Below are 72,089 nucleotides of genomic sequence, written 5' to 3'. Positions count from 1 at the left end.
CTCCCATCCCTATGTAGCGATAGATTAAACATGTCACGGCTGACTCCCATCCCTATGTAGCGATAGATTAAACATGTCACGGCTGACTACAATCAGTAGGTAATGATAGATTAAACATGTCACGGCTGACTCCCATCCCTATGTAGCGATAGATTAGTCATGTCATGGCTGACACCCATCTCTACGTAGGGATAGATTAGTCATGTCATGGCTGACTCCCATCTCTACGTAGCGATAGATTAAACATGTCATGGCTGACTCCCATCTCTACGTAGCGATAGATTAGTCATGTCATGGCTGACTCCCATCTCTACGTAGCGATAGATTAGTCATGTCATGGCTGACTCCCATCCCTATGTAGCGATAGATTAAACATGTCACGGCTGAATCCCATCCCTACTTAACGATAGAATAATCATGTCACGGCTGACTCCCATCCATGTGTCAGTGCTGAGATGTAGGCTGTAGATGAAAGACAAGAGAAGTGCTAAGCCTTAGGTGTTAACATTTTCCTTCCTTTACATTTTGTTAGACATTCAATTATCAAGTAAAGAGTAAATGCAATTTGTAATTACCTAGGTGTAGCAATAACATCTGCTCCAGTCTTCCTGCGTGATACTGAATCATTTGTCTCACGAGCGAGAGCAAATTATGTACGTTTTGAAATAATGAGTCCCGAGATAGCGATCTGTGACAGACACGAGCCCAGTTATCTCTACTCTCACGATCGGTGTAAAGACATCGATAAAACCAACGGATCTGATTGACATCATTCAGCGTCCTGCATGCCAGTCACACAGTGAGACCCTCTACACAAAAGCGTTCATCAGATCTGTTTATTATCAAGTTTATGACGATAAGGACAGCATCTATATGTGCTTTATGTAGCCACACTCTCTAAACTTGGGTCAGTCGGTTCAAAACGAAAGAAAGAAAGAAGCTTGAGTTCCACATATCTAGAACAGAAAAGAAGACATCTTTTTCAGACTCTCAAAACACATTTTTAAAAAAACAACAACATGGAAATACCTGTTTTTAAAACAAAAACACTTTGTATTCTTTGTTCTGGAAATTCAAAATACATGTAATAATTGTTGTCCAGTTAACAGATATGGAATTGTAACACAGGTTTCACAGCGAGCAAAAGCAGCAAAGGGTAACAAAGAAACGCAGCAAAACACATCGATATAGACTGGAGCAGATGTTATTGCTACACCTCGGTTATTACATATTGCATTTACTCTTCATTACTTGATAATTGAATGTTTAACAAAATGTAAAGGAAGGAAAATGTTAACACCTAAGGCTTAGCACTTCTCTTGTCTTTCATCTACAGCCTACATCTCAGCACTGTCACATGGAACAAACATTCGAATGAGCAGGCAGTATTTTCTCAGGTCAAATTTGAGGACAGTAATTGGACTTCTATTTTCGGGTCGGCAGCCAAATTGCAGACAGTTTTGCGATGAGAAACACAGAACTAAACAAAATGTTACCTTGATGAAAACTATATATGAACAAAGAATGGTTTATTTTACTAAAGGCTCTTTTGGCACAGACGAACTTAATTCGACTTGAGTAAAGTACAATGGAAACATACCAGTAAACTAGAGTCAGGAATGTAGACCGTTATTATGTGGTAGCTAATTACGGACCTCCAATTCGATTTGATACTTCAGTTGAGTACAAGCTTTCCGAAACCCAATGGAAAGAGAAAATGTTGTCACAAATTACAAATTACACATAACGCATCACACACGCCAGACTCTGAGACGGCAAACAACCACACCGACGGACGCAGTGGCTATGACTCCTTTTTGTCACACATGGAATGTCAAATTTGGAAACTTGGAAATGTTTTATCCGTAATTATAAGGCTTAATGAAATATACCAGCGTTTGGTTTCCTATGTATGTACGTTTCCGGGTTTCAGACATGATGCAATGCATTTGAAGTACAGTCATCAAGAACGATATTTCGTACACAGTATGACTATTTTACGTGCTGGTGTTGGTTTTCTTAACGTCTAAGAAACACAGCTAAATCAGAACCAGTAAAATGAGTCAAAAGTGTCCTTGTGCTGAGTGTGATGATTAGATTCAATTACGCTTTAAAGCGTGACGTATATCCAGTTCAGGCCCTGATTGGTTTGGAATCTGATTGGCTTCAGGCCAGATAGGAAGTGATATTGTACTAGGGGAGACACATAGTAGAGCCAGCATTGTAGAACCAACATGGTAGGACTGATTACTCGGCTTTCATCTTAGAACTGAAAGCAGGCTGTTTAGTCCCTAGAGTCTAATATGTGTCAGAGTATTATCAGAAATGTCTCCCCCTGACCTATATATGGCCCTCCGTAGAATCTCTAACTTATCTCATATTGCATCAACCATGTGTTTAATGTCCAGTTCGTCATTTGACATTATTCCTGAGTTACACTACACTCACCACCTAATGTCATTTCCACTGCTGTGTGTCTGACATTATCTGTTTACTGATGCTATGTTCGGCCATGCCCAGCAGGTAATAACCTGGACACATCACCCTTTCAGTGGCAAAACGTAAAAATATTTTGCTTATTAATATATTGTTAAATGAAAAATTGTTCTAAACATGCAATATATTATTGAAATGAGAACAAGATAACTATGGAGTATTCATAGTGATTTTGGGACAAACAAAATCTTGAGAAGCAGCTTGTTGATGCCCAACCTTGCTTGTTCAAATGTATACATGTATAATGGAGCATTTGGTAAACTAGAAAGCGAACATTTCTGTGTCCGTGTTTACAGCATGCAGTCAGTCGGGGCCAACACCAATAAAATGGTAACAGCAGGAACCGCTTGTCGTAGGAGGTGTCGGAATGGATCGAGCTGTTGATCACACTGTTGCCTTGACAACCGACAGCACCCTGGCTTTACGGTTGTTGGAGCAAGAACTATAAGAAATGGCATGCAAAATCATAGCATACTACCACGATATCTAATTGTTTTCCTGGCACCTCTTCAATCTCCATCAACATGGGGTTCGGATTTATTGAACTGAAGGTTAATTCCTTTTGACTGAGGAAACCAGGTTTTATGTTTTCAAACATGAAGGCCTTTAGTGTCTTTATAGATAAGTAATGTTCCACGGTTTCACCGTCTGTATTCATAGGTGGTACCGTAAGGGTGTGGACAGAGTTCACTCACCGTTTCACAGTCACACTTTAGTGGGCACCGATAGCATTGTGGCAGATGTAAAGAACCGAAGTTATCAGTCCATGGACGCTGCATCCTTTCCCGTTGAAGGCATTGCCCATGTTGTCACATAGTGCTTTTAGGAAAACCCCTACGTATACAATATCACGACAAGGACAATGTCCTTCAAACATAGCACCCATGTGAAGAATCAAACCCGTTCCTTTGGCGTGACTAGACATCAGAGTGTACCCTTGACCTGTTGTTTCTTCAGGCCTGACGCACATAGAACAAACATATAGGGAGTAGAAAAGAAGAAATGTTCACAGTGACGTCAGGCTTCAGCTCTAGAGTAACACATAGTCGCTGAATATATATACATGACCAAAACAACATGCAAATTGACGAATAAACATTGAAGTGAAATTCTGCTTTGTTTCTTATGTACCGTTCAAAACTATCCAACTATTAACGTCAAACAGAACGTATGGCAATATAAAATACGTTAGCATAAACTACCTTTAACCTTGCAGCAAGATAAAAATGAGGTGTGACAACGTTGTGGTCTGACGTTGTGATACGTCATTGTACGTCCATGGAATAACGTTGACTCAGTGTTACAATAATGGCCGGGCGGGACATACAATAGTTCCGGGACTGTTGAGACAGCCACTGTTACAGATACCGAGAGTCAGAGGCTGGGATTAACCAATGTATTCTCAGATGTATTGATTACAGCGATCCTTCTGGTTAGCTGGGAGATGGGTTGATCCTGACAGTTTATAAACCTTGTACACTGAATTACTTTAACACTCCCTTCGTGTCTTCTAAAACCAAATGATATTCAAATGTTGATGTCATGAAAGAACAAATGCGCTGGTGACTGTAGCCTATTTTAAACTTTTTTTCGATATTTCAAACAGAATATGTTTGAATTAAATAAATATGTATCGTAGGCGTCCCTGGCATCAACTATTGCGTTTATATCGAGTCAACGATTATTTGTAGTGAAACGTATAGTGAGAGATCAGTGTCAGTGGTCAGTAGTAGTAGTAGCAGCAGCAGTAGTAGTAGTAGTAGTAGCAGCAGCAGCAGTAGTAGTAGTAGTAGTAGCAGCAGCAGCAGTAGTAGTAGCAGCAGCAGCAGTAGTAGTAGTAGTTGTTGTTGTAGCAGTAGCAGTAGTAGTGGTAGTAGTAGTAGTAGTAGTAGTAGTAGTAGTAGTAGTAGTAGTAGTAGTAGTAGTAGTAGTAGTAGTAGTAGTAGTAGTAGAGACGTATTTAATTATTAGGTACGTTATGCAAATCATTCATATAAAAGTGATGTTACCATACCAATGATATATAAATTAATAAAACTTATGTATATCAATACCTCTGTTTATGCAATGTTGTTTAAAACTGCTTATTTCCGCCATATGACGTCGGTTCAAACTCGGTTCAGTGTACCAAACACTCCCCCAATCTTCACTCTTTCTTGCTCAACGCCAGACAGCGCGATAACAAGCATCAGTTCAGCGTCTCCTGGTATGACGTGGATAAGATACCAACACTAGTAGATGCCTCAGTGTATTCCTGTCACAAACTGACAAGTACGAAAACCTGCACTATTAAACAGTTCAAGACCATCAGATACTTTAATTTTCTCAAGCAAAGGTATTAATACTGTTAAGACATGTTTAAACTGTATCTGTTTCCAAACCATTCACCTTTCTTGCAATATATACATATGGAAATTAATTAAGCAACACCAAATTCAAAGACACATAAAAACTTAACAAAGTTTAACGAAGTAATTTTGATGATTGATTATTCAATTTTGATGTATTGACATACAGCATGAGCTTTTCATGGGTTGATATGACGCGCGTGAAGCTTGCACAGCGCACGTGCATTGCTTTAACCTCAACTTTCGAAAAATGCACTTTTTCCCTGGGGTGTTTACAAGCGCAGGTTGTCGATTGCATTCGGTTTTTCATTCATTTCAATGTCATGGCACGTAGGAAATTATCAGAGGCCACTCGTTGGCAAATAATCGGCATGAGGAATGCTGGTATGTCTCTAAGACAAATCGGGACTCAAATCGGACGACATCATTCCATAATTTCAAAACTTTTGAAAAAATACCGGGCCACTAATGAAGTTAAAGACCTGCCTAGACCAGGAAGACCCAGGAAGACCACAGTCCGGGAGGACAGAGCTTTACTGAGACTTGTACGGCGCAGGTCCTTCGACTCGAGCTCTCGGTTGAGACAGGAGTGGCTTCCAGGGAGACCCATCTCGAACAGGACTGTTCGGAATCGTCTGAAAGCTGCAGGATACCGGGCAAGGAGGCCAATCAAGCGACCCAGACTGTCTCCAGCCCATAAGGCAGCCCGACTGGCCTGGTGTAATGACCGTTTGCACTGGAACATTGCCTCTTGGAGGAAGGTCCATTTCTCAGATGAGAGCCGGTTCTTGCTGCACATGGTGGACGGTCGTACTCGGGTCTGGAGGCAGAGGAACACAGCAATGGCTCCACGGAACATCCAGGAGACTGTGGCCTTTGGGGGAGGTTCCGTTATGGTATGGGGGTGCATTTCCATGAACTGCAAGTTGGATATCATTACCATCCGTGGCAACCTTAACGGTGTTCGTTACCAACAGGAGGTTCTTGACAGGGCTGTGGTACCTCATTTTGAGAACCATCCTCTGGCAACGAGACCCATATTTATGGACGACAATGCTAGACCTCACAGGGCGCATGCTGTAAATGATTTTTTGCGGCAAAATGCAATTGACAGAATTCCATGGCCTGCCATGAGCCCTGACCTCAACCCCATTGAACATTTGTGGGACTTTATTGGCCGTCGTGTGAGGCAGAGAGACCCACCAGTCCATAATCTCAACGAATTGACGGCTGCCCTGCATGAGGAGTGGAACAGGATCCCCCAGAATCAGATCCGGAGACTCATCCAAGGAATGAGGAGGCGTCTGGAATCGGTGGTGCGTGCGCAGGGAGGACACACTAGATATTGATGAAAGTCGGTGTGCAGACTCTCAGATGACTGTTCTTTCTTTCCATGTGACATTTGTGTTAATACACCTGACAACAACGTCTGTGGATGAATAGTAAATTGTGTCCATTTTTTCATGAATTTAAGACAGTTTTAAGAATTTGGATTTCGTTGCAATAAAGCAAAGTCTTGATACTTTTTCCCTTTAAGTTGTTTGTCAGAGATCGTCTGTTGAATAAAAAAGTGTCAAACTATATCAACCCGGCATATTTTGATTGTCAGAACACTTCAAAGTTGCTCCAATAGAAAAAATTGGGGTGTTGCTTGATTAATTTCCAGGTGTATATATAGTCTGGTTCATAATTATTGAGAATTTTTCTTCTTACTTTGAGCTATCCTGACACCTCAACTGATTCACTGATACTTAAAACTAAGTAATGGTATAAGGGAGGTAACTCATCTTCGCCTACTGAGTATAGTACAATTAGAGTTACCTCCCCTGAATTTGTAGCAGACGTCATTTTCCTCAGCACTGTCAACAATGTCTGCTGAAGATAAAAGAAGGTTGATTTTTGAGTTGTGTAATCAAGGAATTGATGATGTAAATACATTGGCACAGAGAACAGGAACTCCTCTTTCTACTGTGTATAGGATTAGGAAGAATTTTAAAGAGGGAAAGGATTTTGGGCACCAGAAAGGAGCAGGTAGACCCAGAAAATTGGACTTCTCAGATCGCGTCCGGCTGGGAATTTTAGCGTCTAAAAAGCAAAGGGCAAGCATCTCCAACATCAGGTATGAAATGATAGAAAGGGGATCAACAGTTGTATCAAAATCTACAGTTAGAAGAAATTTGATTGATCTTGGATGGGAGAAAAAGACTGGAATTCCTTCTCCTCTCATGAAACAAGAACATAAAGACAGGCGTGTTGAGTGGTGTTTGGCACATGAAAACTTTGACTGGGAAAATGTGATTTTTACTGATGAAAGCTCAATATGGGTATATCCCAATAATGTGAAAATATGGACAAAGTCTGCGTCAGCACCGTTGTATCGACGACCTAAATACAGCCCAAAGTTTCATGTATGGGGAGGGATATCCTTATTAGGAACGACCCCGCTGTGTGTGTTTGAGGGAAATCTGACAAGTCAACGCTACACTAACATATTAGATAATTTTCTCCTTCCAAGTGCACATGTGTTTTATGGAAATGATTGGATTTTGCAGCAAGATAATGATCCTAAACACACCGCAAAACATGCCAAGCAGTGGTTTCAGGAGAAAAATGTGACTGCATTACCATTTCCTGCATATAGTCCTGACTTAAATCCCATTGAGAACATTTGGGGGATGATGAAGGAATGTGTGAATCAAAAGGGGTTGACAAAAATTGAAGACATGAAGAGAGAAGTGGTCCGATACTGGGACAGCATAACTCACGAGACACTAACCTCTCTGATAGGAAGTATGCCTACCCGTCTTAGACTGTGCCGTGAAGCTCAAGGAGACTTGATAAAATATTAAATTGTTACCTACACAACATGAAAAGGTCAGTTCACTTTCGCAATACATTCAATTTCATCTGATTTGTTCTCGTTTAATAATATGAAACGCTTTAGCTATTCTCAATAATTTTGAACCATACTGTATTTCATTTATCAGATGACGTGAATTCCTGCTTAGTGTTTCTCTCTATGTCTTAAGTAATGAGCTTTGTACTGAACTCATCCACTACATTTCTTTTTAAGTCGATAAACGGATTTCTTGTCTCCGAATTAATTGGTTTTACCAAATAAGGTTATCTATTACTGTAGATCACCATCTCAACATCTAACACCGTCGCCACTTTGTCCAAGAGAGTCCGCCTTGTAATTGTGGCCAAGGGCCTGTGCTGAGACGCCTTCGCTGCCTGTGGAGGGCCCAGAGGCCGGTGGTGTGTGTATAGTGACAGTGGAGGAGGCCGGTGAGGGATGTATCGACTGGAGGGATGATGCTGATCTACAGTGTTGCTAGCTGACAGCTCGCTCGGACGGACTATCGTCATTACAGACCTTCACGTGTACAACCCATCCAGGTGAGTGAAGTCTCTGTGTTGAAGCATTCAGTGAAGAAGGTTTTAGAACGCTGTTGGCGTATCAGAGTGTCTCTGAAATGGGTTTCACATCCTCTGTTTTGAAACACTATAACGTCATGAGTGATTTAATAACACCAACTAAATGGTTCAATACATTTCGGTAATAGGTGACCACCAACGCTTCTCCTTGTGGTCAGTGTTTAGACCTCGCTCTGACCTACCAATTTCTGACCTGTCCCGCTCTATATGTGTGACAGTTTATATTACCACATATATATTTATATGGAGTTTCAATATTTTAGCGTTTTCCGTTACGCCAACGTTGCGACACTGAAACCACGTAGTGCTTGTCGATGAGATGGCGACACTAAATCATTCACTTGTGTCTTCTTGTTCAGGCTTTACTCCAAACAGAAACAGACTTTAAAGAATTACAGTGTTTTCTACACTGGTTGTTGCTCTTGTATGTTACTCAAAGTGACTCGATCTCGTCTGTCTCCCAGAACCGAGATACACTTTCTGAATCCAGCTCAATTTGAGAATGCTTTAGGAAGTCTAGATTGCCTCTAAAATTATAGATCAATTCTTGGTTCCATTTCAGTTCAAATAAGTAGTCGAAATAAACGTCCATTTGGAGATGTCTTTACAACCACATGAATTTGGGGTGGGGTTTGGGCCGGTCTGGTGGGACATATTTAAAAAGAACACAGAACAGAACAAGCTCAATGAATGGTATGGGTTCAATACTGTATTTTCATTCTATCCTTGGATTCTGAATGAAACATTCTTCTGAAAATGCGCAGTTATTTCCGAATTCTTTTCTAAATGGAAACCGAAATATTGTGATTGATGACGCGATATAAATTCGCCGATTGTTAGAATGTCTACGTTTATAATTATTATTATTATCATTCGTTTTCCAACCAATTTTTAAAATTACATTTTTCTGTGCATGTGAATATTTTTAGCACAATGACAAATAACATTAATGATCATATTGCGGAATCCTAGAGAACAACGGATATAGTGTTGATATCAGGGTGCGGGAAGTATTAACGCTAGGTAACTCAGAGAATTACAAGTTCTTTCAACATATCTAACACAAGCTACTGAGACGTATTTTGTGAAATGTTCAAGCTGTGGTTGTAGATGCAAACTGTAGTGAGTATGCATGACGTAGAGCAAGCAGTAGAGTGGAATGATGTTCTTTGTTATTAATGTGGATGTGTAAATATCAGAAATACTGGATTTTACACCCGTCGAGAGAATCATATGCTCCATTCGGTTATTTAAAGAACAATGGACATTCTTAAGAGGCCTCGGATACCCTGGTGGTTAAAGCGCCTGCTCATCACGTCGATCACCTGGTCTCCACCCCACTCTTCGCGCCGATCACTTGGTCGCCATCCATCCCGCTCATGGCTACTCTGTGTGAAGCCTATTTCTGGTGTCCCCAGCCGTGGTATTGCTGGAAAATTGCTTAAAACGGCTTAAAACTGAACACACTCTTAAATCATTTTATAATAATAAGTATTCAGCTGGAAAATAGCAGCTATGCTGCTGCTGAGTGTCCCTTGTGCGATATTTACACAAGCAACCAACCTTCACCAAGTCAGATTGCATTTCTAGGAAAGGATATTACAATGAGCTCTTCGACCGACAACACTGTTTTAAAAGGACTTTAATGAAAAGGAATTCAAGGGCTCTGTATTACTTTGTCAAATTCTAAAACCCCATGTAATCAATCATTGTACAAAGTGGTGCAATCACTCTCTAACTTGACAGCAAGATGCCATTATTGAACCCTGACGCCATTCAGGTTCTCGATCTTCCACCGCCGCTCGGCTAATGGGGAAAATTATATACTTATGTGTTTACATACAACATTTAATAACATAATAACATCCGGCGATATTCTGACCTAGTTAGTGGGAAGGGATCATAGTAGTGACATGCTTGATAATTAATGGTATTGTAATAGAAACATCCTGTTTTCAACAAACACGATGCGATCGTTTCAGCCGGAGACATCTCTGTGAAGCATGTGAATGTTCTTACAGAACCTGTTGTTCTCCTAGCGAGTTAAATCTCATAAACGGAAATTTAAAATAATGAAACCTGTGAAGATCCGTTCTTCAGTAAGCCACTCTTGTCGATGATCAAGGGGATCGGGTGATTGGCTCGATGATGTCCTACACTCCATTAGCCATGCTTATATAAATCACTGGTTTGTCTGGTCCAGACTCAGTTATTTACATGCCGCTGTCATATTGATATGTGAGTGGCTAACGAACAAACAAACAAGTTGCATCAGAACATTACCCACATACTTTACCTAAGTGCGCGATATTTTCACGATAAAACGTAAGTCATATGAACATTCTAACAAACCAAAAGGCATATAGCTTCACGATTTAAGCAGGGTAGCTTTGAAAGCAACATATCTGATTTTTGTCTTAAGAACGAAAGCCACACCAGTTCCTAATGTGGGTGATTATTACAGCGACAGCATATTACTGAGCGTCACATCTAAACTGAAGGCAGCCTCCCCCCCGAAGAGCCGAAGGTCAGAAGTTTGATCCCCGGCCATGTCACACCAAATGACGTTAGAATATGGTACTTCTTGGTCCCTGTCTGGCGTCTGGCATTGATGGGTTCAAAAATGTGTCTGAGTGGGGTGTTCATGTTTTACTGTGACATCGTATCTCAGTGAACCAGCACTATAAAACCAGCTTAGGTCTGGGCTAGTACAAGCAGACACATATACACACGCATGCACGTCGTCATATGAGCGAAATAATCTTAAATACGACGTTAATGTCCATTTCCCTTCAACACACATCTCGTCTGAAAGCGGAGTCCAATCCAAGGAATATCCGAGTTATTATAAGTGGGTTTTCTTTTCGACATTGTCTTGGTAGTAAAGGCGTGGAATCGGATTGTACTAGAAATTCAGCATCCGACGCATGTTTTGTCCAGGAATTGATATGTTCAGTCACAAAAAGAGAAATTTAAATTTAAAAAAGTTCGTAATCGAAAATCGCTTATGAATGTCCTATTAATCATAAAACTGAAAACCGCTTTTATGTATCAGATTTTAACCAACTATTCTCAACATGTTAAAATTCATAAGCAGTTGAGATAAAAGCAAGTGTCTCCATTCTGTTTGCTTTTAGCTAAAACTGCTGCCCTCCTAGTCCGTTCTCTGATTTTCTCTCGCATAGATTACTGTAACAGCCTTCTCTGTGGAATTTCCAAAAGTCAAACCCAACGCCTACAGAAAATTCAGAATCATGCCGCTCGTATTGTCACTCTCTCATCTTCATCATCAGTGTCTCCGTTATCTTGACTTCTCTTCATTGGCTCTGGGTCCAAGAAAGAATTGTTTCACCGACTTACAAAATCACATTTACTTTCTACAAGTTGTAAAATATGTATTTGATTGATGGACAGTAGGATTTTGCATGGCATTGCTTATAACATAACAGTTTCACTCTTGGAAGCTAGGTAATACTTTCAATATTAATGTCACTTTCATTTCTATCCTGGAAGAGAGGTAGGGGGCGAACCATCCGATTTGGTATATACCATTGGTATATACCATAGGCTTCCACAACGGTCGCTTCGCACACACAAACAACCAATTTAGCACAAACTACGGGGTCCGGTGGAAATCTGTGCATAGTGACACCATCAAGGAGCAATTGACGGCAACACAACAATTCGGCATGTCTTTGTTGACGTCGAGAAATCAGCAAAATGACGAGCATCCTACACATTTTCTATACAGCTAACTGAAAATCGTTCCTCTTATGACGTCACTGCAGGGCTCAGGCAGTCAACACAAACGACCTGTCAACGGACCAGTGCCCCCTTAGATTATGTTACGACCTGACCACAATGTGCCAGTATGGCCAAGTAGCGGACTTATCATGATTAAGTTCGGATGGACACGTGTCATAAACTCGAATCCAGTGGTGGCGGGGTCCTAAAGGCCTTGAGAAATATCCAATATTATGTTTTCTAAAATGAAGAAAACGCTATGAGTTAACCAACTGCCAATCACAATGGCTTAAAGAGTAGATAAATCTTCCAAGGCAACCAATACACATTCACAACCACATACATACACACACACAGTGGCCATAGCCACAAATATCTAAAACATATTTACATATAACAACATCAATGTCAAAGTTTCTATAACTTGTCAAATACCCGAAAATGTTCCCCTGCATACAGGGAAAAGCTAACATGAAAGCAATATATGAAGTAGGTTTGCGGTTAAAATGTTAGAAAATATAAATTGATTGGCAACAAAAATCCAAATTAAGCCTTAAGAAGCGTAATGGTACAGATCTGTGAACTGTCAATCTTCAGACAATGATGAACCTAAAGTTAGCCTTGTACAATGAACCAATAACAATCATCACTAGAAAATACTACTAGCATCTGGTCTGATTGGACGTAAAAGACAAAAGAGCCGGGAGCACTACCCAACGCGATGCCACTTTGGCTCGCGAAAAGGGTAAGGAGTTGTCATGGCCGAAACATTTCCATGGTGGAAATCCCAAGGTTCTAATAACATTATCTTACCTCTCACATAATTGTCGCTTCCTGATTGGCTGAGCGCACTTCTGTTATTTTCGATGTACCCCGCTTACAGCGAGTAACATTTCTATGTACCCCGCTGACAATGCCACTGATTCATTTAGTACATCGTGGTAGTAATTCTATATCTCGAATAACATTGAATCAGTGGGATGTACGGAAATTACCGATATTTTAATTGCTAATTGATGGAGGATGGCTCTACATGTTTTTTCTTGTCAGCAAAAGCTAACATTGGCTAAAAAATATACCCTTGCTTCAAACAATTCAAAATTAACATTGACATGTTTCGTACGATAAATACGTTGTTCACTGGTCCCTCGGGGCTCATGAGTTGATGTACCATCGATGTTTGATTATGTTCCCTGAGCCCATGTCTCGACTGAGAAGCAGATCAGTCCCTCTTACAGACCACAGATCTTCTTATTCGTCGTCTACTACTACTGCTACTAGTACGTATACTGTACTACTACTACTACTACTACTACTACTACTACTACTACTACTACTACTACTACTACTACTATTGCAAGGGTACACGTATGTGGAGCACATGTCTGGTGTCCCCACCGTGATATTGCTGAAATATAGCATAACCAGTGTCAAACTGAAGTCACTCACTCACACACCCTAAGCGGGGACACCAAGTCTCTCGAACTGGAGACGACGCCCTCGGTAGAAACAGGTAGCTCGAATACACGTCAAATATTTTGACATGTGGACACCAAGGACCGAACCTGCTGGAATACATGTAACGATAGTTGGGTGTCTTAAAGTTCAAGCCATCCGTCTTGCCATGTAGTGATGGAGATCTTTTGCCATCGACTGTCGATATCACACAGATGGAGCTGTTTACTGGTGTTTTAAATTTCAAAATCTGGATGGCAAATCAGCACAGGGAAATCAGCCATTTGATCGTTACCGCACGGCATCAAGTTATCAAAAATGACAGCTGACGTATTTTCTGATATGATTGACGAGCATGTCGTCCAAGAAAGTACATGGCGATTGTCTAATGGCGTCGTTAAAATCACAGCCATTCTGCGACAGACATCCCAGCCCGAATCGTTATTGTTGCTTGTTGTCCAGCAAAGGGAGGTAGGGTGAGGGCTATTTGTATGAGAAGGTAAAGAAGAGATGACAAATCACCATTATGACTATCAGATCATGGGTTATTATGAACGAGATTTGAACAAATTTGCTTATTTCCCCATATAGTGATTGGGACTTACACTAAAAGCCACTAAAAGCACAGATAAGGCAACAGTGTCTCCAAGACGGATTTGAAAGGTTTTAAGAAAACTTTTTATGTGAACATACTCATAAGTTAATATGAGAGTAACTGTTCAGACCTTCAGACCGAGAACTGGTAGCAAGGCTAGAACCTATTAAGAAGTGACACTGCTGGAGGGATGTGTCAACAGTGCTGTGTGGACGGAATTCAATTTGAATGAAGTGGAAACATCGTATTACAACACTGATTACATTATCCATCCGTGTTTAAGGGATGAAGCTGGATGGACATCTTTCTTTTTTTTACTTCCTCCAGTTGAATACCATCAGCCCAATCGTCTGCCTGTTCTGGACTGACTCAGGCAATTCACTATTCTTTAATGAAATCATGCTGATATATTTATTAGATTGTGAAATGCCCCCTCTAGCTACTTTGGATATTTCAGGAAACAGGCTGGACTTGAGTCCTTAACACAGTTGCCGTCGGGTGCTGAACGACCTGTGGTTTAAGAGGCGTTAAGGATGTCGGTAGAGTTACTGCAAACATTGCAAGGAAATCATTCATCCAATAACTTACATAAATCCTGTATTCCTGTCTGCCTTAACCAAATGTAACTTCAAACTCCTCAAAATAAAAAAAACGAGTTCAGATCAGTTCTACAGATGCAACTTGTCACAGTGTCACGATCATGCCACGCTGTGATTAGTTGGTTTCTTGTTTAACGCCGAACTCAGCAAAGTTTCAGCTATATGTGGCTGTCTGTAAATATCTGAGTCTGGACCAGACAATCTAGTGATCAAAAGCCTGTGCATCGAGCTACACAACTGGGAACTGATGACATGTGTCACCCAAGCTAGTGAGTCTAACCATCAGAACGCGTTATATTCCTCTTACAATAAACATCGGTTCCTGGAGACCAATTGCAACCCGGATATTCACGCGTTCATGACCAGTAATGTTAGTACCTTTAAGATACCAAAAACGTGTTCTGCCGTTTCATTTCCTGGTGAGAATTTCATATATATAACAAGGGGACAGCAGGACACTTTCAAAATGACGTGACCTCCTTCCAGTCCAGGTAGAAAGAGATATCCATGCCAGCATGCCTTGACGAAACCTCTGCCTAAGACTGATTGCCTGGAATTGATGAAAATACCTTTTATGTATGTGCTTTGGTTTCCTTGGTTTCTTGCTTTTAGACTGATCAACACACGAAAAATGAAGACGATGTTACGAAGTCAGTGGCGCAGTTCGGCATACCTTATTATGTGTCAAACAAGATGGTTTGGTGATATTCATTTCAGCTTATGGAAAATTCGAGCAAAGAAAGCAGCTTATTTAAACACATCCTCTCGTAGCAATGGAACGGACTGACTATAAACGTTTATTTTTCCACCCATCCCCAGTATATGGCCTTGCAAGTTCCCATATTGTTTTCAGGAGAAGAACTGACTAGTCTCCGCATGTGTTTATATCGGGTGCAGTCAGTGGAGGAGGACACGGCGAACATACCGTACAAGGCACGATTTGGGTTGTGCTTCATAAACACATCCTCATGATGTCGTCAGATTTGTACAATCGAGTCTGTTCGCGTCCTAAAGGCCTTATGGGTATGATAAGACTTTTTTTATATTTCAGGATGTGCATAATATAAAAACTGAATTACCGATGAAATATAGGAATGTTTCAGGACTTGTAGAGCATACATGTCATGTTATAGACAAACGTTTGCAAGTTATATACTTCATATTCCATCTTCTATTCAGTCCCAGTGACGTTTCAGGAAGCCATCACAAATGGAGAAAAATAGTTACTTAAGTTTTATCACCACAGAAATGCTTTGGGAAAGATAACACTGAGAAAGCATAATTCCTTCACTAGTTCAGCGTTTATATGTCCAACTCTTGTATTGGCTCTCGTGCGAGTTCCTCCTGTAAGTAACTAATTCACAAACACCGTATGAAGCCAGAGGAATTAGCGCGGCAGGTTATTCATCCCTTTTTCATTACTATTTCAAATTATCTTACATATTTTATGAATCGCAATTTGCGAGTTCAAATTCAAGGCACGCATACCAAAAAATAACATAAGAGAAATGTATGAAGGTCCTAGCGTACAATTACCCAAACTGCCCGACCGTTTTTCCACAGAAGTATACAAGAACTATGCACAAGCTGACCAAGACATGGTTGCCAAGAGTATCCATCCTTCACTACTAATATAACCAGCCATTTGAGGAATTTACTCAAGACGTACGTTTAAGAGATAGCTGTTGCTTGTTGGAATGCTTCTCCGATCTGAGTGGTGGCAGTACTGACTCGATCCCTGAGCCCTTTTCACCTACGTAGACTAGTTATATTGTAGATGGACGTCAGGAATACGTTAGAGATGAGTTTGGTGAAAAACCTAGCATTGCCGATCTCCCAGAGAGAAGCGTGATGTGCCACTCTCTGCACAGGCTGTCCAGACGTCCAGAGTAAAGACAGGAGGTCTTCCGATCTAACTTATCCATCTCAAGTAAAATACGGCAACACTGTGTCCACATCCACAAGAAACCTCTGCTAAAAACACAGTTTCAACTTGGACATAGTTCCTGTAAACGTCTGTTGTGAAACGGTCTAGCAATTGTGGGTAATTGTAATCTAGAACCTTCATGCATTTCTTATTGATGCTACAACTGCCTGTGCCATCTTATGTGTTAGTACGAGTGCTTTGAATCTGAACTCGCAAAACGTGATTCATAAAATATACAAGACAATTTGAAACAGTAACGAAATGGGGACCCTAGACTATCACTATGAAGTATATATTTGTGAGTATATATGTATCGCGTAAGTATATATTTGTGACTCAGCGGCAAATAACGAGTGAGTGAGTTTAGTTTTTAGCACTATTCCAGCAATAACCCGCGGGAGACAACAGGAATGGGTTTCACACATTGTACCCCACTGGGGAATCGAACCCGAGTCTTCGGCGTGACAAACAAACGCTTTAACCACTGGGCTATCCCACCCATCTAGGAAAAAATAGTGATGGTACGAGGTGAGAGTGTAATAACAACCTTCACAAATACATCGTCCTTTGTTTGACAGAAGAAAAAACAGGGACTTCTCTTTGCCACATCAGTCCTTTCGTATAAACAAATTTTTAGTATGTCCTCCACACATCTACCAATCAACCAATAAAATGTTTAAACGCTTCTCTAAGGTTGCCAATTGCTGATAAGCAGATCAAAAAATTTTGAGCAAGAGCAAAACACTCCAGAAAAAGGAAATGCTTAGGCTAGGTTGAAATATGGCAATTAATGTACATAGTTGATGCACATGACACACGTGTGGAACATGACAGTGTCGTCGTCATGTCGGTAGGCGTTACATCTGTAGTGTGTCCAGGCGTGTGTACGGAGGGGTGAGGTGATGGGTAATGTGTACCCCCTTGTACCGTTATCACTGCCCTACGCCTCCAAGGCATAGACTGACTATCTTCCATTCAGTTAACGATACGTATTGTATTACTGTATGTTGCGGTGGACAATTACATCTGTCACGTTTACTCCATAAACCAGATATGGTGCTTTGTTCTGTGTAGCGACAGGAAATTCCAACTTTACGACTTATCTATGGCGAGTTTGCCAGTCTTGACAGTCTGCAACTATTGTGCACGGCTTGTATTTTATTTGATTTATTTCCATGACATTTTCTTGCAGTTATAAAAGCGCTGTGGAAAGTTACATAGACTTAAAACGGCTGCTTTTGTGCAGAACAAAGTTAATCAAAGTTAGTGCATTTGCACTAAATGCGTCATACTAAATGGCCGAAATTCGATAATGCTATTTTGTCATGCGCGTTTCTATTCTAATATATGAAATAGCCTATTAGTTAAAGTGTTCGGTATTCATCGAGATAGATAGATAGATAGATAGATGGATGGATGGATGGATGGATGGATGGACAGACAGACAGACAGACAGACAGACAGACAGACAGCAGATAGATAGATAGATAGATAGATAGATAGATAGATAGATAGATAGATAGATAGATAGATAGATAGATAGATAGATAGATAGATAGATAGATAGATAGATAGTGATGGAAAGTGATGTAAGCATTTGTGTGGGTTGTTTCGCAGTTGACTTGGTAATTTTCGAGTTTTACATGATTTACGATGCACGTATGATATTAGTCCAATTTGTGTCAAACATTCTCTGTGAAGATAAAGAAAGGTCTTCCTCGATTTTACTGAGGATTGTAGTAAACCTTCTTTGACTGGCATTCTAGAGGTTGGGTGGGTTTAGGACTATTTTATGGATATACAACATCTCTATTTTGTATAGGCGACCTTTCAAACAGCGACTTGGTAACACCTTAACTGAACATGATATCTCTGTACATATTTATGCAGCTTTGTAATCCATTTCATAAGACATCACCTCAGGTTGAGTGATGTCACCATTTGATAGTACTAGCAAGACTGTGATGTCCGATTCCTTGCTGTAACACGCTAGTACTGACAGCAGTGATCGCTGTTCGGGAAATGTCTTTTAGAATTTGTGGTCTGGTTCCCTGCCGCAATGAAAGTCAAGGACGTGTGCTTTGAAAATGACAAATGTTTTCGTGACAGAAATTCATAAATATGTAACACAATTCATGATTCTGTTTACAATGCTAATAATCAATGTCATATGACAAATGTCCCTTCGGTCATGCAATGTCAATGGTTAGAATACGGACGATGCGGGTAGCAAGATACAAAACTTAAAATTGTCAATGGCACTCTCTGTGGCGTGGCGTGGCGTGGGAGTTTCGGGCTTACTTGAACCATTGAGGATGTATTTGCGCTCACCACGTGAAAGGGATTCATTAATCGCCAATGAGTCATAAGATTTAATGATTAACCAATCTGTGATTACACAATGCCATTTAGAAAGTGGTCAAATGCAACATATGTCATATTTGGGATTTCACTTTCTTGGTAAAGTACAAATTCTAGTACTTTTTCGGTTGAGCCCCATCCGGGATTCGAACCCACACCCTCAGAGTCAGGCACCTAATCGCCAGCGCACAAAGTCAGCCGCCTAGCCCGCTCATCCACCGTGACTTCCACAAACATGAAAGTCGGACAACTGGTAGTCTAGACTGCGTACTTTGTGTACCCCTCTGATAAGTGTAAATTGGCACGGCTACCATGGCCGAAAGCTATGCAACATATGTCATATTTGGGATTTCACTTTCTTAGTTTGCTGGCGATTAGTTGTCTGACTCTGAGGGTGCGGGTTCGAATCCCGGATGGGACTCAACCGAAAAAGTACTAGAATTGTACTTTACTAAGTAAGTGAAATCCCAAATATGACATACGACATCAGACAATAATGGAACACTGTTTAATTATCTATAAAAGTCAGCTGACAATGTATGCCTATTGTTCCCAACACTAGCAGACTCTAAGTCTGATACTGCACGCTGCATTAAGTGTGAGATCCTTTAAGCACTCTGCTGCTATGCTATGGAACTCTCTTCCCTTTCACCTTAGGTGTGACCCGCAAGGAATCCGGGTGACACATGGCCTTCGATATCCATGCTTGTAAGAGGCAACTGACAGGATGGAGTGCTCAGACTCGCTGACCTGGTTGACTCACTGCAACCCATCAGAATTGCGTTGATCGATGCTCATTGTATTGATCACTTGATTGTCTGGGCCAAACTCGATTATTTACAGAGCGTCGCTATATTACTGGAATATTGCTGGAGTGCGGGGTAAAACTCACTCACTCATTCCCTTACTATGTGCCCCTTTCCCGTTTATTCTAAATCTGGCCTAAAGACCGATCTGTGTATTAAGTACTCTGTGCAATGTACAGTTCAACGCCATATAGGCGCCCTGTTATTACTGTAGTTAGTTAACATAAATCATGTGTCGAAATGTAATACAAGAAATTGTGTGATTCCGTAAAATGCTACACTGCTTAAAATTAGCGTGATATGTCCAGGAAATTATCAAAATACATATGGGCAGTTAGGTGTTTGAAGGAGTCGACTTGTGCAAATGGGTTTATGTTATAAATCATACGTGAGTAGTTACTACCTGTACTTAATTGTGAAAACTGTGAAAATGTCACTTTCACTACCAGAGCGTCACCCACTCTTTGTTTCTGGTCTGCTGCTATTCTGAACATCGTATTAAGGTGACTCCGACCACGCTTGACCACTAAAGACTATTATTGGCTAAGTAACAATGTTCTGAAGTGGTTGGAATGGCACATCCTGTCGACCAAACCATTTTGACTAATCCAGCGGAGAAAGTGAAACCTCCCTCGTACAAGCGGTGTCGCCACATCGATGTTTATGGAAAGAGGCCAATGAAGTTTTCTTAAAAACTATTGACACGGATAACGTCCTCTAGTCCAACTCGTTACTTCGTTCACGGACATTTCAGTCCAGCTCTGATACTTTTTATCTCCCGGGCTTGCGGTTTGAACTACTAAATCCATCCACATTCGCGCTATGCCATCCGTGATTTTGTCAGCCAGCGTGATCCCCACGTGATTCATTCTAATGGACCAAAACCTTGGTTTAGCGACTTCAACAAAATGGCGGGCAATCCCGCTGATTACGATCGAGTTTGCGGGAAAATCAGCCATGAAACACTGACACGTGCACGCTAACGAAGTCCCTAAAATCTAAACTAGTGTCCAAAAGAAACGATGCCAACCTTTTTTCAAATTAGTTTATTACTAAGTGAGTTTTTTTACAAAAACGTGCCAGTCCGTATTGCATATCCCAAACAAAGCGTATTTCATGGGAAATACCTGGAACACATTACCACTTCCGGGGAATACGTAAATTTCGTGAAAGTGACATTTCTCGCTTTTGCATGTTCTTCACGTGCATAAAAACTGTATATAACGGATGGGTCTACCCGTTGATATCACAGCAACAAAAAGAACACAAGACATGCCACGTCGACGTCGCCAGAAGGATGTTCTGCGCACGCAACACCATCACCAGATTTATGCAGCGGCTACGACAGACAGATCACACGTCAGACAGGCCCAGGAGTGGAAGACCACGAGTAACCATACTCGTTGAAGATCGTTACATCCGGGTAATTCACCTGAGAAACCGCACCGCAACAGCGACGTCCACGGCGGCTATAGAACTGGGTCACCGGATCAGTCGACAGACTGTCTACAGGAGACTACGGCAGTATGGTATCCGGCCCCGTCATCCCTACTGCGGACCGCTCCTTACGCCTCGACATCGGCACGACGGATTGATGTGGGCCAGGCGAGTCCGACGCTGGCAACGTCGTGACTGGGCACGTCTTCTATTAACGGATGAAAGCAGATTTCTCATCTTCAGAAACGATGGACGGCAGCTTGTTTACCGAAGAGTTGGTGAACGTTTGGCACCTAACTGTGTTCATCAAGTCCGGCCTTTGGGAGGTGGAGGGTTAATGGTTTGAGGTGGCATGTGTGACGTCAAGACAATTAGTGGAAATCTGAATGCGCAACGTTATCGTGATGACATCTTACGACCTGTTGTGGTGTCCTTTCTTCCGCAACAACCTCGCGGAATCATTTTTCAACAGGACAATGCAAGGCCACACACGGCAGGTTTGACACAGGACTTCCTTAACAAGGCTAACATGCGGGGTTTGCCATGGCCCCCATGTTCACCGGACATGAATCCCATCGAACAATTATGGGACCACCTCGATCGACAAATCCGACGTCATCTTTTAAGTCTTGTCAAAAAGTTTAAAAGTGACTGAAATGAATTCTTTTACAGATATTGAGAAATGACTTATCAAAAGAATAACACCAATCTTAACCGTGTCTATTGTTCTGTTTTTATTTTATGTCATTGCAAACAAGTGGTAATCGTTTCTTTTGGACAGTAGTTTACCAGCTTGTCCTGGAATAACAACACTGGGTCACGAATGCATGAAATGCTCTCGGAATAGCACGAGTCGCTTGTCGGCTAGTCCTGGAATTTCACGACTGGGTCATGAATCAATCCCCACATGGGTACTATGTGTGAAGCCCGTTTCTGGTGTCCTCCGCCGTGATGTTGCTGGAATATTGCTAAAAGCGACATAAAACTTAGTCCGACGGCTCACTAGCCGTTTAATCTTGTTAAAGATCATATGTCAAATAATATCAAATTTCCCATGTCGGCAACAGTTATGTCAGTCCATCTCCGATATATAGAGATGTACATGTACTCGCACGTACCACGTGTCGATGCTGTCAAGAAACGTACCACATGCATATATGTTCAATTCACTAATGACTGTGTACATAAGTACCTCCAAAATATATTTCGATTTCATATGTCCACAGGTAATTTGTGGGTTACTACTTACCCGGCTGACACATGTCATCCCAGTTGTGTGGACCGATGCTCGTGCTGTTGATCACGGGATTGTCTTGTCCAGACTCGATTATAATATAAATAATGAAATATTTCTATGCACGGCGTTAAAACAACTAGAAACCAAGCAATCAACTTTTGGGATAAGTATAGTACAGTCAACATTTAATGGAAAGTTTGACTTGAACTGAGGTGCAGTGAAATGAGGTGTAGTATCGCGTCTAACATTGAAGCACTTAAATACCGACACGAGATTTGTTTTTGAATGTGCGTGCGTGTTTATCCTTGTACGTGTCACGACTTGCTGTTGCATCCAGGAATATATTGGCCCTGTTGTGTTCTAGTCAAGACGGACATGTTGAACTTCAATGTCAAGTGCCATGTGACCTACATACGACGGGGCGGTAGGGTAACCTACATACACACATAAGCTTCCTTGCTACATATCAGAGAAACCCCTACATGCACACATAAGCTTCCTTGCTACATATCAGAGAAACCCCTACCTACACACATAAGCTTCCTTGCTACATATCAGAGAAACCCCTACATACACACATAAGCTTCCTTGCTACATATCAGAGAAACCCCTACCTACACACATAAGCTTCCTTGCTACATATCAGAGAAACCCCTACATACACACATAAGCTTCCTTGCTACATATCAGAGAAACCCCTACCTACACACATAAGCTTCCTTGCTACATATCAGAGAAACCCCTACATACACACATAAGCTTCCTTGCTACATATCAGAGAAACCCCTACCTACACACATAAGCTTCCTTGCTACATATCAGAGAAACCCCTACCTACACACATAAGCTTCCTTGCTACATATCAGAGAAACCCCTACCTACACACATAAGCTTCCTTGCTACATATCAGAGAAACCCCTACCTACACACATAAGCTTCCTTGCTACATATCAGAGAAACCCCTACCTACACACATAAGCTTCCTTGCTACATATCAGAGAAAGTATCCACTCAAAAGCGATGAACTGATGAACTGGGACTTGTACCAAGATCACGATTGACAATGGTAGTAAAAACTGATCATTTGAGCCAACTGAACTATCGCTTCAATAGCAATGTATTTTTCTAATGTGAAGACATCTTTAAGTGTCATATTAAAGGCATTAATAGATACATATGGTGGTACATGGTAATTGATTTTTCAGGGTTATTCAGACTGATGTAACGGTCCCCTTTACGACGGTCTTCGTAATCGAAACACACATTACGCTGGACAGAAACGGTTTCCTGACCAAAAAGAGCAGTGACAATAATGGAAATACGGCTTAATCTATAAAAGCAGTGACAGAAATGCATTGTTGTTTATATTGTTCAACTTACTGTGTGTTCATTTGATTTTCATTCTTTTTCATTGAAGTGAATAACACTTCCATACCCTTCACGGTTTCATATAAATGCACAATATATGCACGTGATGACTGATGTGCAAAGTAGATATAGAAAATATAGTACGGCGTTAACAATCGGCCAACCTACCAACCTTCTCAAGAACTGAGCGGTGCCGACAATCAGTAGGTTGCTACAATTGTTTTCTAACTAGACAATTTCACTGTGACTTCTAACGAGCAATCTGGCCATGCTTTAAGTACGTTTCAGATCTTTTAGTTAATATTGTATATTGTGCCACACCCAAAGTCTTTCGAACCATAAACCAATGTTTAAAGTGGGTGAATTGTCATTTACATCGTTTATTCCAGCAATATCTAGTTGGGAGCACATGAAATCGGCTGCGCACATTGTGCACATTGGGTCCTCGGCACCACTAAACTAAGCCACCCTATTTTGACACAACGCTCGAGAATACGTTCAATACGCTTTTGTTTAACGTTAATATCTTGCGGCATTACAGCAACGAGGTACTGTAAAACATTAGGTTGTTTGCAGTGTGAAAGAGTTATTTCACGCCAGCAATAACTATATTTGACTGTTAATATCAAAGTATAATGTGTTTAGTCTTAGATGCATAACAAAACAATACTTTTCGAATTGATATTTTTGTCACTGTCAATGTTAGTATTAACGTTGATTAAAGTTGTCTGTCGTGATATTTGCAGCTTCGCTAAATCTCCTTTATACTCTGTTCGTGTCTTTGCCGTTAAGTCAAAAATAGCGGCATGTTTGTGTCTATTAAAGAGGGACGTCATATTTCATTGCTTTTACCACCTACAGTAAATGCTTTCCACATGCCGTAATTAGCCGTATTTAGACTTGTGTCGAATTGTTAAATATACACAAGACTGATCAGTTGCCTGAAAACATGTCCATATCCTATTTGTTGACCAGTGGTCTGAGGTCATCCATTATCCTCGACCAAAGAAGGATTGTACGAACGTACTTGAGACAAATCGAATTCATGAATACATGTAAAATACATCTCATAACTATGATTTATCCGAAGCACAAACGAATTCCTGGGAGGTTTTACATTTTCAGAACCAAATTCAATTACAGAATTCATGTAACCCCGGGAACGTTTTCGCCCGTGAAGGTCGTATGAGGCGAGGACTTGGTCGACATGAGGTTCACTGTAACCGTAGCTGGAGCCAGATACATGAGGTTCACCGTAACCGTAGCTGGAGCCAGATACATGAGGTTCACCGTAACCGTAGCTGGAGCCAGATACATGAGGTTCACCGTAACCGTAGCTGGAGCCAGATACATGAGGTTCACCGTAACCGTAGCTGGAGCCAGATACATAAGGTTCACCGTAACCACACAAGAACAGATGAAGCCAATGAACCGAATTTTAACTATTTGAACACGCAAACAATTTGCCCGTAAAGATTCTCAAGATTCTCTTTTGTAATTAAGATCTTATTAAGATCTGGTATATGTCTCAGACATGTACGTTGTCAGACGTCAACTGTTACAGACTGCGTTTGAATGAGATTGCTGAAATGTCACAATATCTCACAAACATGGTTGATTTGTGTGTTCCCTATCACGTATTAAAACGTAACATACCTTATCACTGCATAATGAGGTGACCTGGGGTGGAATTAGAAGTTTGTTTTGTCTCATGGCTTTAAGTAAACATTTGGCGGATGGATCCTACACTTCTAGAAGAGACTCCCCAGACACTAAACGCACAATTTGAGGTTTCGGCAATGTCAGACTCCGTTCAGCTTATTGGCAAACTGAAGTCCTCCTTTTGGGATTCCAAGCTAGGTTGATTGAGTTTAGTTTTAGGCGGCACTCGGCACTGTTACAGCTATATGTCGGCGGTCTGTAAACAATCGACAATGGATCAGGCAATCCAGTGATCAACTGCATGAGTATCATCTACGCAAATAGGATACGGCGGTATGTGTCGGCCAGCCTGACCATTCGGTCATACGACTAGTATAGGTTACTGGAGATCAGTTCTAGCTAGAACTCCCCTTGGCAACCTATGCTTCAGCGTGGACATGGACAGGGAGGCGAGCTTCAGTGACTTGGATGATTGGCTGAATTCCACACCGACCTCGTGGAACGGTGCTCATGCTACTGATCACTGGCTCGCCTGGCCGATTGAGTGATTCGATGACTTGGTTGAAGCATGTCATGGTATGCCACCCACGTAGATGGATACTCCTGATGGATTTTCAGTCATCTGATTGTCTGGTCCAGACAAGATTGTTAACATGCCGCCGTAATAAAGCTTGATTACGCTTCCATCTATTAATCTGAAAACACAGATATTCTACAATCTGGTTGGTAATTCTAATATACCACAATTCTTTACATGCATGACGTCAGGATGAACTCAAACCATGACAGGCTTTACTAACATATATACAGATTATATTTACTTAGCTAGTATCAGTCCCTTTGGTCCAACGGTGGTCATTCTGTTGATACAGTTGATACCTGATGGCTCTGGTGGAACACCGGTGACGTTTTGCGTGGACTCGCCGCTAGAATGAACGTGATCATGTGGAAACTTTTCCGAACAGAATACCCAATCTGTTATCACGAGTCATTGCGCCCGGTACGTGATATGATACACTAACGTGAAGTTAACATATCGATCAAAACATGATCTGCTGGAGAGTGAGGAGGTCAAACAACAGGGCTGGGTGGTCGTATTTCATCAGTTATAGGCAGGAAGGGAAAACCCTAAGAAAAGTGGAGCTTGTTTTGTTTTTTTTGCTGATTAACAAACAGTTGACGGTTCTCTCAGCAAATATTCCAACTATTTGGCGGCGGCTGTGAATAATTGTTGCATTGAATACAATGATCAACTGCATAAGCAAACGGGATACGAAGGCATGTGCCAACCACGTCAGCGAGCCTGACCACCCGATCCCGTTAGTCGCCTCTCACGACAAGCATGGGTTCGTGAAGACCAATTCTGGCCCGGGTCTTCACGGATAGATAATTAGAGTGTGTACGTATCACGCAGGAATCGTCACCAACACCATTCAAGGTTACGCGTAGCACTTCCTTTCCATCACCCCATATATATGTGTTAGGTTTGGGAGAGTTGCGTCCCTTTGGCCCACCAGGTTCTTATGATTGTGGATGTGAATTACAAGTCAAATGTCTGGATTTGTGGGCACCATAAGTATGGGTGGGTGTCACTAAAGAAGTAAATGTTTGAGACTTGCATTACTCCGGGTTTTCCACCCACAGTAAACCGACAAGCCGAGATGTAGCTGTAGTAATGTTCCGTAACGATGTATTTCGAAGATTACTTGTGATACCCGTTCGCTAACTTCTACACGTACAGTATCGAAGGCGATCATATTCGAAACTTAAGTATATTGAATAAACCAGCAAAATAATTCTTTCCACTCATTTCTTATTGTGAAATAACGTGATGACAAAAGGTATCTGAGAAACATGTGTACATTTCAGGAGAATTTCTTTTCTGTAATGATGAGGTGAAAACATGTAGGGAATAAGACATCACAGGAGTTTCTAGGATTTCACTGTCAAGTGTCACCGGTACATTACACCTTGTTATCCATGGGGGCAGGAATTCAGTTTTAAGATCTAAATGGAGATCGAAAGAAAGAAAGATCATTAGAGCTGGGCGTTACCTTCCTGGTGATTGCCTCTCGGGCTTAAGCGGTGAATTATCTCTCTGTTTGCACTACCTCGACTCTTGGCAACTTCATCGCCTCAGAAAAACATATTGTCAAGTTGTCATATCCATATCATATGATTCGTCATCGTGTCAAATCGCGACATTTTGTATCGTTCTGCTGGTACTGGTGTATCATTTGCCGCATCGCAAGAGTCAGACAAAAAAACATTATTTCAAGTCTTTTTACTTTGTCAATATTCGATAAAGCATATGTTCTGAACTGAACGGAGAGGTGGGCCGTTTGGATTAATGTTGTTTAGCGTGAACGTTATTGTGTGGCATACTATCCCGACATTCCTTTACTGAGTATACAATATTGCTGAATGATGTAACACAAAAAAAAGTTAGATTGTCATCAAAAACAGGTCCCGTTATATTATGTCATTACCGTAGCTGGATTCCATTATATTATTCAGGTTTTACATTGCAAATATTTCTCTTTGTGTAAAGTGATAACGAGAATATGAATTACCTTAAGGGTGCGGCGAGGAGGCCAAGTAGTTGAAGTATTCGCTCGTCACGCGAAAGTTCATTTCCCCAAATGGGTACATTATGTGAAGCCTATTTCTGGTGCTCCCTGTCGTGGTATTGCTGGAATATTGTTAAAAGCAGACTAAAACTCAGTCAGTCTTTCATTAATTTATAGTCAATACTTTGTCCTTAGTCAACAAAAAGAGGATTGACCTCATACAACGTTGATGACTGTATAGGGCAATAGTCTCGGCAGATCAGGTTGTTGAAGGGGAGATGGTAGACACAGATAAATAGAAGGAGGGCCAGGGTACATATATGGGCTATTAGTTCTTTCAATCAATGAGTAATTTCCCAGATAGCGCAGAACGATGTCATAAAACTTTTCATTTCAAATGGTTATTGCACTCAAAGTGATCATTGATCAGTTCAGATTAGAATATTGCTGTTCGCGTGGCTTAGTATAGACTAGAAAGTACATAAACATTTGGACAATCACCTTGTTTAGCTCGATCATAGATATTATTAATGTCATTGTCTTTCCAAGGTCCTCATCTTTTTAGCTTTTTTCACATTTTCTTGTCACTTCGGGTACTTTCATTTCATTTTTTTCCAGCATTTTCTCGTCATTTAGATTACTTCCCGAATTTTCAATATTTGAAAGTGCATTTCAATTTTAAATAACGATTGTTTATTAAACCATAAACAATAAACGAGATGTTTCGTTTTTAAGAAATATTTTTATGCAAAAGTGACCCAATTAGGTATTCGACAACTTACTTAAGTATGCAGAATGCAAAACTCTTACATTAAACCTCTTGGCAAGTGATGTATCGTCAGTTTAGTTTCATGCGCATTTTGAATTTGCTCTGACAAGCTCCACGTGAATGGGTTAAGGTGATGGTTTACGAGCCTTGGAGATATAGATGAACTATGTGATGTGTCTACGTGTGCTAACTCCCTTCTTTGTTTCAGCTGCGGTAATGGGAAAATGAACCACGTCTCGAAGATGGAATCGGTCATCATGAATGGCAGCTTACTACAGTATGACAAGGCTTGGAACGCCACCTACAATATGACGTCAGGGATCGTGACAAGTGACGTAGGTAACACGGAGTATTCCAATTCCCTGGGTATGATCGGTTCCATGGAGCGATATTACATATTGGTTATTCTGATTCTCGGTTTCCCTGGCAACCTCGCCAGCATAGTTACCATTATTAAAATGTCACGACTGAAGTCATCAACAGTTTACATCGCAGCGTTGAGTGTCGTCGACAACGTTGCTCTCATACTCAAAACAATTTTCATGGAGCTGCTACATCACCCTAACGCCTTCTCAGTCGCGGGATGCAGGTTCATGTGTTTCTTTGGACTTGTGACAGCTGCTTTTTCAAACTGGATTCTGGTTGCCGTGGCGACCGAACGTTTTATGGCAGTGCGGTTTCCACTGAAGGTTGCAAGTATCTGGACATTAAGGAGAACGGTTTTCCTTGTGTGTGTAATATTTTCGTGCCTCTGTGTGTTACATCTGCACATATTCTGGACCATGGTGAACTCCGTCCACGGCTGTGTCTACTCCGCCGACTACAGTGACTTCACCGCGGAATACTGGTACTGGATCAGCGCATCAGCTTATGCATTCATCCCCTGCACCGTTCTCATCATGTTCAACTTCCTCATCGTCTACAACATACAACAATCCTCCAAAGTCCGTCGACATTTAGCCATGAGCGTAAGTCCCTCAAACAAAGCACAGCGATCAGGATCTGGTAGTCATGACAACCACATCACGATCATGCTGTTCACAGTGACCATCATGTTCGTCATACTGACCATTCCTCGCTGCATCGTCTTGCTCGTCATTAAAGCTGGCCCCCCTCAGTCACCTCGGGAACATATGCAGCGACGTCTCCTCGACGTCCTTACATCCATGTTCGCCGATTCCAACCACGCCGTTAACTTCTATCTCTACTTCTTCTCTGGAAGGCAGTTCCGTTACCAGTTCCTCAAGACCATGTTTGGTCACCGCCGTGAAAACAATAACTCCATCGCCACGAACAGATCAACGTTGGCGAGGGAGGAAGAAATGATAGTGATGACACGAGAGAGAAAATCTCATCCTAATGACCTCTGATATCTAATATAACAACACCAGTCGACAAAGCGTGTGCTGGTGAGTTATATAAAAACACGGGACAGTGTCGTATTCTATTTGTTATCCAAATTTTCCGCCATCTTTTCAGTTTGTAAAAACAGCAGCTGACTATCGTCAGCGACCGATTCATAGACGAATCATGATTTTTTTTTAAAATATGACGTCATGGTATACTCGAACTTCCAAATCTTTGTGATGCAACTGCATTGCTGAAGATATATCATATGATATCGCTTGATATCACCCAGCTCGATATGACACGTGCACGCTAGTCCTGTGCAATAGTTCTCTATAAGGACAGTGTTAACATCTCTGCATCTGCCCAAAAGCAATATTGACGACGGAAAATGTAATAGATTTCGCTGCTTATCATGACGTCACAATATAATGTCATCATTAATGAATATGCGTGTGAAGTCTATTTCTCGTGTCCCTCCGCCGTCATAGTGCTGGGATATTGTTAAAGCGGTGAAATTCACTCAGTCACTGTGAATATGCGCCGCAGTGGCTGCTTGAGTAAGATCGTTGACTTGTGTGCTGGGGATTAAGCGCATTTCTCTGAGAATGTGTGCTCGAACGCCGGATGCCACTCTGCCCAAAAAGTTCGAGAAAAAGCATTTTACTGAGAATAATAATATATTACTATTATATAAAATCACGGCGGAGAACACCAGAAATGGGCTTCACACACTGTACCCATGTAGGAAATCGAACCTGGGTCTTCGGCGTTACGAACGAACACTTTGACCTCAAGACGAGGCCATCGCCCCGTTCTTAGAAGTAACAACTACTTCAGACAACCAGTGTTAGTGACATCTCTTCGGAGTACATCACGTGATGTGACGGACGTCAACGTGAACTGATCGACACACGTGACGAGAGATTTAAGACGTTGTTATTGAACGTGTAGCATGTGAGTGTTGGTCACAAATGGTCGACATGTCGACAGAACGGTTATTATTCCGTCGATCAAATACTACTAAATAAAATACAAACATTGCTTTAGACTCTCACTCTAAGATATGGATGTGCATTTCTCCTGCAAGGATTAATACAGTTAAACCTCAAACTTCTTCTAGATTAAAATGTCTTTATGCTCAGAAACCACGCTTTCTTATTTTTCACTTTGTGCACTTCAAGCCTTTGTGTTATGCACACGGTATTGATGAACTACTCGTGAACTGCAAGCAGAAAACCGTCTTGGAGGTTACGACAAGACGTGAGTGGTGACGAATGATGTCCGAGATAGCAAAACAGACATGGAGAGGTGGGTACCGCCTTTTTCTTCCCTCGGCTTGATCGCAGAGTCCAGACTCGTCACCGAACTCAACAATTCCTCGTCACTGCTAAGGCATCACTTCTGACTGGTTGTCTGACACCGGAACTATCTGGTCAGATATATGATCCTAAAATGGACAAAGCAACAAAAACGTCAAGAGAATGAGGACATGTATACAGAAGTTTATAATTTCACCTATCATGGTCAATTTTAGACTTCTTTTTGCCGACGATGTTCTGCTCTCCTGAAGTACTCTCTGATTGGATCATGTTGTACCGAGGTGATTATCAGTTATCAGTAAATTGAGTTGAACTCAGTAAATAACCAAAATAAGATCACAAACACACAGCTTCAGGCTTCAAGTCAGAACAGGGATCGAACTGGGTACAACAGTGGCAGCACTAGTAAGTATCTACACTACCCTTAGTTTAAAAATATTTATTATTTTGATAGTAAGAAATCAACCCACTGTAACTGGAAAGAAGCCCCGATGAGATTTAGAACCTGAAACTGAAGAAGTTCCTTGACTTGCTCTATATACTGCTTCAGTGATAAGGAAGGTCTTCATGTCGAAGAAATGTCCGCGCAGGACTGTCACCCTTTTTATCGCAATTCAGGCCAATGAAGTCCCGAAAATTCTTTGCGTCTCACACAGGTACATCAGTTGACACTCAAGTAGCTCCTCAAACGATAAAGCTGGACATGTGTTTACAACACCTAGGGGCGGTAACTCTAACAACACCTCATGTTACAGTGTGTGTGTGTGTGTGTGTGTGTGTGTGTGTGTGTGTGTGTGTGTGTGTGGTTGTTTGGTACCTTATTCTGGTGGTACAATGTCTTTGTGCTTTGATTTTCACACTTTAGTGTCATTATCCGGTGTCTATATGTTTGTAGATATTTCTCAAGTATTACGGGCCATTTTGGTTTCTCTACCAGGCTGTTCTATTCCTACGGGTCATCTTGACCTGCACAGATTGTCTTCTACGACGTCCACACACCCAGATTAAAATCCTTGTCAATGTTTCTTTACCTTCAGGAGTCTCAAGGTCGTTACACCTGTAACTGGGTGTTCATTCGACTCTTAGATGTCCTTAGTATGTTGCTGTTGTGCACTGCATGGTGTCTTTCTCACAGTTGCTGTTCTCACAGTTACTGACAGACCCCGGTGGCACTGGGCTACATGTGTTAGCTCGGTGTTTCATAGTTACATTATTTGCATTATCCATATCTAACAAAATTTCAGGTCAATTGTCGTCAATTTATAGCGCTTGTAAATGTCGTCAAACACTTTTCCGGTAACTAAGCTGGTTCCTTGCTCCCTTGCGATATGCGAGACGGATCCCAGCTTACTTCCGGTACCATGTCAGACATCCAGTGAGAAGCGTACATTCAAGAAACAGATCTAGTTCTAAATTGCGCGACCGCCAAATATGACTCTGCTAGACCGGACCATGTGTACACCTTCACTGGCTGGGACAGCACTATGTAGTTGTAATAGTTGGCTAATCTGAGGATGGTTAGATCGGAAATTTGTTACTCCTGCAAGGGTTTCGGTTCCTTACTGTCACCTGGCAACTTTGTTTGTCATCGGAAGTACTGAGATATTTCGACGTGCCGTGACTCATTTGACCTATAACCCAAGAAGTCTACTTTGGGATAGAACCTCAGTGTTTCTTCCGCTATTTAACCAAGGTGAGCTTATAGATCTAGACTTCGGGTTAATTACCCTACAGTTGTTTATTGGTCGCAGTCGATGCTGTCCATGCATCTCATCAAACTGTCGATTTACCTGCTCGGTATCCAACAGTGAGACACCCGTGAAGATCCGGGTTAGAGCTGGTCTTCAGCAACTCATGCTTGTCGTAAGCAGGCGACTAACGGGATCGGGTGGACAGTTCGCTAACCTGGTTAACACATGACTTCGTATACCAGTTATGTAGATTAATGTTCATGCTGTTGATTACTGAATTGACCCGATGATTATTTACAGTCCGCCGCCATGTACCTGGAATATTGTTGAGTGTGTCGTGAAACAACAAACATAACAATTATTATTGAACACAGCTGCATACGTCATGAGCTATTGTGTTTACTCTTGATTGAATAATCAGTGATCACTGTCAGGGTAACCTGGGATTCTTGATATATTGTTATCGAATGATAGTGGTAAAACTGTGAACCTTTACCACGTTTCTAATAATTACTGCAGTACTACTAATGGCTACCAGGTCTCTGATGCACGGCATTGTTATACGTTACTAAGGCTAGACATCGGAACAGCTGTCAGTCAAAGCTTCCTTAGATCGGATGCCAATTAAGAGAGTCATGGAGCTTTATCATTAGAATTGGACAACGGCCTTTGCTGGTGGCAAGCAATTACAGCGTGTGCGCTCTGGGGGATTAAGAATCATGTATGTTTCCTGCGGTCTAGCGACAGTTGCATTCCCTCACATCGGCAGATAATCTTGGATTGGTCACAATTTGTCTATCTTAATTAAAGTTCCGTTAACTATAACGTGGATATATGCACTCGTACACGCACTGAGTCGCACACACGCACTCATGCACACGCTTCATTCACACCTTCCCTCCCATCCTACACAAGATTGTGGTATGACCTTGCTAAAGTTCATGTTTACATATGGAACTAATAATAGGAAGGATTTTACCACCACTTCTTCCAGTTTCGACTTTCGACAATGCACTCGTCCCATACACGTGTATTGAGCGTCGTTCCTGATTTGCACGGTTTTCATGCAAGTCGATAAACCACCACAAATATTTAATTTTGACGATTATCTTGCATCACACAGTTGTTAGGGTTTCTTTCTAGCTTTTCTAGTTTGTTTCATTTTCTTTCTGTTTGAAAACGAAAATCATACACATGCAAATCTCATCTCATACACCAGTCGCCTTTCAACAGTGCTTATTGTACAAACAACTGTAGTCATAAGGAAGCGCAAGTGGAGATGCACTCTCAAAACATTCCTGATGTTCATATAAACAAGTATTGACTGTCATGTATATGTCTCAGTATGATCAATCGTAAACTAAAAATATATCAGAAATGACCGATTTTGGAGACACACAATTAGGGATCCGAGTTTTCTCATGGCGGGTAAACTTACGATGGTTGTCATAATTTGTCCGTGCTTTTCCAGTTGACGGACACATTCCCTTGTCAGATTTCTGACTAATAAACAATAATTACCGTGAGACCTTGTGGAGCAGAAAATAAAGGGAACTATAGTTAAATCTGTACCGTACTTGACGGGTTCTGTAAACCAACTACGACTTCGACTCAAGTGCTTTGATTAAACTATCTACCTTGTAGGTATTGTCAAATCGACAGGTGATACAAATAGACGCTAGATATTAATGATAAATTATGAACAGGTTGGGGAAACCCATTGGACGACCTATTATAGCCCTTCTCATCAGGCCAAACGAGCCAAACGAGTTTTGTAATGTTTGCCACACGTCTGCGGTATAGCCAAATGCAAAATGCCGTGTGCGCGGTCAACGCTATGACATCGTGACATAACTTTCAGAATTTGAAACGATAATTACCGTTCCGTAACTAAACAACAAACTACCCACCATTACACATACAAGAAAATGGACGAATAAAGTCATCAGAAACTATGAAAGCAGTTGTAGCTGCAAGCAATGTGTCCCGCTCTTTGACTGGTCCAATGCGCATGCGTTCATGACGGGAAATGGAAATGGACCAGTAAAAACGGAGAAAGGAGTAAAACTGGACGTTACCTAAATGTATGGAACACTATTAATCGTGCCATTTTTGTAACAAAGATTCATAGGGAAGAATTTGGTATAGAAAATGAAATGTGTTTATAAAAACTGACATTTAATCCACATTTTGATTGGATACGAACGCCATACAATATACACGTTTAAGGTATAAAAGACCCATTAAGCACAATAGTTATCATGACTGCAAGTTGGACTTTGGGTATAAAGATCATCACCGTTTTTCATAAGGAAAAGACTTTAAGCTGCGGAAAATTAAGTGGCAGAGGACTGTTAGCAAATAGATAAAAGATGAACTTTATACGTCAACCAAATCTGCATTCAATGATTTTATCCTACAAGCAATCGTCATGAAATACCTTAGTGTCAAAGGACGGATTTTACGTACACTTCATTGACTTTACCAAGACATTTGACTCCGTGCAGGGGCATTTCTTATAGAGACGTGCATAAACCCATGGTCTAAATACCAAAAATGAATAAACTTTTATGCAGCATTAGAGAATGTTAAGGTGTGTGCACGTAAAAATAATGAACTTTCAAAACCTTTTATCAGCCAATTAGCAGTTTGACAAGGGTGCATTTTAAATCGGTTTCTATCTACCTTTTCCTTATATGGATTAGCCATTCATTTTTAACGAGAACTGTAATCATGGTACCCTGGTTCATCCAGGTATAACCCAGTTATCCAGTTATTAGCAGTTAACAGAAATACAGGAAAGGTTGTGGGGTGGGGGGTGGGTAGGGTGGGGCTTAGAGTGGAGGGCAGTTATTAGTCCCTTAAAGGACAAATGTTAGAGACTACAAGACTTTACAAATATCTAGGTGTTTCTTAGGAGTGGAAGTAAGTACAGCCAGCCTGGTTGTATAATGTATGTATATGGTAAGTGTGGTCAATTTCCTCTTTATCTACACCAGATATTAGGGTCATCAAATGCTGGTTAAGAAGTCTTCATATGGCTTCATACAGACTCCCAAATAAATGTTATAATATATAAATATAAATATGTTATTTATGATACACATGGAAAGAAAACACGAGTTACTTGGGTTACAGAGTTACTTTTTCAGCAGTGGCTGTGGCAAAACCAGAATGTGTATTCAAAATCAAATCTGTAGCATTCACTAACACAAAGGCCAATTTCTATACAACCTTGGACGGCTTCAGTGACTTTTTCAAATAAGTGTATTTATGACAAAATATTTAAACACAAATAATTCAGAAATATTACCTTTATAAGATTTCTGTTAAATCGTTCCGATCAGCTTTTTCCCGTTTTAGATATTCCTCTCATGATCTTTATATTGAAAGGAGACGTCATACAGACATTAGTCGTAACCAAAGAATTTGCAATGTTTGTAACTATTAGGTCTCTTAGCATTACGAGTTCATTTTCTGCACTTAGAGAAAAAACATCTGCTCATTCTGTTCATTTATCATGCTTCTATGTACAGATTGGACATAAATGCAAAATGAGAGTTTTAGCTGAGTGAGCTTTTACAATTGTATTCATATTTTCATATGAAGAGAGACTCATCTGTGGACTACTTTGTGTCAGGCGTTTGTGTTTTTTTCAATGTACATCTATACAACCATCAGTCTACGTAGTAGTTACATGTTTTTCAATGTATGGTCTTTTTTAACATTTTATTTTCAAGCGGGTGAAATTTTGTGACAGGTCTGGTAGGTCTGGTTGGCTGGTCAAGAGCACACAATTGCATTTACAGAGTGGTCAAATGTAAAATAAAAACGAACACTTTTTACTTCTGAGCAAGTGATTTTGGGGATTTATTGCAGTTGTAATAACTGTGAAGAGATAAGGTTGGTTTTTTTTCTTTAAAAAACTCATAACAATATAAAAGATATGTTTGTTTTTGTGTAATCTGTAATCGCTTTTTGCCAACTGTCAGCTGGAGGTACAGTCGGACATTGGATATTTTGTGGGTGTTTCTTAAAATGAGTTTTTTTCCTGATTGCTGCTAAGTAAATTGCTCTGATTTATTTTGTGTAAGACAACCACAGCCTGATGAGTAAATAAGGACTGACCAGAGTGATCGATTGGTCAGAGTTCAATACAACAGTGTTTAACTCTACATGAAACACTTATATTTTTACTGAATCTTCTCATCATGCCCTCTCATGTTTCGCCACTTCTCTCACACCCTAGCCTTATCTCGCCCCTTCTCTCACACGCTGTAGTTATCTCGCCCCTTCTCTCACACCCTACCCTTACCTCGCCCCTTCTCTTACACCCTACCCTTATCTCGCCCCTTCTCACACACCCTACCCTTATCTCGCCACTCCTCTCACAACCAACCTTTATCTCTCCTCTTCTGTTACACCCTACCTATATACCGAGGTCCTTCTCTCACAACCTACATTTATCTCGCCCCCTCACTCACATCCTACCTTCATCTATATCATTCACTTACACCTTACACCTTCCGTAAGCCCTTTTGTCACACCCTACCCTTATCTCGCCCTTTCTGTCACATCCAATCCCTGCCATACTCTACATTTATCTCGCTCCTTTATCTATATCATCCCCTTACACCTTCTTCGCCCCTTCTCCAACACCATATGTGACCACTTCTCTCACATTCTACTTGTATTTGTCCATTCTGTCACGCCCTACCATTATCTTGCCCCTTCTCACAGCCTAAACTTATCTCATCCCTGGTGTCAAGCATTTTCTTGCCCATCCTCTCAGTTTTTACTTTTAACTTACAGCCTGCCGTTGTCTTATCAGCCTCATATCTGCCCTTATCTCACTTTTATCCTTATCTTATCCCCTACCCTTATCTCCACTACCCTTATCTCACAGCCTACCCTTATCTTGTCGCTACACCAATCTCACCCTACCCTTATCTTATTTCAAGCTACCCGCATCTTATATCTACCCTTATCTCACCCAACTCTATCTTATCCCCTACCCTTATCTCAACCTACTCTTATATCACCCCTATCCTTAATTCATTCCCTATCCTTATCTCCCAGCCTACCCTTATCTGACAGCCTACCTTTATCTTATCCCTACCCTTATCTCAATCTACCCTTATCTTAACCTACCCTTATCTCACCCTACCTTTATCTCACCCCTACCCTGATCTCACCCCTACCCTGATCTCTCCCTATCCTTATCTCACCCCTAACCTTATCCCATGACCTGTCAAGGTTCGGGGTAGAATAGGCCTTCAGCAACCCATGCTTGCCATTAAAGGTGACTATGCTTGTCATAAGAGGCGACTAACGGGATCGGGTGGCCAGGTACGTTGACTTGCTTGACACATGTCATCGGTTCCGAGTTGCACAGATCGATGGCCATGTTGTTGATCACTGGATCGTCTGGTCCAGACACGATTATTTACAGACATAGAGCTGGAACATTGCTGAGTGTGGCGTAAAACTAAACGCACTCACTCCATATCTCACAGCCTAGCCTTATCCTACTCCCAGCCCTTAACTCTTACCTACCCTTATCGCAAACCTCCCCTTGTCTCACACCCCTTATCTCACACCCTATCAAGTTCTTTTCTTTACTCTTATGTCCGCTCCTTGTTCTCGCTAGAAGGCAACTGCCGAGATCGTGGTAAGGCTAGGTGGGTTGATATCACCACATCTTTGGTAGCTCATATCTGGTCCAATCAGATAGAAAGTGAAGCTTTAGCAGCAATAAAAGTCTTGTGTTCAAATTTGAATCACAGACCATCTCAAGTGGGGTTGTTCTCATATCTACGCTGGTTTGTCGTCAGATTTCAAGTTCCCCGCCATCCCGCCTCTATCATGTATCTACCTTGTAAGTCCAGTTCACAAAAACAATTGATTTTATATTGTTATTGTCATTGATTAAAGTTCACATTTTTACACACGCTTCGATCACCTAAGCCATCCCTGGCCACCAAATCTTTTTCTCACTGTAGTTCCCTCCAACACAAAATACAACTAGTACCTATACACTCACTAACAATGTGAGTCGTTCTCTCGTCCACATTTGTGACTTCTACCAAAATTCATATCCATAAAAATCTTTATTCTTAAGACGTTTGCATTTTTAAAATAATGATCTACATGCTGATGGAATCAGATTCCTAATTTGATCGGAATTAGGCCACATTCCCGAACCATCTTTTCTGTTTGTTATACTTCCTCCCACCATTGAGGCAATTGCCCTTGAAGAAATACATGCATACATACTGCCCTGACCAAGAGGCGACTAACATGCTAGGATGGCCAGGCTCGATGACTTGGTTGACATTACCACTGTACTAGTGTTTTTTCTGGAAGGATGCTGGTTTATTGTGCTGGTCGAGTGACATGCCGTTGTTCAACATGGATACTCTGAGCCACCCTTTTAGTCATACACCATACAGGACAATATGTACTATCCTATAGCATCAATTGTATAATTCAGCCGGGTACCGAACCACCCACTTCCTGATCCCCGGGCATCTAAACCACAATAGAGATGTCAAACAAAGATCCAGTTAGAATTCAACAAAAGCATAACAATTATTTCATAAATGCTTTTATTGACGTTTGACGTTGGTACATGACATTGAGCAACTTGTAGACTCGCAAGGATGAGAGAACGAAGACAAAACCAGATACCTGCTATGTTCACCCTGCCGAATATTGACATTGTAAACTGAGTTGTACTGAGTGATTATCATCACTCCTTTAGGGACCGCATCTCTGTCTCGTGCCGCACAACGCTATATACCCGCTATATGGCGGCAGTCTGTAAATACAGTAAAACCAACATATACAGGCAAATAACTGTTGTGTCTAATCTCTGCTTGTCTCCAAAAATATAATAGGTCCTTCTTAAGTCATCATAATTCGTTTGTGTCGAAACTAGGACAATGTCCCATCAACGCCGATACAACGCTGTTTGAAGGTACCATCTGATTAGGGCTCTTCGTAGGAAGAAGACATGGGATCGAACAAACAACCTTCCGCTCACCTGGCAGGAGCACTATCCACTACACCACGATGGCAGTCGATATCGGTTGTCCAACTGTGCAACCTTAACATGAAACGAGATGCATTTACAGTCAGTCGACGAGTCTGGCGAGCAGACGTACGAGAACTATGGTCAGGTTACAATGATATAATTATAACAATGGGTTTGTGAAAGATATCCCTTGGCAACATTAGCTGGACTCTGTGAAGGGGAGTTCCGAAGACTGGGAGGGAACTCGCAGAAACGTTGGTCGTCGGCATCGTAATACCTTCAGACAATGATTTCGAAACTTCCTCCCTGCCAGTAAGTACAGGTAGAAGTTGACGGCATGGTTCGAGTCTGCGATTTGTGTCGTCAAAGCATCGAAAAACATTTTTCTTGTATTACACATAACGTCATCGCCATCCGCACAGACGTAGTTGTAGGCGATGACGTACACGCAACGGGGTATGTTGAGGACGAGGAATCCGAAAGCCAGAGCTACGAGCATGACGGTCATATGTCGTTCCTGACGTCGCACGGAACGATGAACTTGCCCATATACCGACGTCATTACTTTACGTTTTGTTGTGGATTTGCGCATTATCAGAACAGTGACTGCGTTCAATACAAGCAAGACCCCAGCAGGGATCAGGGCGAAAACGGAGGCACTGATGAAGAACCACATCGTAAGGTATTTGTGGAACTGTTCTTTGATTGTACACGTGTAATATTTGTAATGGGTGACGGTGATGAAGACATGACTGTGGATGAAGCAGAGGAACGCGACGACGCCCACGATGATGACAACTGCCCTCTTCAACGACCACACCAATACCACCTTCAGCGGGAACACAACCGCCGTAAAACGCTCTGCCGATATTACCATCAGAATCCAGTTGGCTGACGCTGCGCATGTCAAACCAAAGAAAAACAAAAACTGACATCCTGTTTCATCGATCGTTATTTTCATCTGTCTAGTCTGGTTTTCTATGATCTTTAGGATGATGGTAATGTTGTCGACAGAAGACAGCACGGCTGCGTAAAATAAAGACGTTGTCAATCCCGTCTTCGACATTCTGCTGATGACGAACAAGCTTAGCGTATTTCCGGGAAATCCAAACGCAAATATAATCCAAATGTAGTAGGTGTTGAGAAAGCCTACTATTTCTTTTAACGTGTAATATTCTGCAGGATATATAGGCGGTGTCACATTGGTGTGAAAGGTGTTGTTTTCATCGACTGTTTCCATGGTTGTTGTATCAGTCAGGTCCTTATATTGGAAACCTGAAAGAAGAAAAATAACAGTTACCCCGAGAAACAGTACAGAAAGAAGTCGCTGATATTCATTCTGATTGATTGTTTGTTTGTTGTTTAACGCCGCACTGGGCAAAATTCGAACTGGCGGTCTGGACCAGACAATCTAGTGACCAGCATCATTATCTACGCAAATGGGATACTATGACATTTGTCAGCCTAATCAGCAAGCCTGGCCACCCGATCCTGTTAGCCGTCTTTAACAGACGAGGAGGAACCCCCGCGATATAAGTGATCCACAAAGATACCCAGGTTTCGGCATAAAAATAACAAACAAAAAGTCACAAATAACACTGACACTTCTAAAATCCTATAAAGGCATTACTTTTTCTCCTGCTAAACAATGACTCCTTATTCCTGAGTAAACGTATAGTTTGAAGCAAAGAAATAAAAAAGTGTTCTGCCCATTTTCTCTAACGTCCCGGAAGTGTACACTCAACTGACTCGCCTCCAGTCACACGCTTGATGCGCCTTGTTAACGAATATTCGGGAAAGGTAAATACAAACTGTTGGTGAGGTGCCATCACATCATCAATATAAAGTGATTCGCTTTAATCTATCTCAGTGTCGAGGTCATCACGTTTATCTCAAGGAGGTCAGACGTTAACTAAGGGTTGCATCATTTAGGCCTATACATTACCTACAACATTGGGCATTCTTAATTACACATACACATACATTCCTAGCCAAAGTAAACCTTGATAGATAATGCTGGTCCTTGGCTATCATTTCCATATTAAAGGATTTAACCAGAAAATGATAAATTCAACAGCGCAAAAAATGAGAGACGCACGCAGGTAGGCATGCAGGCCAGAGCGAACCTCAACCGACGAGTTCCTTCCCAAACGATGCGACCAATCAGAATGATTAAAGTGTGTTCTTTAGGCAATCAGCCGTCAACTTTCTAAACATTCTGCTTCATTCCAGTCTCACCTCAATTCCGAAATGTCGATTATAACAGAAAACCATATCCCACACACATAATCCTTTGTCGTTTTGGTGACAGTGCCAAAATGTCAGCAGGGTCTATGAAATAGACGATTTGAATCGCTTTCGATGTACACACGCTCGATGTACATGCTGAGGATTTCGAACAGTCCACGTTGATTTGGGGATGAAAGTTCACGTGACCCATCCTCCTATTGTGACATCCCAACATCTCCCCACATACACTGACTAGAATGGACTATGACGACACTGAGCAACAAATAGTCCAAAACATATGAGTTAAATGTGTTGATTTGATCATTTATTGAACGCCCTGGGTCAGCTGCCTGTGCAATTCTCTGTTATACCATGGCGCAACATTGTGTATTGTTAATGGTCTCGAGTGCAATGCATTATCTCCCTTGTTTACGTCACAATCAGCCAAATGACAAACCACAACACCTCTGTCCCCTGAGACATGACGAACACAGCGCATCTCTCTACTAGGCGGGTTATTATAATGGCGTCCAACACCGGAAGTATATGCAACGTGAGTCTGTGTATAAAGGAAACTAATCAACGCACGATTACAGCAGATCCTCGACACCACTTCATGAGAGGATATCGAATTCCTACTTTGTTGTTCAGCTCGAAAACAGCATTAACGGTGGGATATTGGACACTGTCCCCATCATGTTTGACATGCTCCACCAGCCAATGTGTTAGCTCATGACTCAGTTGCAACATATACTCATGGACAGAAATAAGGGAACGGCTAACGGGGAAGGTAAATACAGTAAGTGTTGCTTTACGACACACTTGGATCTCTCAAGATGCCTCATTATTGTTCAAAGCGGCTTTAAATTCCACACAAGGGAGGTAACCCTGTCCTAGCAATGTACTCACACCATTGAGCCACCTAAGTCGTTAATAACTGTGTCAGTTCCCAGGGGCAAATGTTTATAGACCATGCTTGTTTCACACACCCGGCCATGTTTCCATACAAAGGTCAAGTGTAAATAACAACATGGGACATTTCATGTCCCACTAAAGTCGCAGGCTGCACTACCCACGTGCGTATGTTTCAGTGAGCTGGCTCTCTCTTTAGCTTGTAAAAGTTGCTGAGTCAGCAAGAGTGAGTGAGTGAATATAGTTTTACATCACTTCCATAAATATTCAAACAGTATTCCAGCTGGGGACACCAGAAATGAACTTCACACATCGTACATATGTGGGGAATCAAACTCGAGTTGTAGTCGCGACGAGCGAATCCTTTAACCATTAGTCTACACCACTACGTACCCTGGTCATTGGAGAAGAAAGTAACGTTGCTTTCTGCAATATTCCAGCAATTGCATGTGAGGGATATGAGTAAGTTGCATGTGAAAAAGAGCCACACATGTTTTGATGTGTCGGAAAAATATCTTGTCTCCAGATCGCCCACGTTCCCATCCTGCCCTCCATCTCATTCACGACCTTCAACGGTGATTACCTCATTTATACCTTTTACTAGTGGCTACATCTGTGCTATCTGTGACCTTCTAAACGTCCAGTTAACAAAGGAAACTGTCTCAGAATTATAGGTGTAGCTTTTGTTCAACCAGTAGAAATCGTTTCGATCCTTGATTTCGAAAAACTGACGGGGACTGCATGTGAAAAATGGCGATACAAAGATTTCCAAGATCATTTTATGGACAAAACTTCTTTAATCTCTTGTACACAACGTTTCGGGGTCATTCTACAACACTTCATCAGGTAAACTGACATCGACCCTATGCCGAGTTTTAAACAAGATATGTCCATAGAAAGATCTTGGTCATCAATAACAAGTCCTCAGTGCCGCTAAAAGACATGATGCAAATATTTGTTTTGAAGCATGAGGCCACTCTATTACAGACGTCATGCTACAACGGCGATAACGTCACTGTGAGTTTGTCTTTACCGTAATTTACACTACTTTGATTTGTCTGTTTCCAAGCATGACGTCACGCTAATGTTCTTGGGGCTTGGTCCGGGCTAGACATTCACCGGCCATTCTAAAAGAGCATTTAAGCTGATACACAATTATGGAGAAATTATATCTGGAGTAAAACATTATATTTTGGCAACATAGCATACGTTGTAGATCTTCACAATGATAACATAGGTTGCTTAATACTAATTAAGACACTGATCTTCAAAGTGACAATGTGGGTTGTTGAAGACCAGTTAAGGCACTGATCTTCCAAAGGGCAATATGAGCTGCTGAAGACCAATTATTTCATAAGTCTTCTAAAGGACAATTTGAGCTGCTGAAGACGGAATCTTCAAGAGACATGTGTTGACCAAACCGTCGGGCCAATTACAACAAACACTCATGTTCGGTGATAGATAAATACGATACAAGCAGGAAACTGTTATCGACTACACTGCATTTGATACAGATCCTCGGTTGTATTTTGGGGACTACGTCGGTCAGTAAACACATGAGACATGATTAAAAGATCGGGGTGTAACAAGTTAAACGTGGAGAACTTCGTGGAGATCTTCGGCGACTAGCGGGATTGGGTGGTCAGGCACGCGTATTCGATGCTAATGCTGTTGATCACTGGATTAACTGGTCCAGACTCGATTATTTACAGACCACTGCCATATATCTGGAATATTGTAGAGTGCGGCGTTTAACAACAATCAATCAGCCATATAGCAAGTTACTGATACAACTGTTTATATACGTTTGTTTTCTATTGCTACACGCCATAGTAAATACACAACATACTTACTAAGTCGGCACGACAAGGCGGCAGCGATAAACCTGCATTCCAGTCGCCGAGCGTCAGGCAGCACGTTTCCTATTGAGCGAGGATATCCGATGTATGAAACTACAGCTCCAGTGAGTTGTCATGTGTTCATGTATGAGGCGGGCAGTGTCGGTGTGGCTAAAACGAGTGGGAGACACCTACAATAACCTGACTCTCCAGCAAACTGTGTCCGATAGTCTTGTCAGTTTTGTTACGAAACCCAATCAGGGGCATATATATATTCAAATTAACGATATTGCAATTGACACGTGCATGATTTTATTGGAAACCGACAAACTGTGAGTTTGTACGGTGCGTGCGCTGTTTTTATCATAGCTCTTATGTTAATCAGTTAAAATGAACAATATTCCATGTATTATGGGAGCAATCTGTTAATTTGCGACTCTGGGCCTGGCAAAAGCGTCAATGGCTTCATTGCAGTCGATGTAGAGATGCGATAACATACACCAACTTTGTCCGGGAGCCAGGCCCCGAAATCCCGCTAGCTGCCTCTATGCATGGGATTGCTGAAGACCCATTCTGACGCTTACGGTCAAGGGACATATATCGTCTAAACATTGGAATACGGTACTAAAGAATGTTTGTTATATAGAGGATGCTAAACGGTCTTCCGTGTAACACCATTGCATTAAACGAGTTAATGATTTGGTGTCAAACGAGCAAAAACGAGTTTGATACTAAGTCTTTCACGAGTTTAATAAAATGCAAGTTTGGTATTCTGTTTATTACTCTCCAACATGTTTTGACAGAGACTACGTCGAAATAGCCTACAGTGTGATGACTCTCAGCTGTCCGCGAGTCCGCGAGTCTACTACCATTTCGACAGCGCCATTAGCAATGTGACGTCATAACTGTGAAGCGTTATGACACCATACGTCTAGCGGCATGACACAAGTGTAATATTGCGCTAAAAATATTACATTGCAGTATCTTCCGCGGGCGAATAATAAACATCAGTTCGTTGTAAGACGTAGTTACTGAATTTATTTTCATATTAAAAATCACTGAGTTCCATTTACAGCTAAAGTATAACATGAGGCGGGTATACATGTACCTGGAATAGATTATCATGCGATGAAATAGTGATTTCACTGGGGAAAATATGTCATTTATGTGCTGATATAATGTATTCTGCAGTAAATATAAAGTAAACTACGCTTATAGCGAACTGACGGATGTGTCGAGCTGTCCTTTCTGTCCCGACCACCTGATGCACATTATAGTTGAAAATCGTATAACGAGCAACGCTTATAACGAACTACGGTTATAACCGAAGCTTACGGTGAATTACGGAAAGCAACGACGTCTGGCCATACCTGTGTTTCTTCCTTGTTCCACAGCAAATTTGGACATTCCTAGGTCGAACTCGCGACGACATAGAACAATAGAATGGCCCATGATAGACAGCTCAGATTGTGACATGAAACTAAATTCCGAGTATGGTTCACACAGCAGCCATCCAGTGTGTTTCATCGATAGGTTATTAATATGTACCTGTGAAGATACGAGTTCGAACTGGTCTTCAGCGACGCATGCTTGTCTTAAGAGGCGACTATCGGGAATCCGCTGGTCAACCTGCTGACCTGGTTGTCACGTCGCTGTTTGCTATCTCGCAGATCGATGCTGATGTTGATCACGGGATTGCCTGGTTCAATCTCGTTTATTTATTACTCGCCCGTGGAAGATACTGCAGTGTGATATTTTTGTCAGCATTACACTAGTGCAATAAGGCTACACGTATGACGTGATACTAGTTTACATTTATGACGTCACAATGCTAATAACACTGTCACAAAAGTTGAGAGCTGACAGTCATCACACTGTAGGCAATGTCACTGCAATATCTATCAATTTATGTTTAAGAGTAATAAACAGAATACAAAGTGAAATATCATTTTTATTAAACTCGCGAAAGATTTACTCGCTTTCGTTCGTTTGATATCAAATCATGAACTCGTTTCATAAAAATGGTATAACACGGAAGGTTATTTATGTAACAGGTGAAAAATACCGTATTTATGTTGGCATTGTTTTGAGTGTTTTGTTTTAATTATAAGTTGCAAAATATTAATTCCATAATGAGTTAGGAACCTCAGGAGCACCTATGGGGAGCCTCGTGTAAGGGTAGGTCACAGTTCATACCTTATATAGACTGCACTGATTGGCTTAAAGTTGATGAAGAACTCCTCACTGGCTGTAAGGTTATGCCCATGCGTTTTCATGCAAGGCAAGAGGTTCAGCATTGTCATTCTGGCTAACAACTCACATCAGAAGACACATGATTTGGTCCTTGAGGAAATGTAAGGTTAGTCTTATGTACTGTAAAGTATGTTATTAAGGATAAACATAACAAAAATATTTCATTTGGTTAATGGTGTTTTAAAGGCTGTGGAATGTTTGAGATAAAAGACTTTCCAGTAAGATGCTGTATTTGTGTAAACCAGTTTATATTGTATTTGAGATGTATTTTTGTAATACAGTTATGCACAGCATATATAGTGGTGCTGTTGTGTTTAGATGTACTGAGAAGGCGTCAGAGGAAAGCATCCGCCAATCAATTCAGCCCATAGGTTGTAATTATGTGCATTTTAATCGATATATCTATATCACTGGCCCCGTGTGCTTTTATTTCCTTAAATGGTTAATTGAACTAATTTCATGTTTATGTAATGTGTAAACATTATGCTGTATTGAATGTTACAGAATTGATCTCCCCCTCATATGGGATTTATTTACCTCTTCTGGCTACACGCAATAAAGAACTCTGTCAAGGTTAGCCGTTCTGTCGTCCGTGGGACTAGCCCGTTTACATTTAGTATCCTCGATCTACCATGTTTCTGAAATCTTACTGAGACCGGTGTTAAACAACACAAGTAAGAATAATGCTTTTATGACATTTAAGTTTTTATAACCTACGAGGGAGAACGTATGGGGGTTCATATTTTTCATACGATGCCTTAGGGGCGAAATATCACTTTGTCATGGTAACATGACGTCATGAACAATTCCATGACGCCATGGTTCTTCTGTGACGTTGTGTTCTACATGCGGCTTGGAGCCAAGCCTACTTTGACAGTAGATTTGGGTTTATTTTCCTCAATTTAACGACTTCGGGAATAAACAGCATATTATATTCGTGTCCATAACATACTATGTTTACGACACCAGTGCCTAAATGTCGGTATATCAGTCGCTGTCGCTAGGGAAATACCAACATTTAGATACTCGTGTCGTGAACATAGTATGACATGGGCACTCGTATAATATCCTGTATATCTTACCTCACACATAAATGTCGTTTTCTGATTGGAAAAGCGATCTTCCATTATTTTCAATGTACCGGTACCCCGTTGCCCATGGCAACTCATTCAGAACTTAGTGGTAGTACTTCTTTATCTCGAATAACCTTGAATCACGCATGATGCACGGAAATTACCGATGTGTTGCGAGTGCAAATCGATGGAGGAGAGGTAACTTCAGATTTGTTTTTCTTGTGTCGTCTGCAGAATCTAGCGATGACATTCCAATAAATAAGGTCATTTTGAGGTCGAGGTCGTGTGTTTCTGTCATATAGCCCAGAACTTTTGTAGATGGGATATTGTCCTGTTATCAAATTGTCGCCCTCAGCATGCAAAAAAGTATAGAATTGTTGCCTGAATATAAAATATGAAACAATATAAAACAATACCTCAAGTAACTCAACGCAACATTTAACGCTTTCAAAAAGCGACCATGCCACTTATTCTAGGTTTCCATATAGTCTCAAAAGCGGACGGATGAATTGCAATCTCACTCAAACCTAATAAACATATAATAACGATAAAGGGAAAGCCATGTGTGCGAGAAAGCATGGAGACTGCGCAGCACAGGTTAATGAATCAATAACTTTGTGGACACTTGTGCACGTGCCTCTCGTACACTTGGCTGTCCCTCTCTTGGCATTCGTCCCTCGTAGCAAATAGTATACTGTGTCAAAATTTTAATGATAGATTGTTAAACAGTTGGGGTTATTTTATGTAAGGACATAAACCATGCAAAAGTCTCAGAGTTTTTATAATGTTTCGATTATGATCAGCGTTTCACTGAATATTAGTTTTCGAGTAAGATTGCAATTCATCATTTTTGAGCCACACGGGCAATAACCTGCCATCTTGTAGATACACGATCTCGCATGCTGTGAAATGGAAACTCCACCGGAACATTGACTGCGGTCATCATATCGGTATGACGAGATGTTACTAAAGATAGATCTCTTGACACTTTGAGCAAACACCCTTGAAGACATACAATCATGAATGAAAGACAAAATTTGCAAACCAAGATTCCGCAGGAAAAACACAATGTTATGAACCTGGTAATTTGACGAGCACCTACCAACGAGCTGACATAAAAACCGCCTCTTCATTACCATCGATTTTCACAGCAAGCATGGAAGTTACAGAACATTAATTTTCACAAACGTCAGAGCGATTTATTAGAAATTTATTACCCCATTTCCATGGAAATAGTTCAAAAACCTTTAATTCATTACAAAACTTGTTATTGTGTTGTTTTTAACGGCCTAACTCATTGGTGGTTATCAGAATATTGATAAGGTAGCGATTGCTGCCAAATTACACTAGATTCATGTTCGTGCATGGGTAACTCTCCTCTGAAGTCTTCCAAACATGGCAAGATTGGATTGTTAATGGTATGTGTTTACAGATTCATGTTTACATAACACTCAACATTATAATGATTATCTCAACATTTTATAACCATTCTCGGTCTCTGAACGATCGGAATGTTCTGTCGTTTTTCTTCTTAAATATGACTTAAGAAATATTCCCTCTCAAATACATTTATGTTTTAGGGCTTGGAGGTTTGGTTGAGAATTCTCGACCAATACACATTGTATAATCATGAGAGATACACAAGCCTCCATTACCGACTATTGTCCGTTCGGCCGCGTCACTCAGCTGTAGAGCTTGTCCAATCACGCATCATGGGTGCCAGTCTTCATTCAGATGGAGTGACATGGACAACGTGTGTCGTGTTACAAACAGTAGACGAATGGTCACGAGGAAATAAGAAAAAACAACAACCTGAACCTATTACACTAGAACAGTAGAATGTTGGGCATTACGATTACCTTACAACACACACACGTGTACGCACAACCACCTTACAACACACACACGTGTACGCGCTGCATTGACTTTGTGTCCAGATTACCACATTGATGCCTTTTAAAAATTAAAAAGTGGCAAACTGCAATTATTCAAATCAGCGCGATATATTTTGACCAGTTGAAATATAAGTTTTCCATGTTGTTTGCTGGGTTTACGAAATAATGCCGGTACTTTCATCTTAGATATCAACGCGTTACAGAAATAGGTCATTCTCATCAGCTCCAGATTTTGAAAAAAACCCATTTCAATCTAGTTGCACGTGTAAGTAGCATTGAGAGGCAGAAAGATGCGCTAGGCTTTGATTATCTTGTGTGCTATTTTTTCTTGAAAGTTTAACAAAATCAGAGTAAATATTCCTCGTTAAAAGACAGTCTTGAGGTGTTGCTAGCTCTGCAACGTTTTGAAGAGTACTTTTGTTCGCATTTGTTTCTTACTCACTCATCACAATCCACCGACAAGGAACGAAAACCAACGCGTAATGCGCAGCTCTGTTGCAAACAATAACTGAACACAAATTAAACGACATATACAAGATAAATATGTGTGCAAAATAAAGGCCGATGTTGACACCCTTACAAGCAAAGCAAGTTAATTACAATAGTAAGTGCGAAAGTGGGATACAAGAATCAGGGTTCTGAAATTTTAGAACCAGTGAATCAATACATCAATGAATGAATGAATGTTCATCTCATCACACCTGACCATAGTAGGGAAATAGTGAAATCCAAGGAATGGGTGTGGCCACCAATGGCTTTAATGCAAACTAACTCAACAACCTTTCAAATTTGAAACTTTCTATAGTTAAAGCTGCGTATGTGTGTGTGTGCTACATGCTGCCGTGGTAGGTTTCTGTAGGATTATTCATAATTATTGCTCGTGTTATTGATCACTGGATTGTCTGGTCCCGACTTTACGACCGCCACCATATAGCTGGAAGTTTGCTGAGTGCGGCGTAAAACTAAACTCACTCACTCCCCCATACTTATCGTCTAACGCAATGCTTTAATGTCGCCCAATGTTTGCACAGTATAATGGCACCATGTTCAACAGGAGGCTATTATCATGGAACTTAACCTTTCCCTGGCGTCAGTGGGGAAAGTGGGTGTTTGTTCACAAATAAAATGGATTGTTAATTGATTTATTACACATAGTTCAACAATTCTGCACAGAAGGATGGAGACCGACTGTCATTCCTGCAGTTTAAGGCGGGTTTAGAGCACAATTACATTCAGAGATAAATAGAGAGTGCACAATCGCAAACCCTGAGGGACATACTGATGTTCTGAGCGTTGCTGAACTTACTTTCCACTTTGAACTGACACTAACGAAATCTGAAATTACTACCAAATAATTATTTCATTCAAATATAGACTTGTTTTTAATGTTATGATTTCTCGTGATATCTGTCAGATTTTTCTCATTTCTGACGAGTTTGCTGCTTATCAGTTGCTAGACTGTCGAACAGCGAAATTAAAACTGCCATCTTTGGAATCTCTGGCTATTTTTGTCAGAACACTATTACCACTGCTGATAAGTTAAATGTCACGTAATGTAGTTCTAAAGCGCTAACCACAATCATTTGTAAACTACAAAAGAAATTTTATCACCTGATGTTGTGGCTCACAAAGACGACACCATGACATATATGATAGAAATGTTTTTTATTGTACAAAATTTCACCAAGCACGAAACGGAATAAACAATGTCCGGTCTGGTCAGGGAATAAAGCACAAGACTCGTGGAGTCAAAATGAAATGTTACCCAACCACAGATCATTCGCAAGATGTGTCAAGTCAAGTTATGGAAATGTCCAAGCCTTTACTACCGTGTATTGCGATCCGTTGCATCGATACATGCTAAAACACGTCTCCTCGTGGATGACGTTAGTCGCCGGATGACGTCAGCAGCAATTCTGTGACACATATCCATGAGAACCTGTTGGAGCTGCTGTCGATTTTTTGGTGGAGGTTGCCGTTGTCTCTACAAACTGGCCTGAAGGGTTCGTCTCCGTGCCTCTGAGCAGTAAGATTTCCATGAAGAATGACAAGTTGTGTTTTATGATGACCAGAAATCCCACCAAACCTCAACTCCACCTCCACCAAAAGATTGCACCTTTGGACACACTTTGGTGCCAGTCGTTCCCCTCTACGTCTGTATACACGAACTCGTCCATCATTTCGGAACATAAGTCGTCGACTCTCGTCTGTAAACAAAACTGTCCCCCAATCACGTCCACTTCGAACCCACTGTAACCTGAGTTCACAGTGCTGACAGGTCAACGCCATTCCATGAAAGCGACGGTGAGTTCTGATGCCATATGGAGTCGTGCTACAGATCGTCTACTGATGGGCTGTCCAAGTCCGTTGCCGTAGTGAATCAGTTCCACGGGTGTATTGTCCGAATGCAGGCTGGTCTTCAGCCGGTCACTAGCTAGTGGACGGAGCGTCTGTCCGGGTTTGAGCCCTACTAAAATAAATCGCAGCGTTGCTTGCTATCCTGCCTTGTCTGTCATTAAACAGCGGTCGTTTCTGTGTCAGATTTGGGTGTCGTATATAGGAACGTGCATACAAGTTCATGTATACCTGCGTGTGTTCGTACGGGCGTCCGTATGTTACTCCGGACATATTTATTTAAGGTTATTTGAAAAAAATCGTGTTCCACCGAAAGCTGGAATAACATGATGACAGGGCACAAATCACACACGTAAATGCATTTGCAATGTCAACAGTTATTGTAAAATACACTTCTATGAAAACTGGGCGGATTCCATTAGCGTCGACGGCAATACATTGGAAACAGGCAGAAATCAGCGACGAAACCAGACTATTGACGAGGAGTACTGGATCAAATGACCCTGGTTTCATTGAATCACGCTCAAAAGGCGACCCAGACGATTGTTCACCCGAGGCGACCAGACTTTGACTTTTCCCCTCAAAACCAGACATGCAGGGTAACAAGAACCATCCTTTACAGTCTATGGGGATCGAACTAAACACCCTCCGCTTCCAAGCAGACTCCTCGTCCACCGAACTACGTTTTGAAGACTAGTACGGTTGTTTTGATTACTACGGGTTTGTATGAGAGAAAATTGTTGTAGCTGTCAGACAACTGTACATGTGGGTGGTTCTGTCAGGCTTGAATTTCTCCCGGGTCTGCTTGCAGACACAGCGTTGATGCTGGCTGTAGTTCATTTTAATTATTAAAATGTCATAAATAACACTATAACACTATCGCTGATGTGGCGGAAATGAAACGCAAAGAGACGTCCATCGCATAAACTATCAATAATTTGTTCGCTCATTGTTAACACAACACAAACAACCGCAGATAATGAGAGATACTGACAATGTTGAATTTGTTTATTCATGAAACATGAAATAGAAATGTTTTTATCTGGATTAAACGTTTGAGCTTTTATCCAGTCATTTCTATTACACTGTTGTTTCCTTCGTAATTCAATCCTCCATTGTTTTACTATGGAGGTGTTGGGGTACCCTAATGGTTTGAGCGTCTGCTCGACATGCTGAAAACCCGATTCCCATCAAAGGTACAATGTGTGAAACCCATTTCTTATGTCCCCCGCCGTAAAATTGATACAATATTGATAAAACAGTCATAAACCATGCTCACTCACTCACCCACTCTTACTGTGGACTTCCAGATGTCTACAGTAAACACCTCCAAGCCTAGTTTCATCCTTTCATCAGTAAGATTAAATAACGAAAAAATAGAACTGAAAACCGTACCAAATTCAAAAGGTCACCTTACCCGTGTCTGTTGTTCACACGCTGGTTTGTTCACCTGTCACTGAGTGAGTGAATATAGTTATACGGCACATTTTCCAGTATTTCAGCGATATGAGGGCGGTGCATACCTGAAATGGGCTTCACAAATTGCACAAATGTAGGAAACAGAACCAGGTTTCCAGCGAAAGCCTTTAACCACAAGGCTACCCCGTCGCTACCTCTGCCCTGAAGCTCTGAACCATGTACCACATTAATCAAACAAGTTACAATATATCTAGCATTGTGGACCATGACATCTTGCTTCAGAGATTGGAACAAACAGTTGGTACTGGCGACTCTGCACTGCAGTGGTTCAGATCGTACCTCACTGACAGATCGAGGGATCCAGATCACAAAAAGTGAACTGCGCTATGGTGTCCCACTGGGCTGTCCTTGGTCCTTTCCTTTTTAACATTTACATACTGCCTATTAAAAATATCATCCGACAACACAATGTCAACTTCCATGGATACGCAGACGACAACCAGTTGTATATAGGAACAAAACCTACCCAAGTAGTTGCTTCCAAGTTACAGCTTGACCATTTTTCAGTGATACAGGGCATGACAGCAAATGCAAACAGCACAGCACAACAAACTTTTAACAGTTCCAAATTCCCAGCTGTAACTCTTGAGATTAGTGGCAGTCATATCGAGCCAAGCAACGACGTGCGACACCTGGGAGTCAAGGTCGACAGAAACATGACGATGAAAAACCATGTTAAGTCACCATGCAGATCTGTCTTCATCCATCTATTTAAGATCAGCAAGTCCATGAAACATCGATCTTGACAACGACAGTCTGAGGACAGTTATCCAAGTCTGTGTCACATCATGTCTGACTATAGGAATGCCCTTCTCAATGCCACGAACATCAAACTTCTACAAGTACAGAACAGTGCTTCCTGGATACTAACTGGATAATTAATGGATGAAAGTAATAAATATTGATAAGTTAACACAAAATACCCGGATGTTTGAATGAGGTTTTATATTTACTTACAAACCTTTGCAAAACGTCTCTTGCTTTCGTATGCCAGTTTCCCTGTCACTTAGATAGAATGTATTTTACTGAAACATTATTTCATTTCATTTTTATGCTTTTCAAAATGTCTAGCTTTTTCCCACTACTTCATATATATGTCGTCATTTAGAAACTATAGTCTGGTTCATATTTATTGAGAATTTTTCTTCTTACTTTGAGCTATCCTAACACCTCAACTGATTCACTGATACTTAAAACTAAGTAATGGAATAAGGGAGGTAACTCATCTTGGCCTACTGAGTATAGTACAATTAGAGTTACCTCCCCTGAATTTGTAGCAGACGTCATTTTCCTCAGCACTGTCAACAATGTCTGCTGAAGATAAAAGAAGGTTGATTTTTGAGTTGTGTAATCAAGGAATTGATGATGTAAATACATTGGCACAGAGAACAGGAACTCCTCTTTCTACTGTGTATAGGATTAGGAAGAATTTTAAAGAGGGAAAGGATTTTGGGCACCAGAAAGGAGCAGGGAGACCCAGAAAATTGGACTTCTCAGATCGCGTCCGACTGGGAATTTTAGCGTCTAAAAAGCAAAGGGCAAGCATCTCCAACATCAGGTATGAAATGATAGAAAGGGAATCAACAGTTGTATCAAAATCTACAGTTAGAAGAAATTTGATTGATCTTGGATGGGAGAAAAAGACTGGAATTCCTTCTCCTCTCATGAAACAAGAACATAAAGACAGGCGTGTTGAGTGGTGTTTGGCACATGAAAACTTTGACTGGGAAAATGTGATTTTTACTGATGAAAGCTCAATATGGGTATATCCCAATAATGTGAAAATATGGACAGAGTCTGCGTCAGCACCGTTGTATCGACGACCTAAATACAGCCCAAAGTTTCATGTATGGGGAGGGATATCCTTATTAGGAACGACCCCGCTGTGTGTGTTTGAGGGAAATCTGACAAGTCAACGCTACACTAGCATATTAGATAATTTTCTCCTTCCAAGTGCACATGTGTTTTATGGAAATGACTGGATTTTGCAGCAAGATAATGATCCTAAACACACCGCAAAACATGCCAAGCAGTGGTTTCAGGAGAAAAATGTGACTGCATTACCATTTCCTGCATATAGTCCTGACTTAAATCCCATTGAGAACATTTGGGGGATGATGAAGGAATGTGTGAATCAAAAGGGGTTGACAAAAATTGTAGACATGAAGAGAGAAGTGGTCCGATACTGGGACAGCATAACTCACGAGACACTAACCTCTCTGATAGGAAGTATGCCTACCCGTCTTAGACTGTGCCGTGAAGCTCAAGGAGACTTGATAAAATATTAAATTGTTACCTACACAACATGAAAAGGTCAGTTCACTTTCACAATACATTCAATTTTATCTGATTTGTTCTCGTTTAATAATATGAAATGCTTTAGCTATTCTCAATAATTTTGAACCATACTGTATATGCTCCCTAAATAGCACCAATAGACGTTCGTATGTAGACCTATGGCGTTTGCGTGGTTTTAAGTATGAAATACAGTTCGCCCTTTACAATGTAATAAAGCACAATTTTGCAGTGAATTGTTACAGTTAAAGAACGAGGGCACATTGCAGCGTCACTGTGTGATTTTGAGTCGAACTGAGACATTTTTCCGCCGAAAAAATTGAACGTTTGATATATTAGTGAAGGATCTTAGAAGTAACGGCATCTCTTGCCTTTCCTTGCCGCCACAGAGTTGATCATTGTGGGAGTATCGTACCCATAACATCCGGGTCTTCAGCAACCCAGGCTTGTCTGGGATCGGGATCGGGTGGTCAGGCTCGCTGACTTGGTTGACACTTGTCATCATATGCCCACTACGTATAACGATGCTGAAGACTTTGATCACTGGATTGTCTAGTCCAGACTTGATGATTATATATTACAGACCATAGAGATGGAATATTTCTGAGTGCGTGGATAAAAAACAAACAAACAAGAAAAACATTCCGTCTTGTGATGACACGCTGTGTTAGTTTCGTTCAATTAAACCATAGATTTTTCCTATCGCGTTGATCAGCGAATGTACATCACAATATGTTTAATGCACATGCCATTGATTATGACGAAAAAAACAAGTAAGAGGATATTTATTCGATCGATGTCTCTTCAACCTTCATTTTCGCCATTATGAAGAGTTGTTTTCTTGTTAAGCGGTGAAGTCGGCAATATGAAAGCTACCTGAAGGCGTCTATAACTACACGAGTCGGGAATAGACAATCCAGTGGGCGACTGCATCTTCAAATACAATGACTTACCTACGGCTATTTGTTTGCTGTTTATTGCCGCACTATTCCAGATACATGTATATACTAGCCACATAAAGAAACTGTGCATTGGCAAAATATTATTCCAGTTGATAAGTACGATAGCAATGTCAAAGGTACATATACACTTTAATGACGAGATCATGAAACCATAACAAGTCCACAAGCGGGACAGGAGTCAAACGACCATGTCACAAGCTCAGTAACGGGTATGTCCACCATCGGCATTGAGAACAACAGTGCATCGACGACGCATAGAGCTTATCAAACGTGCAAGGAAGGGAAGGCTGATGGGATGTCCCGATTCTCTCAGGTTCTGTTGCAAGGCCAAGGACGTGATCTGGTGAATAAGGAAGACGGCGTAGACGTCAACCCATCTCTTCCCAAACATGCTCTATCGAGGAGAGCTGAATTTGCAGCCCAAGGCAGCATGTCAACGTTGTGGTGTTGCAAGAAATCCATAGCAACCTTTGCCATATGAGAGAGGGCATTGTCCTGTTGGAATGTTAACCCAGGGACATGACGTTACAGAAAAGAAATTGCCACAGGTCGAAGAATCTGATCTCTGTAGCCCACGCCAGTCAGGCTGCGCTGAACAATCACCAAAGGTGTTTAGGGGGCGTGCTGGTATTCCACCCCAAACCGTCACGGAACCACCACGAAAGCGATTCCTCTCAAAGACACAGGCCTGTGCAAAACGTCCCCCCATGCGTCTGTAGGCACGTTGACGTCCATCACTATGGGACGTGGACACATCTGTAAAAACAACATTTCTCCACCAAAACAAGGGTCTGTGGACATGATTTCGGCAACATATTCGGCGACCTTGTCGATAACGTTGTGTCAGGATAGATCGTATGACGGGACGTCGTGGTCTGATCCAGTGATGACGTAACTGTCGTGGAACTGTGTTGGGGTGAATACGGCGAAGTCCTGGGATGGTCAGAGTAGCCCTCACTGCAGTCTGAAACCTGTGACGAAGATGGATCACCCTTATCCATCTGTCCTGTCTTGGTTTTGTTACACGTGAACGTCCAGAACATGGCCGATCGATGACGTCATTTGTGTTTGCTAGCGTCTCAGTAGTGCAGAAATGGTGTTCCGGTGGCAGTGGATAAGTGAAGCCATTCCCCCACGGACCATCCTAATGGCCTCATGACGTTGTGCAGACGTTTGCTTTTGCATGCTATGCGTTTCAATAGGCGTTTACTTTTTTTAACTTTGATCGCTTGGGCCGGGGCTGAGCATTCCAAAGTGACAGTATTGTGTGGTATTCATTTGCTCTGTTTCTCATTCCCGGAATGCACGTGCAACAACGTATTGCACGTCTCAAGGACGAAACCGCTGACGTCACGGAAATTGGCACGTGCATGCATGCTGGATACATGTATCTAATCCTTATGTGTCTACACAGGGTTGATAAATTTAGATTTTAAATTTTTGTATGCACAGTTTCCTTATGTGCGTAGTGCATATGTGGGCGTTCTGTAAATGGACCAGACAATCCAGTGATCGACGGCATGACCATCAATCTACGCTACTGACATACGACGATATACGTCAACCAAGTCAGTGAACCTGACTAACGGGATCATTTCATCGTATCCCAACAACCTATATCGATGCTCGTGATGTTTATCACTGGATTGTCTGGTCCATTATTTTCAGACCGTTGCCATATAGCTGGAATGTTGCTGAGAATATTACTGAATTAAGAATTCATTTCTAATAATTTACACTAACGTAAATGTCATACAGGTTCCTTGTCACGAGATATCATACTGAGTATTTTGATTTTGTCAACGTTGTATTCTTGCACGATCACAGTTATGAAACAAAATGATTAACGGGGAATTCAAGTCATCGAAGCTGTCAGTTCCAATGCTGACAGGCCTTAAATAGAGTTTGGAACTTCTTGGAACGTGTGGGGTGGTGTAACCTTGTAGTGAAAGCATTCGCTCGTCACGCCGAGGACCACCACCCCCATCCCAGCATCGATTCGACGCAACACAGACTACAGATGACCTTCCCAGAACACCTATTCTTGTCAACCCCTTTACCTTTCCAAAATGGAATGATACTATCAGTCTTTGCAGCCAATGAAATGGCTTCACTTCAATCTGTGTTTAATCTGACCCTGTTGGTATTTCTTATAATTACTGTTGAAAATTATATGTATCATGTATACTTTTTACTTGACTCGCGTTACTTTTAAGTGTAAATTCAACTAATTACATGGGCTATTGTTGTGGAAAAGTAAAAGTATACACATATAACGAGTTACACGATACATCGTTTTTACTCAGTAGCAATTGAAACAGAAGGTTATTGTGATGTATAATAGTTTGAACTATACCATGTGTATTGTCTTGATTTGTATGGGAAGAGGGACATGTTTGCTAGACAACAATCTTGATATGTTGTTTCACACAGACACTGACTAAAGAAACTTGTTCGTTATTTATATGTTTTTCGAGGCCTAAATGTACGGGGCCAGTCATTGGTTATGTCTGTTTAGTTTTGACGAGCTGCACGCAGTGATATCTTGCTCTGACGACCAGGCAATCTCCAGCGTGCGTTATTTCAATGGCGATGTTCGATGTCCCATCGTCAAGACGTGGCGTAGTGACTTGACCTTGAAACTCCTTAAAAAAGAATGCCAATTTCCGAAAGTAATTCCGAAAGTTTTTTTTCACAGCCAGACAGTGCATGTTCTTTGCTGTACAGTTTCAACTGGAAGGTGACTTCTCATGCGTTGAAGTGATGCTTTTTTTAATCCTTGTAAGACATCTCATCAAAATCAACATTTCACCTTGTCTGGGATGGAATTGTGTAAACTCCTGGCATATCATCAACAAACCCCCTCGAAGGGAGGTGTGCGCGCGTTTGTGTGTGTCCCTGGGGGTAGGATGCGTGCACCTGCGTATGTGCGCGCGTGCATGCGTGCGTGTGTGAGAGAGAACGTGCATGCGTGAGTGTGTGTTTTTTGTTGGCAACAATCCAACAGGTCAAACTGGTCTTATAGGGACAGTGGCTTCAATGAACATGGCCGTCTGAGTTTACTGTCTGTGTGGGTGTGATACAACTGCTGATGAGATTTTAAACAGGTCACTGAGGTTGTTTGCGGGGGCTTTCTCCGAGAAGACATTTCCCGAATAGTAGAGGAATACGCGTTCCTGAATCTTCTCCCAGCTAGGAAGTACAGGTAGAAGTTAACGGCGTGGCTAGTGTCGGCGATGTTTGTGGTCAAGACGTCGAGGAAATATTTTCTCGCTTCACCTATGGAACAACTAGATGGATTCCAGTACGCATATGCGGCCGTGAACGCACATCTTGGAAACGACAGAAGTACAAACACTGTCGCCACAATCACCAGCATCGTTGTGATCTGTGCATCCAGTCTCCTTATGACAACAGTGGCCGAGTGGTTCTCTGACAGAGTCCGTCGATTGTTGGCCGACCTTTTGACGGAGACGATGATGAGGATGTTGCAGATGAAGAGACAGGAAGCCGGCAGGATGGCGTACACGAAGGACCCGACATAGAACCAGGCCTTAAAGGATGAACCTTCTAATGTCAGTGTGCATGTGTATCCTTCATAGTGAATGACGGTCCACAACAGATGCAGGTGGATGAGGCACAGCAACACAAATACACAAGAAATAAGTAGCAGACCTTTCCTCACGGTCCACTTGACCGCCATCTTGAACGGGTACCTCACTGCCACGAATCTCTCTATTGCCAGGGTAGTAAGTATCCAGTTAGCGTACGTGGAAAAGACAAGTCCCAAGAAAAACAATCCTCGGCAACTTCTGTCGTCCATGGCAAATCTCTTGTTCTGGGATTGGTTCTCCACGAGTTTCAGAAGAATGGCGATGTTGTCCACCATTGCCAGCAAACCGACGTAGAACAACGACGTTGTCAGACGTCGCTGACACATTCTGGTGACCACAATAACGCTGATGATGTTGCCAGGGAAACCAAATGCGAACACTGACCAAATATAGAAACGTTTTATCACAGAGGCAGCTGTTACAAGATTGTCGTACTCGCCAGAGGTCGCGATGACTGGACAGGCGGAGACATTGACCCATTCTACAGATACGTTATATTTTAAGTCCATCCTATGTCTTGGATAATTTGACGTGTTGATCACAAATTCGACATCCTGAAATTTACAAACAACCATGAAATCACAGTGAATTCGATACGCTAGATTATGTTCTGATTGTTTGTCAATAAAGAATGTCGGTCTCTCTCTCTCCCTTTCACCGTCTGTGGGAATAACGTAATCTAGTGGCACTGTTTCGTTCTCTCTATCTCTCGCTCTCCTTTCATGCTCAGTGATGTCATACTCTCCCTCCCTCTCTCTCTCTCCCTTTCACCGTCTCTGGGAATAACGTAATCTAGTGGCACTGTTTCGTTCTCTCTATCTATCTCTCTCCTTTCATGCTCAGTGATGTCATACTCTCTCTCCCTCCCTCTCTCTCTCTCTCTCTCTCTCTCTCTCTCTTTCACTCATTCGGTAACGGAGTGTACAAAACACTGGCTTGTCAGGAGAGATAGGTATAATTCTGTTTCAACGCACGTAGGACCTCCGGGGGATGGGGGGGGGGGGGGGGGGGGGGGGTGACAATACACACTGATGAAGCGATCACACTATCCAACAAAAATCCAGTGAAGCCTCATGGACGAGCGTACTGGCAAACAGGGAGTAGGAAAGAAATTACTGTTAGGTCATTCGAGAGCCATCCAGATACAGGTTTGTTGTGTGTTGTTTAACGCCGAACTCAGCAACATTTAAACTATTTAACGGCGGCCTGTAAATGGTGGATCAGACAATCAACTGATCCACCCCATTTGCATCGATCTACACAATGGGATGCGATGGCATACGACAGCCCAATCCCGTTAGTCCCTTGTCAAAATGGGTTGCTGAAACCAGTTCCACTCCAGATCTCTACATGTATCTAGGTGCAGATATAACGGGGACCTGATGTAATGTTCTGTGTGAGTGTAGTTCTACGCTGCTGTTAGCAATATTCCAGCAATATCAAGACGGGGGATACCAGAAATGATCCTCACTCTTTGTACACATGCTAGGAATCGAACCCGGTCTCGGTGGACGAGCAAACGTTAACCAAGCTACTCCAGCGCACCGGTGAGAGAGTCGCGTTCTAACAAAATACTTTCGTAAATATTATTTTTTAAAAAGCAGTATTTCAGTTAGACATTTTGTGAGACATACCGGTGCGGTAAAAATAAACAAAAAATGATATTAGAGGTAATCCCTGATTCGAACCCAATGCCACAGATAATGTATTATTACATACCCTACAGAGTGGACTGTTATATGGGCAACCTGCCCCTTGAAATGTCAGCATCATAATTCTTGCACCAAAGTCAGAATGGCATAGATTGTATATTTTGACATGATTCTTTAATGTGGAAACTGTGCAGCATTACAAATAGTCATCAAGATGGAGAGTAATAAAAACACTGGAACATATAGCATTCAAGAAATTATACACCCATGTTTGAAGTAATTGTTTGATCCACATTCTAGAAACAAGGCATATCAACACCTTCTTTACAGACGAAACCAAGGGCGAATTCGACTCCATCGGAATAAATCTAACATCTGTAATGTTTAATGGTTGGTCACAATGGAAGCTGGCATTGTTGTTCCATGATGAGGTATGTGATACGATAATAGTAACTGATACGGTATCATAGCTGTATATGAAACACATCCATAGCATGTACATATTTTCAGGTTAGGTTAAGTTAGGTTGGCGCGGTTTCACGTAAAGGCTTGTAACGACCGATCTAGATAAAACATTGATGAAATTGTCTCATGGCATGTGCACCTGGATGCAAATGCACTAGTCGTTGCTGTTTAATGCTAGAAAAACCTTTTACACGTAATGATGAAATTGGTCAAGCCATTAATGATGGAACCATGAGGTTGTTGATGGTAATTGTTCCAGAGGTGAGTTGGTGTGTTTCCATCACACAATACTGCAACTACATCACGAAGTATGTGTGCGTGCGTGCGTGCGTGTGTGTGTGTTTAACCCATGGTTACATCGACAAAAGGTTTATAGTCGAGAATTTCCCTATGGACACGAAGTCGATCCGCGGTAAGCTTTGATGTTGAAGGTGTTGTTTTAACACTTTCAACCACGTAGATAGTGAATTTCACAGTGATTAACCTATTTTCATTCAAGGATATATAAGGAACGGACACACGATAGATTGCATTCAATTGCAAATGCAGAGTTAAATCATAGATTTCTTCATAGTGGAAGATGTCAATGTCTTAGTGGATGTATGAACCCAGTGAAGGGAAATTAGCTATCCCGGATGTGCACAGAAACGACGTGTAACTCCACTGTGTCAACTGTCAAAGACATCGGGATGGTGAAAGGTGACCACACCCATCGCCATGTCCAAGTACACATAACCACCTTGTCAATACCTTACATCAATATGTCACTAAGAAAAACATTAAAGTATAAACAGGTATGTCACAGTCAGATTGTGAAATCGGTCATTTCGTGCAGTGACTGAACATTTCAGCCATTTCGTGAAGTCACTAAGAGGGTCAGACATTTCGCATCATTTGTGTAACAACAATCGACATACTTCAGTCATTTCATGGAGCTTCACTTAATAGCTTCATCTAAAAAACTGGATGACAATTTCAACATCACTTACTGTCACTAACAGTTAAAACTAGTGAGGCAGCAGCGATAGTTACACTTCCGCGTGGATTTGAAGCATTTACACCTGTTAGTTCGACACATGCTGTGTCCAGAGCAGCCAAAACCTGACAAACCCCGTCCACATCATTCCATTAAATATCTTTTTCGCGAAAGGACTTATTTCACAATGTGGCTGGAACAGATATATCAGATCAAAACAACGTACATTACTATGTTTTGCATATCGTTGAATGTATTTTGTTAACAATTCTAACAATATCTATACAGCAGTAGAGTGGTCTAAAGTAGATACGGAGTCCTAGCAAAAAGAGGTAATAAATCATCTTTTCAGATAAACCAGAGAGTGTGCAAAAGCCGCATCTCACCTACTTCATACTGGATGATTTTGTATACGAAATAAAATGAACGAACAAAGTAATTTTTTCCTATTGCCTGTGCTCTCCACCGCATAATCCGAATTATCGCGGTGTGAAAACACTGGATTATTTCCTTGTCTGTTTTAATCCACCGTTAACTGGTTCGAGGTCAAATGCATTGGACGTCGACCTTTTTTCGTAACTGAACCGTGACATTTCAACCAAGTTTCGATGTCCTGCGCAGATATCCAACAAAATTACCATGATCTGCTTCAAAACGAATATGCCAAATTATTAACCACATTATTTCCTGGCTGCACATGCTAGTCGCATCACATAATAACACTGACTACACAGAACCTACCATGAAAAACAGTATGACGAAACCAACGACTGGGCTTCGACGAGGTTTATTATTCATAAAGTCAGCAAAACAAGTGGAATCTTGTTTTCCCCAAACTGAAAAATGAACTAAACATTTTAGAAAATAACTAGTAAAACACTGAAAATGTTACAACACTGAGACGCCTGGAGGGTGGTATTGCGTCATATCAAAGATAAATCTTCTAATGAGAAAACTTAAGTTCATTCACCGTAGTATTTTATTGAAAATTATTAAGGTATTTATTAGACACATATAGTATACATTTTGAACATACAAACATTTGTGAGTTTCGGGGAGGTTGTACCCAAAACTTGAGTGGAATATTAAACCAACTCCAACAAGCAGCCACTCGTTTGTCTTGCAATGCTTTCATGAAACATCGACATTAAGAAACATTTCCCGAGAGACGTTAATTATCACAGTTCAGAAGAAAACTTAACACGTGGTAATTTATTGGAATATTTTTTTTTTAAATTTACACTATCATATTCTTACGGTTAAGAATTTATCGTTACAAACGGTTTAAGAAATCCCCTTGTGAACCAGTACAACAGAACAAAGACAAGTCATAAACGTTCAAATAGTATTATTATGCAACGAGAGCAAGGTATACAAAGTCAATTTCACAATACAGATTTCAAATACAATATAAGTGAGACAAAATCTAAGGCAATGGGTCACAAAATATATTTAGTAGCAAACTCACCAAAGTCTTGGTGTGAGAGAGAATCAGCTATGCAGAATGTAAACACAGCGATCGGTCTGACAGCGGATAATGTAGGTCAGGTGTTGACGGGTTTTGATGATCAAGCGTTGGCAGTAATGTATCCTCCAGTTAATATGAATGAGTGTCGCCCTCAACACGGCAACCAGCTTTTATATATATACTAAGTCATTTCCCGAAAGTTCTGGCAATTACGAACATCGTCAACACAGTAGAATGCCCTCGAAAAGGTCTCCCGGAAGTAAACATATAGAAAACTAGGAGCAGATAAATTCCGGAAAATCAGAATGCTAAAAGTGTTGACCATTACAACGAATGTGACCCATCATAATTATTATAAAAACCACTAAATGTTGTGAACCAATAACAATTATTACTTAATTAATAGCAAAATATACAGAAAATACACACTCGTAACAATATATCAAACACTGCGTTTCTGACCGTGTGGGAGCAGATGTATATCATATAATGTAAAATACGACAGACAACTTCAGAAGTTCAGAACTTCAGATTCTGAATATACGTGTATGTTATTTTCTGTTACTGAAATCAGCCAAGCCAAGAATGTAAAGGCGTCTCCATTTAAAGACGATTTGAGAACAGACACATAGACAACTGCATCATACATGTCATATGGTTTCCTCACAATTAACACCAAACATACACAAATAAAGACCTGGTAACATTGTTAAAAGGGTGATGGGAAGCCTAGTCAGTATAGTGTACATGTTTGAATTAAATAAGTGTAAAAACACCAATTCAATCCTATGTCTGTATTGGCATCTGATGTGTAGGAATGCACAACACGTGCGCGCGACCATATATATCCTCGTACATGTGGGAAAAAACATGATTTATTGTTTGCGATCGGGCTTTTTTCTGGTATCCATGAGTAATAAACTATCGATTAACAGTTATTTATAAAAACACATGCATTGAGTTACGTCAAATTATAACATGGGACGAGGTTTGCAGAATATGGATGGATGGAATTATGTTTGAATATTTCATGTGTGATGTCATCAGGGGTGTCAGTGTTTGCTGACACTATCGGACACTGGTCTACTGTCATCTGCCGTCAGCTTGTTTGTATGTTGTTTAATGCCGCCTTCAGCAGTATACCAGATGTGTAGAGACACTCTATAAATAAACGAGTCTGGACCAGACAAACCAGTGTTCAACATTATGAGCATTGAGGTTGGTGGGGTAGAATAGAGATTATAGAATTTTCTCGTCACACCCATGTTGGATTCCCTCACATGTATATTGAATGACATCCTTTTCCCGCAGTCATATTAATGGAATATCGATCGATGAAACTGGGAAGTGATGACATGTGTCAACCAAGTCAGCGAGTCTGTCCACAGATCCCTCTTACGACAAGCATGGATAACTGAAAACCATCAAGTCATCTAGGGTTCATTCAACTGGAATAACATTATTATTAGACCCGATAAGTAGCAGAAACTATGTCCTGAGCCAGATGACCCACGGGGTGCTGCTATTCTAACGTTGAGAGGTCTACTACACATGTGTACAGCCATGGCTTATGGCAACCTTTCAAGCTCCTCTAACCTCGTTTGTGTACTACGGAATCTCGTGTCAGTTCGCCTCAAGCGTTTCCCCAATGAAACCCACTAAGCTGAATCCGTTAACTGCAGTATGATTTTGCATGATTCACTTATATCATTAGCGGTGTTCACATATAGGACATGTATCCTTGACGCTTGGCAGTGGATAGTGTGACCGAGGGGAGTGACGTCAACATGCACACTGGAACAGGTTAGCACTGTAGCACAAGTATTCCCTCTCTCCACTCTCTCTCTCTCTCCCTCTCTCTCTCACCCTCTCTCTCCTCTCTCTCCCTCTCTCTCATTCTCTCTCCCTTACCCTCTCTCTCTCTCCTCTCTCTCTCCTCTCTCTATCTCTCCGCTCTCTCTCTCCTCTCCCTCCCTCCCTCTCCCTCTCTCTCATTGTCTCTCCCTCAGCCTCTCTCTCTCTCCTCTCTCTATCTCTCCGCGCTCTCTCTCTCTCTATCTCTCTCTCTCTCTCTCCCTCCCTCAACACAATACGACAATAAAGATGTCAACCATTTGAATGTTCATGTTAACATTCATAAACACATTTCAACTTCTCCCGCACTTGTAGCGTTTGAGATTTCCAGTGGAACAAACAGGGGTTAAAGTTTATGTTTCCATCAGCTTCTATTGTTGTTTTCTTAAATGATCCATTTAACTGTGTTTACGATTGAGATTTTAGTTTTAGTTTAATATTTCAAAAATAACTGAAAAAAGACCAAAACATAACCATAAGTTACCAAACCGATTTCATGACCAGATAAACGCCTGCACAAGTTAAACTGTACTCAGTTTGAGTATTCTGTAAAAAGTTTACTTGCCTTTAAATGTCAACCGAAACTTAACAAACGATGTTTACATATTATGTTGCCTTCCCTTCTAAATTGTCTTCAACCACTCTCGTTTATAATGATACAATACATAATTATATATACAGTATATACATACATGAAGTTTTGGAATTGTGCATATATCATTGACGATAAATATAAATATGATACATACTAGATGTAGCATACAATTTATATCCAAGCCAAATGATCCACATGCACGTTGTCTATCCTACCCTGTACACACATATACCACAACACGGATGTAAATGAAGTCCAGAATTAAAAATGCTATTATTACTTACTTTTATCAGACTTGGGCGTGAACCGATTCCGTGGTCAAGTACACGTTTGGATGTCAAAAAACATGAGTGGTGTAGAAGATACCTGAATTATCTCAAGCCAGTCTGCAACACAACCCACGCGAGACGAGCGGACTCTGTGCAGTGTGTGACTTTAATGAGAATGTAGCAAGGACGATCTCCGTCAAACTGGCCCAGTCACTGTCCTATAGAGCTGAAATCTATTGATCCTAGGGTAGGAATATTGTCAATATCGGCGTGTATGATTTTCCTTAGAAGAAAAAAAGAGTCAATACAGATCTTACATAAGATCAATTTAAGTTGGTTTAGTAAGACGTTATACATGATTGGGCGTGAGGGGAGTTTTTGTTTCAGTTTTACTGAAGCACCTAATGTCAGATATGATTATGTCTGGTTGTTTTTATTGTGGTTTGACAGATATGACAGTGTGTGTGTGTGTGTGTACGTTAAAGACGCGTCTGTGTCTGTGTGTGTGTGTGTGTGTCTGTGTGTGTGTGTGTGTGTGTGTGTGTGTGTGTGTGTGTGTGTGTGCGCGTGTGTGTGTCTGAGTGTTTACATTGTCTACTCGGCTGCCCTACCGCTCCTCTGTCTAGACTACCTGTGTTTAATGTCCGTCTCTGTGTGTGTGTGTGTGTGTGTGTGTGTGTGCGTGCGTGTGTGTGTCTGAGTGTTTACATTGTCTACTCGGCTGCCCTACCGCTCCTCTGTCTAGACTACCGGTGTTTAATGTCCGTCTGGTGTGACGGCACCGGGAATCGAACCGTCAACCTCGCATTCTCTCCACTCGACCACGAACAAGGTCTGAACGTGTGCACAATGTTCTAAATTTGAACTAAAAGGTCAAAAGTGCTTAAGACCGTTAGAGAACCGGATGAGAAAACAACCACCACAGCAATATGATATAATTAACAAATGTATTAAAATATGTGAAGTCAATCACTGCAAGGTACCACTATGGCAATAGAGTTTCAATGCCATATCATACAAGAACAGTGATAACGAGATTATTGCAAATAAACATTGTGATGGTAATAGTATCGCAGCAGCCGCTGTGCATAAGCAATGCAACTTCACGGAGGGGGAGGATGTGTGTTCAAAGCGTTCGTTCCTAACACCGTACACCCGGGTTAAGATTCCAAACATGTGCACAGTGTATCAAGCCCATTTCGGGTGTGCAACGGGTGCTTGGGTAGCCTAGTGATTACAGCGTTTGCTTGGATCCGGGTTCGATTGCTAACGTAAGTAAAGGTTGTTTCTTGAGTGAGTGAATTTGAATTGTGTGGATTGTGTTTTACGTCGCCTTTAGCAATGTTCCAGCACTATCACGTCTTCCACGTGACCAGGCTACCCAACATAGGCTACCCAACATAGGCTACCCAACATAGGCTACCCAACATAGGCTACCCAACTCCCCCCACGTGTAAGGAGATGAAGTCACAGAATCCACAGGCTCCCGAGAATCTCTGAATAGCGTGACAACTGAAAAATATTGAAGTATGGAACCAACACGATAAGGTCGACCCTAAAACATGCTTAAAACTAACTAAACACTTTTTATTGAGCCTATTAGTTCGCCCAACTCTGATGCCAACAGTGTTTTTTCATGCGTGATAGCGTTTCTCGTCACCGCCAAATGGGATTGATGTGTATAATGAACTGTTGAATTGGTTATAAAATGTGCATGCGTATCAATCTTCACGATTCAAAGCAAGCAGAGGGCTCAGCATTTAGCATCAGTTTCCTCACTGCCACATATTCATTACTCAGGCATCGTATGACGACAATTTCACCAGACGTAGAGAAACAATCATCATGAATATCATACTCTTCTCCAAATGCATCGTATCATCCCAGATTGTTGGTTTTATACCGGTGAGAGGAACTTATAATCTCCCTCCGAGCAGTCTGCACACAGTTTCATTCATTCAACTCGTAGCACAATCCCACTCGTAACATCGTCACACACGTAACATCACCCCGCACGTAGCATAATCACACACGTAACATCGTCACACTCGTAACTCTAAGGACAAGCTTTTTGGGACAACTTCTTTATTCAGATGATGCGACGTTTCGATACAGATTCTTGTATCGTTGTTAAGATGGTATGAGTAATGTGGAAAACAGGATATATATACATGTACAGACATACATGCATACTTCTTATAAGCTACAAAGACATTAATCTTGATATATATGTACACAATTAGTTAAGTAAGTACTATATATGTATACAGTAGAATACTTTACTGTTCTTTCAATGGATTTTCGCGAATAGCGAACTACGGATATAACGAACTAATTTCGTGATCCCTTGTAGTTCGTTATAAAAGTATTTTACTGTATATGTAAGAGTCTGGGTTTTTTTATTATGTATCGAAACGCCGCATCACCTGAATAAAGTTGTTAATCCATTTATATTACTCCCTAACTTCTACATGCCACTCAAAGAAGTTACCACACGTCACTGTTTCATCTTCCTACTCGTAACATCATCTCACACGTAACTGTTTCATCATCTTACTCGTAACATCATCCCACACATAACTGTTTCATCATCCCACACGTGACAACATCACATTCGTAACATCATCACACACGTAACTGTTTCATCATCTTACTCGTAACATCATCCCACACATAACTGTTTCATCATCCCACACGTGACAACATCACATTCGTAACATCATCACACACGTAACTGTTTCATCACCCCACTGGTAACATCATCCCACTCGAAACATAATGTCACATGTAACATCATCCCACACGCACCAATATTCTACTCGTAACATCATCCAACACGGAACATCATCCAACATGTAACATCATCACACTCGTAACATCATCCAACATGTAACATCATCACACTCGTAACATCATCCAACATGTAACATCATCACACTCGTAACATCATCCAACATGTAACATCATCACACTCGTAACATCATCCAACATGTAACATCATCCCACTCGTAACATCATCCAACATGTAACATCATCCCACTCGTAACATTATCCAACATGTAACATCATCCAACATGTAACATCATCCCACTCGTAACATCACCACGTTCGTCATTGTCTACGACTCTGTACATTTTGTGTAATTATCCATGCATATATTTCCCGACATGCAACATACGGCGCACTACCGAGAGAAAAAAAGTCATCACCGACTTACAAAAATAGAACAAAGCGGTATGTGAGATCAATGCTAATTATTTTATATAACCATTTTTCAATAATTTGACTTAAAAGTCATTGTAACGCCGTTCTTGCACTTGCTGCAATTCAGTAAGGAAGAGTCAAGGGTCAATATTACTTACACACATCAGAGATCATTCAAAATATACGTAAAGAGTCACATCATGAGACGGAAGTCAAGGGTCCCGTCTTCAATAGTGTGAAAGTGTGAGAAACCTGGGTATCCATACCTGCCTGATTTTTTTTCCGCTTACTTCATCAATATTTCAGCATTTTCACGTGCTAGACACTAGAAATACCTCTTCCAGACTTGACATTGAAATGTTCCAAACATGTCATTGGGCTAAGGGGGCGGTTTCAAAAGAGTTTGCTACAACAAAATAAAATCAGCCGTGGGGTTTGTCCGTTCTTGGAAAAGAAATCAAACTGTTAATTTCGTATCCATAGTCCTAAACGT

General features: G+C 41.2%; 3 protein-coding genes across 3 annotated transcripts; 1 reads left to right on the top strand and 2 right to left on the bottom strand.

The window, feature by feature from the left end:
• Positions 1 to 29,054: 29,054 nt before the first annotated feature.
• LOC137256413 (probable G-protein coupled receptor 139) lies at positions 29,055 to 30,182 on the top strand. The gene has a single exon (XM_067794257.1). The coding sequence runs from the start codon at positions 29,055 to 29,057 to the stop codon at positions 30,180 to 30,182; it is 1,128 nt and encodes a 375-aa protein (XP_067650358.1).
• A 9,584-nt stretch (positions 30,183 to 39,766) lies between these two features.
• LOC137255766 (QRFP-like peptide receptor) lies at positions 39,767 to 45,291 on the bottom strand. The gene is made up of 2 exons (XM_067793288.1): positions 45,203 to 45,291; positions 39,767 to 41,483 (listed from the first exon to the last, which is right to left on the bottom strand). The coding sequence occupies exon 2, from the start codon at positions 41,446 to 41,448 to the stop codon at positions 40,408 to 40,410; it is 1,041 nt and encodes a 346-aa protein (XP_067649389.1). The 5' UTR covers positions 41,449 to 41,483; positions 45,203 to 45,291; the 3' UTR covers positions 39,767 to 40,407.
• Positions 45,292 to 60,518: 15,227 nt separating this feature from the next.
• On the bottom strand, positions 60,519 to 61,622 carry LOC137256412 (probable G-protein coupled receptor 139). Its single transcript, XM_067794255.1, has one exon. It carries the CDS (start codon positions 61,620 to 61,622, stop codon positions 60,519 to 60,521), a length of 1,104 nt encoding a protein of 367 aa, XP_067650356.1.
• Positions 61,623 to 72,089: the final 10,467 nt, after the last annotated feature.

Source organism: Haliotis asinina, chromosome 11 (assembly GCF_037392515.1).
Source record: "Haliotis asinina isolate JCU_RB_2024 chromosome 11, JCU_Hal_asi_v2, whole genome shotgun sequence".
Lineage (NCBI taxonomy): Eukaryota > Metazoa > Mollusca > Gastropoda > Lepetellida > Haliotidae > Haliotis > Haliotis asinina.
The sequence above is the reverse complement of the archived record's forward strand: the minus strand, read 5'-3'. Positions and strand labels throughout refer to the sequence as shown.

Excerpts from the sequence above, each read along its gene's own strand:
- LOC137255766 (XM_067793288.1), bottom strand. The coding sequence starts at position 41,448 with ATGGAAACAGTCGATGAAAACAACACCTTTCACACCAATGTGACACCG.
- LOC137256412 (XM_067794255.1), bottom strand. The coding sequence starts at position 61,622 with ATGGACTTAAAATATAACGTATCTGTAGAATGGGTCAATGTCTCCGCC.
- LOC137256413 (XM_067794257.1), top strand. The coding sequence starts at position 29,055 with ATGGAATCGGTCATCATGAATGGCAGCTTACTACAGTATGACAAGGCT.